Source organism: Oncorhynchus tshawytscha, linkage group LG30 (assembly GCF_018296145.1).
Source record: "Oncorhynchus tshawytscha isolate Ot180627B linkage group LG30, Otsh_v2.0, whole genome shotgun sequence".
Classification (NCBI taxonomy): domain Eukaryota; kingdom Metazoa; phylum Chordata; class Actinopteri; order Salmoniformes; family Salmonidae; genus Oncorhynchus; species Oncorhynchus tshawytscha.
The window spans coordinates 43,969,359-44,041,447 of NC_056458.1; positions in this window are offsets into that span (position 1 = coordinate 43,969,359).

Sequence of the window (72,089 nt, forward strand, 5' to 3'; positions counted from 1 at the left end):
GCCCAACAGGGGTGGGGAGAGTTACGGGGCTAGCCCAACAGGGGTGGGGAGAGTTAGGAGCTAGCCCAACAGCGGTGGGGAGAGTTAGGAGCTAGCCCAACAGGTGTGAAGAGAGTTAGGAGCTAGCCCAACAGGTGTGAAGAGAGTTAGGAGCTAGCCCAACAGGTGTGAAGAGAGTTAGGAGCTAGCCCAACAGGGGTGGGGAGAGTTAGGAGCTAGCCCAACAGGGGTGGGGAGAGTTAGGAGCTAGCCCAACAGCGGTGGGGAGAGTTAGGAGCTAGCCCAACAGCGGTGGGGAGAGTTAGGAGCTAGCCCAACAGGGGTGGGGAGAGTTAGGAGCTAGCCCAACAGGGGTGGGGAGAGTTAGGAGCTAGCCAAACAGCGGTGGGGAGAGTTAGGAGCTAGCCCAACAGGGGTGGGGAGAGTTAGGAGCTAGCCCAACAGCGTTGGGGAGAGTTAGGAGCTAGCCCAACAGGGGTGGGGAGAGTTAGGAGCTAGCCCAACAGCGGTGGGGAGAGTTAGGAGCTAGCCCAACAGGGGTGGGGAGAGTTAGGAGCTAGCCCAACAGGGGTGGGGAGAGTTAGGAGTTAGCCAAACAGCGGTGGGGAGAGTTAGGAGCTAGCCCAACAGGGGTGGGGAGAGTTAGGAGCTAGCCCAACAGGTGTGGGGAGAGTTAGGAGCTAGCCCAACAGGGGTGGGGAGAGTTAGGAGCTAGCCCAACAGGGGTGGGGAGAGTTAGGAGCTAGCCCAACAGGGGTGGGGAGAGTTAGGAGCTAGCCCAACAGGGGTGGGGAGAGTTAGGAGCTAGCCCAACAGGGGTGGGGAGAGTTAGGAGCTAGCCCAACAGGGGTGGGGAGAGTTAGGAGCTAGCCCAACAGGGGTGGGGAGAGTTAGGAGATAGTCCAACAGGGGTGGGGAGAGTTAGGAGCTAGCCCAACAGGGGTGGGGAGAGTTAGGAGCTAGCCCAACAGGGGTGGGGAGAGTTAGGAGCCAGCCCAACAGCGGTGGGGAGAGTTAGGAGCTAGCCCAACAGGGGTGGGGAGAGTTAGGAGCTAGCCCAACAGCGGTGGGGAGAGTTAGGAGCTAGCCCAACAGCGGTGGGGAAAGTTAGGAGCTAGCCCAACAGGGGTGGGGAGAGTTAGGAGCTAGCCCAACAGCGGTGGGGAGAGTTAGGAGCTAGCCCAACAGCGGTGGGGAGAGTTAGGAGCTAGCCCAACAGGTGTGAAGAGAGTTAGAGCTAGCCCAACAGGTGTGAAGAGAGTTAGGAGCTAGCCCAACAGGTGTGAAGAGAGTTAGGAGCTAGCCCAACAGGGGTGGGGAGAGTTAGGAGCTAGCCCAACAGGGGTGGGGAGAGTTAGGAGCTAGCCCAACAGCGGTGGGGAGAGTTAGGAGCTAGCCCAACAGCGGTGGGGAGAGTTAGGAGATAGCCCAATAGCGGTGGGGAGAGTTAGGAGCTAGCCCAACAGCGGTGGGGAGAGTTAGGAGCTAGCCCAACAGGGGTGGGGAGAGTTAGGAGCTAGCCCAACAGGGGTGGGGAGAGTTAGGAGCTAGCCCAACAGGGGTGGGGAGAGTTAGGAGCTAGCCCAACAGGGGTGGGGAGAGTTAGGAGCTAGCCCAACAGGGGTGGGGAGAGTTAGGAGCTAGCCCAACAGGGGTGGGGAGAGTTAGGAGCTAGCCCAACAGGGGTGAAGAGAGTTAGGAGCTAGCCCAACAGGGGTGGGGAGAGTTAGGAGCTAGCCCAACAGGGGTGGGGAGAGTTAGGAACTAGCCCAACAGGGGTGGGGAGAGTTAGGAGCTAGCCCAACAGGGGTGGGGAGAGTTAGGAGCTAGCCCAACAGGGGTGGGGAGAATTAGGAGCTAGCCCAACAGGGGTGGGGAGAGTTAGGAGCTAGCCCAACAGGGGTGGGGAGAGTTAGGAGCTAGCCCAACAGGGGTGGGGAGAGTTAGGAGCTAGCCCAACAGGGGTGGGGAGAGTTAGGAGCTAGCCCAACAGGGAAATGACTGGAGAAAAGGGGGAGATGGAAAAAAGGGAAAACATGCACCAGGGAGGAAGAGGATGAGGAAGAGGATGAGGAAGAGGATGTGGAAGAAGTAGATGGTGTGGAATAGGAAAATTATGTGGAAGTGGAAGAGGATGTAGAAGAGGAAGAATATGTGGAAGATGATATGGAAGAGGGTGTGGAAGAGGACAATTATGTAGAAGAGGGTGTGGAAGAGGACAATTATGTAGAAGAGGGTGTGGAAGAGGACAATTATGTAGAAGAGGAAGAGGGTGTGGAAGAGGACAATTATGTAGAAGAGGAAGAGGGTGTGGAAGAGGACAATTATGTAGAAGAGGGTGTGGAAGAGGAAGAATATGAGGAAGAGGATATGGAAGAGGGTGTGGAAGAGGAAGAATATGTGGAAGATGATATGGAAGAGGACAATTATGTAGAAGAGGAAGAGGGTGTGGAAGAGGACAATTATGTAGAAGAGGAAGAGGGTGTGGAAGAGGACAATTATGTAGAAGAGGGTGTGGAAGAGGACAATTATGTAGAAGAGGAAGAGGGTGTGGAAGAGGACAATTATGTAGAAGAGGAAGAGGGTGTGGAAGAGGACAATTATGTAGAAGAGGATGTGGAAGAGGAAGAATATGAGGAAGAGGATATGGAAGAGGGTGTGGAAGAGGAAAATTATGTGGAAGAGGAAGAGGATGTGGAAGTAGAAGAGCATGTGGAAGATGAAAAATGTGAAAGAGGATATGGATGAGAATGTGGAAGTGGGCAGCCTGCCAGGAAACAAGGGATAGTGCAGGAAAGTGGATGTGAGGAAGGAGAAAGAAAGAGGGGGAGGAGAGGAAGACAGGTTATGGTGCAGAGAGCTCAAAATAGAAAGAGACCAGTGGGTAGAGGTAGAGGGTACCTGAGGATTTGCTGTGGATCAACTGAGCTGTGATGTGCCCTCAGGCACTCAAACTGGCGGTAGTCTCTGGAAGAACAGAGGTAGCCTGGCTAGACAGACAGAGAGACACATAGCAGGCTGGCTAGGGAACCAGAATAACAGAGAGTGTCTTTGTTGGAGCCTAGTGAGTCATGTAACTGACAGACCGGTAAAAGTGCATTTAATTGAGCTAAAGCTGCTACTTCAAGGTGAGAACTCAATAAACATGTATGGCATTTCACTGATTGATTACCGAGTGGCAGTAAAAGTTTCTCCCCCTTCTCACTACATGTTATATTCAATTCAGTGTTTCAATAATTCCTTTTGATGATTCAAGACAGTTTTTCTCTGTACTAAACTTCAGGCTAAGATATCTCTAATCCCCCCACAGATGCTCAGGTGTGCCTTAAGCAATTCTATCTATTTGACCTTTTGCAAAGGTTCTTGGAGATAGGATAGAGTATTTTTACCTTTCAGAGAGCCGTGAGTTTGGAAGGATGAAAGCAGCCCAGCTGTGGCAGACCTGAGCACAGCCTCAGGGGTAACTTGGGTGGACCAGCGTGATTACTAAGCCCTCTCTTTTAGTTTTCCCTGTCTACTTCATCAAATGCAAAACAAAACTGACCTGATTTGAGTGAAAGAAATCGTATGTTTCCAGTAGTTTTCGCTAGCTCCTACTACTGTAGGACAATTACAGTTATATATATATATATATATATATATATATATTATTTTTTTATTTTGTGTTATTGACTGTACGTTTGTTTATGTGTGTTGTTGTTTTTCTCGCACTGTTTTGCTTTATCTTGGCCAGGTCGCAGTTGTAAATGAGAACTTGTTCTCAACTGGCCAACCTGGTTAAATAAAGGTGAAAAAAAACAGGACTAAGATCAAACCCCACTACGCCATCTCTGACGCTAGTCGGATGTGGCAGTGCATGCAATCTATCAAGGATTAAAAAGGGTAACCCTGCCGCAAACCTCCCAGTCACGTAAGCCTACCAGACCAGCTAAATGTCCTCTATGCTCACTTCGAGGCAAACAACACTGACCCATGCATGAGAGCAGCTGTTCCGGACGAATGTGTGATCTAACCGATGGTAGTAAAACCTTTAAACAGGTTACCATTCATAAGGCCGCAGGGCCAGCCAGATTACCAGGACGCGCACACAGAGCATTCGCAGACCAGCTGGCCAGTGCCTACACTGACATTTTCAACCTCTCCCTGAACCAGCCTGTAATATCTACATGTTTCAAGCAGACCACCATAGTCCCTGTGCCAAAGAACACCAAGGTAACCTGTCTAAATGACTATCACCCCGTAGCACTCACATCTATAGCCATTAAATGCTTTTAAAAGGCTCACATCAACACCATCATCCCAGACCCACTCCAATTCACATACCGCCTCAACAGATCCTCAAATGACACAAGCTCTATTGCATTGCACACTGCTCTCTCAACACCATAGTGCCCTCCAAGCTCATCACTAAGCTCAGGACCCTGGTACTGAACACCTCTGTCTGCAACTTGATCCTGGACCTCCTGGCGGGCCACTCCTAGGTGGTGAGGGTAGGTAACAACACATCCACCACTCTGACCCTCAACATGGGGGGCCCATCAGGGGTGTGTGCTTAGTCCCCTCCTGTACTCCCCGTTCACCCACGACTGTGTGACCGCACACGACCAACACCATCATTAAGTTTGCTGATGATACGACGGTGATAGGCCTGATGAAACAGCGTATAGGGACAACAACCTCTCCCTCAATGTCAGCAAGACAAAGGAGCTGATCGTAGACTACAGGAAAGGGAGGGCCGAGCATTCCCCCATCCTCATCGACGGGCTGTAGTGGAGCAGGTCGAAAGCTTCAAGGTCCTCAGTGTCACTAAGGAATGGTCCGCACACACCAACACAGTTGTGAAGAAGGCACGACAACTCCTCTTCCCCCTCAGGAGGCTGAAAATATTTGCCATGGGCCTTCATATCCCAAAAAGTTTGACAGCTGCACCATTGAGAGCATCTTGACTGTCTGCATCACCGATAGGTATGGCAACTGCTTTGCATCTGACCGCAAGGCACTACAGAAGGTAGTGTGTACGGCCCAGTACGTCACTGGGGCCGAGCTCCTTGCCAACCAGGACCTCTATACCAGGCGGTGCCCCAAAATAATTATCAAAGACTCCAGCCACCCAACTCATGGACTGTTCTCTTTGCTACCACACCGCAAGCGGTACCGATGCACCATGCCTGGAATCAACAGGACCCAGAACAGCTTCTACCTCCCCCCAATACATAAGACTGATAAATAGTTAGTTAAATAGTTAACCAATCGGCATTGACCCTTAAAAAAAAAAAATATCGGCAAATGTTTATTATCTATCTGTTGCCTAGACACTATATGTACATACTGCATCTACCTCAATTACCTCATACACCTTTACATCGACTCAGTACTGGTACCCAGTGTATATAGCCAAGTTATCATTACTCATTGTGTATTTTTCCTTGTGTTATAATTGTTCCTATATTTTTCTCTCTGTATTGTTGGGAAGGGCCCCTAAGTCAGCATTTCACTGTTAGTCTACACCTGTTGTTTACTAAGCATGTGACACATAAAATTGTATTTGATCTGAATGATGAGGAACTATTTCGGCCCAAATTGCTTTGATGTGTTAAAACAGCCATCTTCATTTAGTGTGCAGGTTGGCTCCCACTCAGGGCTGGATGAGAGGCTTTTGTGAGGAGCACCTGTAATAATGATGTATGAGGTAGTGCTGAGTGGAGGGGGAACTGAGAGGATGGTAGCCTTATCCAGAGGACTGCTCCACAGGCCACCTCAGCCTCCCACCCCCTGGAGATAATGGAGATCCTCTCCAAACACATTAGATTCCCCATGAGACAGCCCTCACAAGTGGCTGGAGTGGCCTGCACGCTCCTCTCCCAAGTGCCATAGAATTATAAAGCACTGGCTATACAATTTACACCGCGCCTGTGTCCTTCACAATCTCATTATTTGCCCTATTTTTGTTGAGGATTTTCCACAATGTGAAAAATTGGGTATTTTTCGTTCATGAGCATGGAAATAGAATCACTTCTCTTTTGTCTCTGCAACTGAACATTTTCACCATAAAACCATTTGGTGCTATTAACAAACCTATGGGCACATTGTGACTGGGACTGTTGGTTGGTTGCGTAGTAATTAATCAGATCAGCCTTGGCAAGGGTTTGGATATAGTATATAAATATTGTGTATATTGTATTTGTAAATATTGTAAATTTGTATGATTTGTGTACAGGCAGGGCTCCCTTGAAAAAGAAGACTTGGTCTCAATGGGATTTCCCTGCTAAAATAAATGTTAAATAAATAAAAATATCCCCACCAGACTCAAAGACGAGGAAATTATACAAGGTATGAGTCAACATTATGAAAGACAGGTTCACATCATTATTGTGTAGCTATCCACAAACAATACTGTCCTTATTCAGCATCTGTCATCTATTTACAGCACCGGATAAATTGACAAAATGGAGGATGAAAATGTAGGCCAATACAGGTCATACCAATGTGTATTACAGAATCCTGCATATTCCATCACCTCAATGACAACAGATGTACAGTTGAAGTCAGAAGTTTACATACACCTCAGCCAAATACATTTAAACTCAGTTTTTCACAATTCCTGACATTTAATAATAATAAAATTTGATTTGATTTTAAAAATTCCCTTTCTTAGGATCACCACTTTATTTTAAGAATGTGAAATGTCAGAATAATAGAGAGAATGATTAATTTGATTTCTTTCATCACATTCCCAGTGGGTCAGAAGTTTGCATACACTCAATTAGTATTAGGTAGCATTGCCTTTAAAATGTTTAACTTGGGTTAAACGTTTCGGGTAGCCTTCCACGAGCTTGCCACAATAAATTGGGTGAATTTTGGCCCATTCCTTCTGACAAAGCTGGTGTAATTGAGTCAGGTTTGTAGGCCTCCTTGCTCGAACACGCTTTATCAGTTCTGTCCACAAATTTTCTGTAGGATTGAGGTCAGGGCTTGTGATGGCCACTCCAATACCTTGACTTTGTTCTCCACAACTTTGGAAGTATGCTTGGGGTCATTGTCCATTTGGAAGACCCATTTGCGACCAAGCTTTAACTTCCTGACTGATGTCTTGAGATGTTGCTTCAATTTATGCACATAATTTTCTGTCCTTATGATGCCATCTATTTTATGAAGTGCACCAGTCCCTCCTGCAGCAAAACACCCCCACAACATGATGATGCCACCCCGTGCTTCACGGTTGGGATAGTGTTCTTCGGCTTGCAAACCTCCCCCTTTTCCCCCCTAACATAATGATGGTCATTATGGCTAAACAGTTCTATTTTTGTTTCATCAGGCCAGAGGACATTTCTCCAAAAAGTACGATCTTTGTCCCCATGTGCAGTTGCAAACCATAGTCTGGCTTTTTTTGTGGTGGTTTTGGAGCAGTGGCTTCTTCCTTGCTGAGCGGCCTTCCAGGTTATGTCGATATAGGACTTGTTTTACTGTGGATATAGACACTTTGTACCTGTTTTCTCCAGCATCTTCACAAGGTCCTTTGCTGTTGTTCTGGGATTGATTTGCACTTTTCGCACCAAAGTACGTTCATCTCCTTCCTAAGCGGTGTGACGGCTGCGTGGTCCCATGGTGTTTATACTTGCGTACTATTGTTTGTACAGATGAACGTGGTACCTTCAGGTGTGGTCTACAACTTTTTTTCTGAGGTCTTGGCTGATTTCTTTTGATTTCCACATGATGTCAAGCAAAGAGGCACTGAGTTTGAAGGTAGGCCTTGAAATACATCCACAGATACATCTCCAATTGATTAAATTGATGTCAATTAGCCTATCAGAAGCTTCTAAAGCCATGACATCCTTTTCTGTAATGTTCCAAGCTGTTTAAAGGCACAGTCAACTTAGCGCATGTAAAATTCTGACCCACTGGACTTGATACAGTGAATTATAAGTGAAATAATCTGTCTGTAAACAATTGTTGGAAAAATGACTTGTGTCATACACAAAGTAGATGTCCTAACCGACTTGCCAAAACTATAGTTTTGGCAAGAGATTTGTGGAGTGGTTGAAAAACGAGTTTTAATGACTCCAACCTGAGTTATATGTAAACTTCCGACGTCAACTGTATATACTATGTACCTAAAAAATACTTTAAACTTCTGTTATCTGACAACACTGACTTTGTTTCTTCTTCTCTCCGTCATCTCTCTCTCACCGATCAGTCCTCTGGCAGTGGCCCCACGGCCTGTATGCAACCTGCCATCACTGCAGCTGCTGTGACCTTTCCACAGGGCTGAGTTGAGTTCAGACCTCAATTCTCCAGGAGGCCTCATTATCAGGAAACCATTAGTGGGAATTTGTCAAAGCATGCCTCGGAGACACACACAAAAACCGGGTGTGGAGTTACGTTGGTGTGTTCTGGTTTCTGTCTCAGCATTGTTCAGAGAACATGTAGAGGTCAGAGGAAAAGACAAAAGGGCTAATTAAAACATCCCTCTGTTACAGTCTTTCCATTCTATTCATTTTACCCGACACTATTCAGTCTGCAAGCAGCACTCCGGAGCTACTGTGAAATCAGATACGTTTGGTTTTTCTGTCAGAGGGAAAATTGTTCTTGGCCCAGACTTGGCAAACAGTACAGAATGTATTCAGCAACAGCACAGCAATGATAACAATCTAGAAGAATCACGTACATGAGCATATTCTAAGTTTATTGCTCAATGTTCTTTGACGATGAGATGAGGTGGGAGAGAGGAGCACTAAAACAGGGGGACTGTCAGGGGAGACTGTGGAACACTGCTGACATGACAAACTCCCCTCCCTGAGTGGAGGGGTTTGATATCCCTGTGGGTTGTAGTGATGCTGCCACCTGCAGCCACCCTCACAGGAGAGCCAAGTGACAACATCACACACAAGCCCAAAACTGGGTCAAGTTGGTCCAGTCTGTCCTGGACTCACTAACGGAGTTCGAGTACTGAGTAAAAAACAAAGCCTACTTCACTCCCAGAAAAGCACCCGTGAAAATTGGAACGCATGACTTCCTCCCCGCCTGTCTGACTTCACAACCTGCCGTTAATGATCAAACGCGTCTCAGCCTAGTGGAGCTTCAAACAGCTGAGGGGAGGAAACACTGATGAGAGAGAAAAGCAGGCAGTCACTGTGTGCCATGTACTCTCAAAGCCCAATGCAGCCTCAGTCTGTCCTAGGGACGACAGTGTGGTGTTTAATAGTGATGGGGGGGAGGTGTATAGTTACATTGCATTATTATTTTGGGACGATATAGTGCACATATAGATATTTGACTCGTAGTGTCTATATCGTTTTTTTTTCACAGTGAATGATAGTATTCGAATAAGCACGTCTATCAGAGCCACCCAGCAGTCCATTACAGCTGTTCTGCTTGATGTTCCAGTAAGCATCGCCTTGATATGCAGTCAGTGGAACAGCACGTTACCATGAAATAGATAAACCAAACCTTTAGAATTATGTTTCCTTCTATCCCTCCGATTGAATTGAATGCTCTAAAACAGGAGTAAGTTGTCTTGGTCCATCACACAGTCTCAGTTCAGCCGCAATGAAATTAGATCTACTGTAGTGTACACACTCAACCAACTCAATTAGTGTATACTATGCCGAGGTTAAGGTGACTTGGATCTTACCATTCATAATCTTCAAATGCTTACAGACCAGGTGAATAACCGTTGTCATTGGGTTAGAAACAGATTAACAACAAAGTGACGAAAATGTTTTGGATGTCTGGTTCTCCTGCCTCATAATCATGCATGCGACAGCTTGGTTCAGATTAATATGAGACAAACAACCAGCAAAATCCAATTTCTTATTTCTAGGAAACAAACAGGCACGAACATCAGTCACGAAACCAAAACAGTTCATAATATTCCATCTTTCATTGAGTGCCAAAGAAAGACTCGGAAAATGAGATGTACATTTCTTTTGAGGAAAGTTATTAAATCATAACCAAACTGTTACATTTCTTTTACGGATCTTCAAGCATTTCAAACAAGCAGATCTTCAAGCCTTTTCCTTTGCCTTGTTCTCTCCAGGCATCTCTTTCTTTGTTGTGTTCTCCAGAGTTCTAATTGAGTCTCTCTTCCAGAACTCTTCCAGAACTCTTGAAAAACACTTAGGGATGAACGACACCAGCCAGGCTTACTGATATTACATCGTCAGGTGTATCCATTGTGTGCATCCTGTGAAATGCAGACAAAAGCCAATTCTCAGAACACACTAACATGAAATGGTTACGTGCCATGAGGAAAATACGATTAAATCAAATAGCACACAGGGCAAAAGTATGTTGAAATCAACATTCTTGCAATGTAATGTTTCATATGCATTCCAAAAAACTAGCCAGAAAAGCATTCAGAGTCAAGCACGTGTGGCGCAATTATATTTGAGTTGAGAATATATATATTTTAAAGTTTTGTCACACCCTGACCATAGTTTGCTTTGTATGTTTCTATGTTTTGTTTGGTCAGGGTGTGATCTGAGTGGGCATTCTATGTTGGATGTCTAGTTTGTCTATTTCTATGTCTGGCCTGATATGGTTCTCAATCAGAGACAGGTGTTAGTCATTGTCTCTGATTGGGAACCATATTTAGGTAGCCTGGGTTTCACTGTGTGTTGGTCCGTGATTGTTCCTGTCTCTGTGTTTTGCATCAGATAGGGCTGTTTTGAGTTTTCACATTTCATTGTTTTGTAGTTTATTCATGTATAGTTTTCCTTTATTAAACAAACATGAATCATCATCACGCCGCATTTTGGTCCGCCTCTCCTTCAACTAAAGAGAACCGTTACAAGTTTAAATTCACTGGAATGAGTAGCAGTGGTGTAAGGTACTTAAGTCATTTCTGGGGGTATCTGTACTTTACCATTTATATTTTTGACAACTTTTAGTTTCACTTCACGACATTCCTAAAGAAAATAATGTACTTTTTATTCCTTACATGTTGTCTGACACCCAAAAGTAGTCATTACATTTCGAATGCTTAGCAAGACAGGAAATGGTCAAATTCACACACTCAAGAGAACAATCCCTGGTCATCCCTACTGCCTCTGATCTGGAGGACTCACGAAACAGAATTATTTTGTAAATTATGTCTGAGTGTTGAAGAGTGCCCCTGGCTATCCGTAAATAAATAAAAAACACGAAAATTGTGCAGTCTGGTTTACTTAATAAACTCTGCAAAAAAATAAACGTCCTCTCAATGTCAACTGCGTTTATTTTCAGCAAACTTAACATGTGTAAATATTTGTATGAACATAACAAGATTCAACAACTGAGACATAAACTGTACAAGTTCCACAGACATGTGACTAACAGAAATTGAACAATGTGTCCCTGAACAAAGGGGGGGGTCAAAATCAAAAGTAACAGTCAGTATCTGGTGTGGCCACCAGCTGCATTAGCGTACTGCAGTGCATCTCCTCCTCATGGACTGCACCAGATTTGCCCGTTCTTGCTGTGAGAAGTTACCCCACTCTTCCACCAAGGCACTTGCAAGTTCCCTGACATTTCTGGGGGAAATGGCCCTAGTCCTTACCCTCCGATCCAACAGGTCCCAGACGTGCTCAATGGGATTGAGATCTGGGCTCTTCTGTGGCCACGACAGAACACTGACATTCCTGTCTTGCAGGAAATTACACACAGAACTAGCAGTATGGCTGGTGGCATTGTCATGTTGGAGGGTCATGTCAGGATGAGACTACAGGAAGAGGGAGGAGGCTGTCTTCCCTGTAACGCACAGAGTTGAGATTTCCTGCAATGACAACAAGTTCAGTCCGATGATGCTGTGACACACCGCCCCAGACCATGACGGACCCTCCACCTCCAAATCGATCCCGCTCCAGAGTACAGGCCTCGGTGTAACGCTCATTCCGACCATCACCCCTGGAGAGACAAACCGTGACTCGTCAGTGAGGAGTACTTTTTGCCTGTCCTGTCTGGTCCAGTGATGGTGGGTTTGTGCCCATAGGCGACGTTGTTGCCGGTGATGTCTGGTGAGGACCTGCCTTACAACAGGCCTACAAGCCCTCAGTACAGCCTCTCAGCCTATTGCCGACAGTCTGAGCACTGATGGAGGGATTGTGCGTTCCTGGTGTAACTTGGGCATTTGCTGTTGCCATCCTGTACCTATCCCGCAGGTGTGATGTTCGGATGTACCGATCCTGTGCAGGTGTTGTTACACTTGGTCTGCCACTGCGAGGACGATCAGCTGTCTGTCCTGTCTCCCTGTTGCGCTGTCTTAGGCGTCTCACAGTACGGACATTGCATTTCATTGCCCTGGCCAAATCTGCAGATCTTGCAGTATGCTTAAGGCACAATCACGCAGATGAGCAGGGACCCTGGGCATCTTTCTTTTGTTGTTTTTCAGAGTCAGTAGAAAGGCCTCTTTAGTGACCTAAGTTTTCATAACTGTGACCTTAATTGCCTACCGTCTGTAAGCTGTTAGTGTCTTATCGACTGTTCCACAGGTGCATGTTCATTAATTCTTTATGGTTCATTGAACAAACATGGGAAACAGTGTTTAAACCCTTTACAATGAAGATCTGTGAAGTTATTTGGATTTTTAATAATTATCTTTGAAAGACGGGGTCCTGAAAAAGGGACATTTCTTTTTTTTTGTTGAGTTTATAAGGACTTCAAAATGATTTATACTTTTACATTTGATGTATACTTTAGCAATTACATTTACCTTTGATACTGAAGGATGTTTAAAACCAAATACTTTTACACAAGTAGTATTTTACTGGGTGACTAACTTTTACTTCAGCCATTATCTATTACTTTTACTCAAGTAGTATTTTACTGGGTGACTAACTTTTACTTCAGTCATAATTCTGAGTATGTGTGATAATAACCAGAGAGAAAAGTTCAACAGCTCTGGAAACGGTTGACATTATGAAAGCCTCTACTGTCAGCAACTAAAAACGTTTCTGTGAAAAGATGGTCAATAAAAAAAGAAATTACCTCATTTTAGCCCTGGGTTTCAAGTACCTTTATTTCGCCACACTAAAAATGGCAATTATAGCTCCTATAGTCTGGATTTAGCTGTGGGTAATGTGTTGCCATCCGTCCAAAGGGAGCCAAAAAGCAACACATATACCCACAGCAATAACAGGGAAAAAATGTCAAACATAATTGGGCCCAAAAAGTCAATAGACACAATGATTTTCATTCTAATATCTGAAACAAGGAAATGATTGCATTGACTTAACTTTAGGCTAAAGTACTGAAGGCAAAAGCATCGGGACACAATTAGCAGTGTTAGACTAGCTGCAGTATGAGTGTGTTACATGATGTATGAAGGAAATACAGACAATATATTATACTGTTGAGTCATGGGCCAGTCAGGGGCCAGTCAGGGGCCAGTCATGGGCCAGTCATGGGCCAGTCAGGGGCCAGTCAGGGGCCAGTCATGGGCCAGTCAGGGGCCAGTCATGGGCCAGTCGGGGCCAGTCATGGACCAGTCATGGGCCAGTCGGGGGCCAGTCATGGACCAGTCAGGGGCCAGTCAGGGGACAGTCATGGACCAGTCAGGGGCCAGTCATGGGCCAGTCGGGGGCCAGTCATGGACCAGTCAGGGGCCAGTCATGGGCCAGTCAGGGGCCAGTCATGGGCCAGTCGGGGGCCAGTCATGGGCCAGTCAGGGGACAGTCATGGACCAGTCAGGGGCCAGTCAGGGGCCAGTCAGGGCCCGGACGACAGAGAGTTGAGTAGGTGATCAATCTGAGGGAGAGAGATCATGTTTCTGGCCTAAACCCTTGAGGGTTACACTGTAGCAAGTCCCTGGCTTATGTTGCTTTCACAGTATTTGCACAAGAGACTTTGCACACTGCTAGGTTGGTACATGAGTACAAATTGCATGTATTTGAACTGTGAGCACAGGGGTGTCTAAGGATACATGGTGCTGGTGCTGTCCTATCAATCCTCAGATGATCTGTCTTCCTCCATAAACAGTGGCTCGTGCAGTGCATACGCAATGTGTGTGTGTGCATGTGAGTGAGTGAGTGAGTTAATGCTGAGCGATCATTGCTTTTTGAGGCCTGTTCGGGTTCTCTTTTTAATTCCTTTTTTTAATGTTTTAAGTATTATTTTTTATATTTTTTTAAAAATGTTTTAAGTATTATTTTTTATATTTTTTTATAAATACATTGTGGGTTCAATACTAATTGATGGTAGTGACGGCCCATTACTATCACTTATTAGGCTCTAACCATCATTACTTCAATAAAATATTTTGGTTGTGTACTGTATACTACATATTTGTTTTTTTAGTATAATGACGTTATTATTAAATTAATAAAACCCCAATGAAGCTAGTGACTGCCCATTACTGCAGATCACATATTAATAACTCCTCCTTTATTCACATTACTTTATTAAAATATTTCAGTTGTGTATATAAATATTTCAGTTGTGTATATAAATATTTCAGTGGTGTATATAAATATTTCAGTTGTGTATATAAATATTTCAGTTGTGTATATAACATATTTCAGTTGTGTATATAAATATTTCAGTTGTGTATATAAATATATATATATATATCAGTTGTGTATATAAAATATTTCAGTTGTGTTTATAAAATATTTCAGTTGTGTATATAAATATTTCAGTTGTGTATATAAATATATATATTTTAGTTGTGTATATAAAATATTTCAGTTGTGTATATATATATATTTCAGTGGTGTATATAAATATTTCAGTTGTGTATATAAATATTTCAGTTGTGTATATAAATATTTCAGTTGTGTATATAAATATATATATTTCAGTTGTGTATATAAAATATTTCAGTTGTGTATATATATATATATATATATATATTTCAGTTGTGTATATAAAATATTTCAGTTGTGTATATAAATATATATATTTCAGTTGTGTATATAAAATATTTCAGTTGTGTATATATATATATATATATATATATTTCAGTTGTGTATATATATATTTCAGTTGTGTATATAAAATATTTCAGTTGTCTATATAAAATATTTCAGTTGTGTATATAAAATATTTCAGTTGTCGATTACTTTTATTCCAAGTCATCATCTCATCTGGATAGGCATTTAGCAGCCAGCCATCTATCTCTGTACTCCCCAAAGAGACATCCTTCAGGCTAGTAGGCTAGCCTAGCTGGCTAGTTGCCTGCTGTCTGATGAAATCACTATGACAATTATCAATCAATTAGATGTATTGTTGGGGAGAGTAACCCAAGCAACCGCTCTCTGTCTCTCTCTCTCTCTCCTCCCCTCAGTGTCTGTCTGTCTGCCTGTCTGTCTGTCTGCCTGCCTGTCTGTCTGCCCCACAGGTTTTCCCGGCAAGAACCAATGAGAACAGGCAGCTGTGGGCTCAATGGATTCTGGTCATTGTAGTTAATTACCACATTTCCTGCGCTTGTTTCCTGCGCTTAACTATAAGGAGTTGGAAAACATGTCCCAGGTAGAAATCTCAAACAGAGCATAAAGAGCACAGAAAAAAACCTACAGCACTTGTGTGTGTGTGTGTAAGAGAGAGAGAGAGAGCTTTTATCTTAGAAAAGCCAAAAATGATCTGAGTCAACTAAGGCATACAAATTAATCAAGCAAATTGACTTTGAATTGCTCATTACTACACTGATTTTCAAAAATTCAAGTGCTATCTCCAAGATAATCAAAGCCATTGCATGTCCTCAGATATCTCCACTTATGAGCTACTGCCAATTAAAGTGTGTGATGAGCTGGATTCTTTTGGAGACGTTGTCATTCATCTGAAGCTGGATGGAAAACATACCTGCTGCTATCAGCATTCTAAGGTGTGAGAGAAGATTCTCATCCCCAAGAATCAACAAGCTCTTATCTGATTTGAAATCTCAATGCTGGTAATCAAGGTACATGTTTCCGGGGGAAAGACTCAGCATTCAGTAGTGCCTCATTTTACCCAATACATCAGGCCATCTGATTGATCTCTATTCCATTTCAAGGACATCAGTACAAAGTCAGACAGCAACCAATTGCACAACACATTGGCCATATCTGGCAATGGTGACTGAAGAGGAAAAAACACCTATCTTTCTCTCTCTCTCTCGAAGCAACTTCAAAGATTTTACTGAGTTACAGTTCATATAAGGACATCAGTCATTCATTAGGCTCTAATCTGTGGATTTCACATGACTGGGAATGCAGAAGTGCACATGTTGGTCACAGATACCTTAAAAAAAAGTTAGGGGCATGGATCAGAAAACCAGTCGTTATCTGGTGTGACCACCATTTGCCTCATGCAGCACGACACATCTCCTTCACATTGAGTTGATCAGGCTGTTGATTGTGGAATGTTGTCCCACTCCTCTTCAAGGGCTGTGTAAAGTTGCTGGATATTGTCAGGAACAGGAACACGCTGTCGTACACGTAGATCCAGAGCATCCCAAACATGCTCAATGGGTGTAATGTCTGGTGAGTATGCAGGCCATGGAAGAACTGGGACAGTTTTAGCTTCCAGGAATTGTGTACAGATCCTTGCAACATGGGGCTGTGCATTATCATGCTGAAACATGATGTGACGGTGGCAGATGAATGGCACGACAATGGGCCTCAGGATCTCGTGACGGTATCTCTTTGCTTTCAACTTGCCATCGATAAAATGCACCTGTGTAAGGATCATGCTTTAATCTGGTTCTTGATATGCCACACCTGTCTGGTGGATGGATCGTCTTGGCAAAGGAGAAATGCTCACTAACAGGGATGTAAACAAAATTGTGCACAAAATGACCAAAATGTAAGTTTTTTTTGTGTGCATATGGAACATTTCTGGGATCTTTTATTTCAGCTCATGAAACATGTGACCATCACACATGGGACCATCACACATTGGACCATCACTTTACATGTTGCGTTTATATTTTTGTTCGGTCTATATCGATAAATAATGAAGGGGAGTGCGGACGCCCATATCGTACCGGAGGAACACTGCTCTCTGGAATCCATCAAATAGGTCATGCTAAATAATTCATGACATGGTTTCCTCAGACAAATGAATAGGGGGCTCCTTCCTCTACTCTTAAAAGGGCAACTCCACCACTTTTCAACCTAATTTTCATTATCTCCAGCACAATGTGTCAACGTATGTGAAAATGACACATTTCTACATTTTGTAGAAACAAATATACAAAGTAAAAAAAGTTCTACCCAATGACATCAAAAGTAAAAACATTTTTAACATATATTTTATTTTCAACCACTATGAGATTAGCGGTGATGTGGGGAGTAAGAAAATGGCCTCCTTTGGGCTAGAAACTCATTGCAGGTTTTGAAAATCACAGTTTTTAAAAAACATTTAAATCATACCCTGCGATGTCTCAGAGAAGCACTATTTTATGACCTTCTTCACATATTTTTAACCACAGATCATAAAAATGTGCTGCTTTCACATATGTAAACATTGGCTTGGTGCTGGAGACTATGAATATGAGGTTGAAAAGTGGCGGAATATCCCTTTAAGTGATAATCTGAACACAATTACATACTGTATGCCATTAGTATGTGGGTCTTTTTTTGTGCTCTAAACGATGCTCTGAGGGTTAAAATAACAGTTTGTTTCAACCACAAGAGATAAAAACATGAGGTTCGCTCAACCCTGGTAAGAAACGGAATGATAGAATCCCACCCTGTGCTCCTTCGACCTCTGCTGTATAACATTAGTATTAGTAACCATGGTGAAAACAGTGGAAGTTTGTTTTTGTCTGGGCGACTGGTTTTGTGTTGTATTACACAGAGAGAGCACATTTGATTGGCTGGTAAAAAAGTAGGCATGCAAATGCTAAGCACTAGTGCGGAGACAACAGTTTGCATGTCATGTCAATCACAAAAAAAAAGAGTAAGTTACAGAACTAAATCGAACAGTAGCTTTGTTTCCGAGGGTCATTATTACATGTCAGTCTCAGACGGCAGCCATTTTCCTCTGCTATCCTCTGTGTGCAGGACTGGGGAACAGGATTTAGAGACATTGACATTAACATTCTCTGTATGCCCACCATCTTGTTCCAACATTTAATTAATGGAAAATATGCATGGCCATTATATTACTATTCAAAATTCAGTTTAAAATGGTCTTAATATTTAATAAAAAACTATCATAATATTCAAACCTTTCTCAAAATTATTCAAACAAAACGAAAATGTAAATGTAGTATAAAATATGCACTAGAATTTCATCAATATGAAACCACGTCTCGGAGTGTGTGTGTGTGTGTGGATTCAGTAGAGATATATAGGTGCTAACCCTATGTGAATAAAACAGTGAGGCTTTGACGCTATTCTCTTTGTAGCTTACACCTAGCAACAAAGGGTCCAATTATGTGCTATAGCTCCACAATGACAATGCCAGCAGGATAAATGTTTTGTGAGCCAAGTCCAATAGCAATTTTGTGGTGTCACAGAAACACAACATATAACAACGCTGCAGGTGTTTGGAGCCTGACCTGAATTTCAACACAAGTTACTGTGAGGCACATGTTTACTGGAGTCACACAGTTAGAACTGCAACATATAAAAAACGTAAATAAAATCTACACTAACGTTACTACGTCTCAAAAACGTAGTTGTACAAACAAAGCAAGACAACTGAGGTAGGTAGGTACCGCAGGTAGGTAGGTAGGTAGGTAGGTACCGCAGGTAGGTAGGTAGGTAGGTAGGTAGGTAGGTAGGTAGGTAGGTACCGTAGGTAGGTACTGTAGGTAGGTGGGTACCGCAGGTGGTGGGTACCGCAGGTAGGTAGGTGGGTACTGTGGGTAGGTGGGTACCGCAGGTGGGTACTGTAGGTAGGTGGGTACCGCAGGTGGGTAGGTAGGAACCGCAGGTGGGTAGGTGGGTACTGTGGGTAGGTAGGTGGGTACCGCAGGTACGTGCGTAGGTAGGTAGGTAGGTAGGTACCGCAGGTAGGTAGGTACCGTAGGTAGGTAGGTACTGTAGGTAGGTAGGTACTGTAGGTAGGTAGGTAGAAACTGTAGGTACTGTAGGTAGGTACCGCAGGTAGGTAGGTACTGTAGGTAGGTAGATTGGTAGGGTAGGTAGGTACTGTACATAGGTAGGTAGGTAGGTAGAAACTGTAGGTAGGTAGGTAAGGTAGGTAGGTAGGTAGAAACTGTAGGTAGGTAGGTAGGTAGATAGGTAGGTAGGTACTGTAGGTAGGTCGGTACTGCAGGTAGGCAGGTAGGTATGTACTGTAGGTAGGTAGGTAGGTAGGTACTGTAGGTAGGCAGGTAGGTAGGTATTGTAGGTAGGTAGGTACCGCAGGTAGGTAGGTACTGTGGGTGGGTAGGTAGGTAGAAACTGTGGGTAGGTAGGTAGGTGGGTACTGTGGGTAGGCAGGTAGGTGGGTACTGTGGGTGGGTAGGCAGGTGGGTACTGTGGGTAGGTGGGTACTGTGGGTAGGCAGGTAGGTGGGTACTGTGGGTAGGTAGGTAGGTAGGTAGGTTGGTAGGGTAGGTGGGTACTGTACGTAGGTAGGTACTGTACGTAGGTAGGTGGGTACTGAAGGTAGGTAGGTGGGTACTGTGGGTAGGTGGGTACTGTGGGTAGGTAGGTAGGTAGGTAGAAACTGTAGGTAGGTAGGAAGGTAGGTAGGTAGGTAGGTACTGTAGGTAGGCAGGTAGAAAGGTAGGTGGGTACTGTGGGTAGGCAGGTACAGTAGGTGGGTACTGTGGGTAGGTGGGTACTGTAGGTACTATGGGTGGGTACTGTGGGTGGGTAGGTAGGTGGGTAGAAACTGTAGGTAGGTGGGTGGGTACTGTGGGTGGGTAGGCAGGTGGGTACTGTGGGTAGGTAGGTGGGCAGGTGGGTAGGTGGGTACCGCAGGTGGTGGGTGCCGTGGGTGGTGGGTACCGTGGGTGGTGGGTACTGTGCGTAGGTGGGTACTGAAGGTGGGTATGTGGGTGGGTAGGTGGGTACCGTGGGTGGTGGGTACTGTAGGTGGGTATGTACTGTGGGTGGGTAGGTAGGTGGGTGGGTGGGTGGGTGAGAAACTGTGGGTGGGTGGGTGGGTACTGTGGGTGGGCAGGTAGGTGGGTACTGTGGGTGGGTGGGTGGGCGGGTAGAAGGTAGGTGGGTACTGTGGGTGGGTGGGTATTGTAGGTAGGTAGGTAGGTAGGTAGGCAGGTAGGTAGGTAGGTATTGTAGGTAGGTAGGTACTGTAGGTAGATAGGTAGGTACCGCAGGTAGGTAGGTAGGTAGGTACCGAAGGTAGGTAGGTACTGTAGGTAGGTAGGTAGGTAGGTACTGTAGGTAGGTACCGCAGGTAGGTAGGTACTGTAGGTAGGTAGATTGGTAGGGTAGGTAGGTACTGTACATAGGTAGGTAGGTGGGTAGAAAATGTAGGTAGGTGGGTAAGGTGGGTGGGCAGGTAGAAACTGTGGGTGGGTGGGTGGGTAGATGGGTAGGTGGGTACTGTGGGTAGGTGGGTACTGTGGGTGGGTGGGTGGGTGGGTAGACAGGCAGGTGGGTAGAAACTGTGGGTAGGTGGGTACTGTGGGTGGGTGGGTGGGTGGGTGGGTGGGTGGGTGGGTGGGTACTGTGGGTGCTGTGGGTGGGTGGGTACTGTGGGTGGGTGGGTGGGTGGGTGGGTGGGTGGGCAGGTGGGTGGGTAGAAACTGTGGGTAGGTAGGTGGGTACTGTGGGTGGGCAGGTAGGTGGGTACTGTAGGTAGGTAGGCAGGTAGAAGGTAGGTGGGTACTGTGGGTAGGCAGGTAGGTGTTTACTGTGGGTAGGTGGGTACTGTAGGTAGGTAGGTACTGTAAGTACTGTAGGTGGGTACTGTGGGTGGGTGGGTAGGTGGGTAGGTAGGTGGGTACTGTGGGTGGGTGGGCAGGTGGGTGCTGTGGGTGGGCAGGTGGGTAGGCAGGTGGGTAGGGAAGGTAGGTGGGTGGGCAGGTGGGTACCGCAGGTGGTGGGTACTGTGGGTAGGTAGGTGGGCACTGTGGGTGGGTAGGTGGGTACTGTAGATAGGTGGGTACTGTGGGTAGGTGGGTACTGTGCGTGGGTAGGTGGGTGGGTGGGTGGGTAGGTGGGTACTGTGGGTGGTGGGTACTGTGGGTGGGTGGGTGGGTGGGCAGGTGGGTGGGTGGAAACTGTGGGTAGGTGGGTACTGTGGGTGGGTAGGTGGGTGGGTGGGTGGGTAGACAGGTAGGTGGGTAGAAACTGTGGGTAGGTAGGTGGGTACTGTGGGTGGGCAGGTAGGTGGGTACTGTGGGTGGGTGGGCAGGTAGAAAGGTAGGTAGGTACTGTAGGTAGGTAGGTACTGTAGGTAGGTAGGTAGGTAGGTATTGTAGGTAGGTACTGTAGGTAGGTACATAGGTACCGCAGGTAGGTAGGTACTGTAGGTAGGTAGGTACTGCAGGTAGGTAGGTACCGCAGGTAGGTAGGTACTGTAGGTAGGTACCGCAGGTAGGTTGGTAGGTACTGTAGGTAGGTAGAAACTGTAGGTACTCTAGGTACTGTAGGTAGGTAGGTAGGTAGGTAGGTAGGTAGGTAGGTAGGTAGGTACTGTACATAGGTAGGTAGGTAGGTAGGTAGGCAGGTAGAAACTGTAGGTAGTTAGGTACTGCAGGTAGGCAGGTAGGTAGGTACTGTAGGTAGTTAGGTACTGCAGGCAGGCAGGTAGGTGGGTACTGTGGGTGGGTGGGTAGGTGGGTGGGCAGGTGGGTAGAAGGTAGGTAGGTACTGTAGGTAGGCAGGTAGGTAGGTACTGTAGGTAGGTAGGTAGGTAGGTACTGTAGGTATTGTAGGTAGTTAGGTATTGTAGGTAGGTAGGTATTGTAGGTAGGTAGGTAGGTATTGTAGGTAGGTAGGTATTGTAGGTAGGTATTGTAGGTAGGTACTGTAGGTAGGTAGGTACGTAGGTACCGCAGGTAGGTAGGTACTGTAGGTAGGTAGGTACCGCAGGTAGGTAGGTACCGCAGGTAGGTAGGTACCGCAGGTAGGTAGGTACCGCAGGTAGGTAGGTACTGTAGGTAGGTACCGCAGGTAGGTAGGTAGGTACCGCAGGTAGGTAGGTAGGTACTGTAGGTAGGTAGGTACCGCAGGTACCGCAGGTAGGTTGGTAGGTACTGTAGGTAGGTAGAAACTGTAGGTACTCTAGGTACTGTAGGTAGGTAGGTAGGTAGGTAGGTAGGCAGGTAGAAACTGTAGGTAGGTAGGTACTGCAGGTAGGCAGGTAGGTAGGTACTGTAGGTAGTTAGGTACTGCAGGTAGGCAGGTAGGTAGGTACTGTAGGTAGGTAGGTAGGTAGGTAGGTAGGTAGGTATTGTAGGTAGGTATTGTAGGTAGGTAGGTACCGCAGGTAGGTAGGTACTGTAGGTAGGTAGGTAGGTAGGTAGCTGGGTAGGTAGGTACCGTTGGTAGGTAGGTAGGTAGGTACGTACTGTACGTAGGTAGGTAGGTAGGTAGCGCAGGTAGGTAGGTACCACAGGTAGGTAGGTAGGTAGACACTGTAGGTAGGTAGGTGCCGCAGGTAGGTAGGTACCATAGGTAGAAGGTAGGTAGGTAGGTAGGTAGGTAGGTACGTAGGTAGGTAGGCAGGCAGGTAGGTAGGTAGAAACTGTAGGTAGGTACTGTAGGTAGGCAGGTACTGTGGGTAGGTACTGTAGTTAGGTAGATACTGTAGGTAGGTAGGTACTGTAGGTAGGTAGGTAGGTACCGTAGGTAGCAGGTAGGCAGGTGGGTACTGTGGGTGGGTGGGTGGGTGGGTGGGCAGGTGGGAACTGTGGGTAGGTGGGTACTGTGGGTAGGTAGGTAGGTGGGTAGGTGGGTACTGTGGGTAGGTGGGTACTGTGGGTACTGTGGGTAGGTAGGTACTGTGGGTACCTCATGTGGAGTCGGTAGGTAGGTACTGTGGGTAGGTGGGTACCGCAGGTAGGTGGGTACCGTAGGTGGGTACTGTAGGTAGGTAGGTAGGTGGGTGGGTGGGTAGGTGGGCAGGTGGGTGCTGTACTGTACGTGGGTGGGTGGGTGGGTGGGTGGGTGGGTGGGTGGGAAACTGTGGGCAGATGGGTAGGTGGGTACTGTGGGTACTGTAGGTGGGTACTGTGGGTAGGTGGGTACAGTAGGTAGGTGGGTACAGTAGGTAGGTGGGTACAGTGGGTGGGTAGGTGGGTACCACGGGTAGGTGGGTACTGTGGGTGGGTGGGTAGGTAGGTAGGTAGGTGGGTACCACAGGTAGGTAGGTGGGTACTGTAAGTCGGTAGGTAGGTAGGTAGGTACGTACTGTAGGTAGGTAGATACTGTACGTGGGTAGGTAGGTAGGTGGGTACTGTACGTAGGTGGGTACTGTGGGTAGGTGGGGTAGGCAGGTAGGTAGGTAGAAACTGTGGGTGGGTGGGTAGGTGGGTACTGTGGGTAGGTGGGTACAGTGGGTAGGTAGGTGCGTACCACGGGCAGGTGGGTACTGTGGGTAGGTAGGTGGGTACTGTGGGTGGGTGGGTGGGTGGGTACTGTAAGTCGGTGGGTAGGTGGGTGGGTGGGTACTGTGGGTAGGTGGGTGCTGTGGGGCAGGTGGGTACTGTGGGTAGGTGGGTAGGCAGGTAGGTAGGTGGGTGGGTGGGTAGGTGGGTGGGTACCACAGGTAGGTGGGTACTGTAAGTCGGTAGGTAGGTAGGTAGGTAGGTACGTACTGTAGGTAGGTAGGTACTGTACGTAGGTAGGTAGGTAGGTAAGTAGGTACTGTACGTAGGTAGGTAGGTACTGTAGGTAGGTAGGTAGGCAGGCAGGTAGGTAGGTAGGTAGAAACTGTAGGTAGGTATGTAGGTAGGTAGGTAGGTAGGTAGGTAGGTACTGTAGGTAGGTACTGTGGGTGGGTAGGTGGGTACAGTGGGTAGGTGGGTACAGTGGGTGGGCAGGTGGGTACCACGGGCAGGTGGGTACTGTGGGTGGGCAGGTAGGTGGGTACTGTAGGTGGGTAGGTAGGTAGGTGGGTGGGTAGGTAGGTAGGTACCACAGGTAGGTAGGTAGGTACTGTAAGTCGGTAGGTCGGTAGGTAGGTAGGTAGGTAGGTAGGTAGGTAGGTAGGTAGGTAGGTAGGTACTGTACAGTGGCGGTTGGTGACGTTTAAGATGAGGGAGGACAATTAAAGAAATTATGAGCATGGCCTTATTTCTATTACAGCATATTGGATGACTGTCATTCATATTCCATTAACCCAGTTCAATGTAACATCAATAGGTTTAGGCTACTACATGATACTCAAATGTTCCCTGTACCCATCACGAGGTTGCTACAACCCAGCCTATGAATGAAAGTTTACAACATAGGTGAAAAGGCCGAGAGAAACGTTTGACTAATCAAGGTGACAGACAGTGACAAATTCAATACCGCCTTGAATACTCTTGCCTGCATCTAGATGATCTAGTGTGTAATCATTAGTCATTAACAGTTCGAAACAAGATTTTCTATTGGACAAATTCAGGTATGTTTATCCCTGATTCCGTTTAAGAAGCTTTTTTCATACAAACCGCATGATTATTTTGCTTGTTGTATAATTCCTTCTCGCATCTACGCGCTCTCATGTCTGAGACCAGGCGAAAAAAAACTTTCCAAGCCAAGCCTTCATCGCATAACCGCTCCACACAACCTACATAGTTGTCCCCGTATTAGCTAACGTAAAGAGTCAACACTGTAGCTACTAAGGCCGGTCATTACATTCCTTTTGCATGACCTAAAACAGAAAACCCTCTGAAAATACATTGTTATTGTTATGCCCAGTAGAGGGCACACACTTAGTATTCGCGGGATTTTTAAATTGGAACGTTCCGCCAAGCACCTAAAGATAAAAAAATAAAAAAAATAAAAAAGATCTTGTCAATGCGTCCTACTGTCAGCAGCACTGATATCATCTGACATCATGGGACAGCTCAAGCCCGAGATCTCTGGCAGATTTCCTAATAGTTGTTCCAGTGTTTTTTGTAGAATGAACCGTGTATTTTGCAATAAACAATACATTTTTTTTTTATCGCATTATAATTTAACAGTCCCCCCCCCCAAACCAAAAAAAAAAAATGCATGGAGGACAAATTAATACAGATTATGATAGTAAAGAAAGATCTATAAATAATAGCCTATGTCCAAGTATTGTAAGGAAATTCCATTTTAAACTATCGAAATGTCTGATGAACCAAAGAAAAGCGCTGTATCTCACCTAAATGCTATCTTGATAAATCTAATGCATCAAAAGGAACTTTGTCCATAAATCAAAACCAACATTTAGGCAGCTTTATGAAACTAAATATACATATTAAAGCCACTACATACAAGTTATTCAGTCACAACAAGCCCAATTACAAATATCGGCATGAAAATGTAAATAACTTGCGCATTAAACTGCTGACCACGAATGCAAATAAATAAATCCTAAACATAATGTATTGATCTAAAATGGCATGCAATCTACACCATGGTGATACCCTACAGAATGCTGTTGAGGCTACTGTAGACCTTCATTGCAAAACAGTGTGTTTTAATCAATTATTTGGTGATATGTGAATAAATTTAGTAGTTTTATGTAAATTAAAAAAGGACAACGTAAATGTTTCACTACTTCCTCTTCTGAAGAGCATCCACTGGTACTGTAGGTGAGTAATGAGAAATGTTTTTATGGAGGTCCATCTCCTTTGGTTCTACCCGGTCGTCTCTTATGTCCTGAGCATAGCTCCAGTACTTCTCTATACACTTCCCTCTTCCTCCCTCCCTCCTGCACATCTTTCCACTGGTGGCTGACAGGTTTCCACAGGGAATTGCATCAACTCCAACTCCTTTGACTGAATACGCCCCTTAGGAGCCTGTCGATTCCACACAAGTGCCACCTGAGCAGAAAAGCAGCTGACAAACACTCTCACGGCTTCAACCAAAACCAGTCCCACATACAGGTACAGACAGACTGCTGAGGCATGCCTGGGATATCCACACACACACACACACACACACACACACACACACACGATGGAAAAATCCTAGCCTAAAATATTGACAGGCCAATCCTCTCTGCCTATACCTCCAGCGTGAGTCCCCATGAACAGATGCAGCATCATTTTCAGACCTGGCCCGATGTACTGTGTCTGTGAATGAACAGACAGGAGAGGAACAGAAAGTGAATTAAGGCTACAGAAAACCACCATCTCGGCCAATGTGATATTGATGGAGCCCCACAGTAATGAGAGGAAAAGCAGTTGGATGGTCTCCAGCTCTCCTTGCTAGCCCCAGGCTTGGCTTCTGATGATTGACTGGAAGGCTTCCAGCCACCGATCGTATCGCGACGCCCAGATACACCAAACCATGTGTCTTTTCACTTCTACCTTGGGTGTAAATGTTCATGTTAATGATTTTGTAAGTGGGCTATGAGAGGTGCCTTATTCCACAACAGTCAGGTATGTATGCATGTACACTATAATTAAAAATATATATTTAACCTTTATTTAACTAGGCAAGTTCAATTCTTGTTTATAATGATGGCCTAGGAACAGTGGGTTAACTGCTTTGTTCAGGGGCAGAATGACAGATTTGTACCTTTTCAGCTCAGGAATTCGATCAAGCAACCTTTCGGTTACTGGCCCAATCCTCTAACCACTAGGCTACCTGCCGCCCCCACATGATCAAAAGTATGTGGACACCTGATCGTCAAACATCTCATTACAAAATCATAGGCATTAATATGGAGTTGATCTTCCCTTTGCTGCTATGACAGCCTCCACTCTTCTGGGAATGCTTTCCACTAGATGTTGGGACATTGCTGCTATAACAGCCTCCACTCTTCTGGGAATGCTTTCCACTAGATGTTGGGACATTGCTGCTATAACAGCCTCCACTCTTCTGGGAAGGCTTTCCACTAGATGTTGGAACATTGCTGTGGGGACTTGCTTCCATTCAGCCACAAGGGCATTAGTGAGGTCGTGCACTGATGTTGGGCGATTAGGCCTGACTCGCAGTCGGCGTTCCAATTCATCCCAAAGGTGTTCGATGGAGTTGAGGTCAGGGCTCTGTGCAGGCCAGTCAAGTTCTTCCACACCGATCTCGACAAACCATTTCTGTATGAACCTCGTTTTGTGCACGGGGGGCATTGTCCTGCTGAAACAGGAAAGGGCCTTTCCCAAACTGTTGCCCCAAAGTTGGAAGCACAGAATTGTCTAAAATGTCATTGTTTGCTGTAGCGTTAACATTTTCCTTCACTGGAACTAAGGAGCCCCAACCATGAAAAACAGCCCAGGACCATTATTTCTCATCCACCAAACTTTACCGTTGGCACTATGCATTGGGGCAGGTAGCGTTCTCATGGCATCTGCCAAAACCAGATTTGTCCGTCAGACTGCCAGATGGTGAAGCGTGATTCATCACTCCAGAAAACAAGTCCAATGGCGGCAAGCTTTACACCACTCTAGCTGGCGCTTGGCATTGCGCATGGTGATCTTAGGCTTGTGTGCGGCTGCTCGGCCATGGAAGCGCATTTCACGAAGCTGCCGACGAACAGTTCTTGTGTTGACGTTGCTTCCAGACGTAGTTTGGAGCTCAGTAGCGTGTATTGCAACCGAGGACAGAGGACAGGCAATTTTTACACGCTACAAACTTCAGCACTCAGCAGTCCCATTCTGTTAGCTTGTGTGGACTACCACTTCGCGGCTGAGCCATTTTTGCTTCTAGAAGTTTCCACTCCACAATTACAGCACTTACAGTTGACCGGGGCAGAAATTTGACGAACTGACATGTTGGAATGGTGGCATCCTATCACACTGCTACATTCAACGTTAACTGAGCTCTTCAGAAAGTCCATTCTACTGCCAATGTTTGTCTATGGAGATTGCATGGTGGCGTGCTCGATTTTACACACCTGTCAGCAACAGGTGGGGGCTGAAATAACCAAATCCACTGATTTGAAGGGGTGTCCACATAATATTGTGTATATTGCTGCAGTGTTCTAATAGTTAAGAAATGTCAAACAATAGTCCCCTAATTGTAAAACATCGAAGATGTTAGAAAAGCACACGTTGTTTTTTTTTTTTAAAGAGCAGAGTGTTTTATACATGGAAATACATTGAAATAATTGAAGTATAAGAGGACAGATGCAACACTAAACCTATTCTCGTCGTCTGTGATAAAGACAACAGCTGTTTATCTGCGCCCGTGTTTACAACAGGTGTTTCTTTCGTTAGCCTAATGAATTTATTGATTCATTTGCTCAATGTACAGCGTACAACATGATTGCCTTCCTCTCACCATGCAATTGTGCTTCTCTCCCTTGCTCATTAAAACGTGCCCCTGAGTAATCCACTTATTTTAAGCTGTCGGCAAATGCTTCAAACTCTACGTCAGTGATGAAAGGAAGGGATGAGAGAGACAGAAACAGACTGCAGAGCCACCGAGCACTTCAAAATCATCTAGGTTGGACTTGAAAACAGGAACAAAACCTAGATGACTGAACTGAAATATTCTGCCAGAGAGAGAGAGAGGTGAGAGGTCAACTTCAGAAGATTAAAAAGGGTGACACCAACTTCTCTGCTTGCCAATAAAGCACTGACACACAGAGTTATAGTCTGGCTCCAAAATTGACATTTTTTTCTTCAACTTCCTTTGCCAAAGTTGTCACCTCATTTCCCAACAGACATATCGTTTCCTAGTACACTCCTTAATATTTTAACACAGGCAAATGTGAGGAGAACACGTGCGAGTAGAGAGAGAAACATTAAACAGGGATTTAGTGAAGGACTGTTTAATAACTAGTCAATGTACGGCCAGGAAATAAGTTATTTATAAAACTCAATTTACCGAGCAATCAGGGATTAACGTCAGAGCCGTCCTGTAAATCGCAATTTTTATCAGGCCTGAAACCCTCCCAGCATGCAAATGGGTTGCAATGAGGAGCTCTGTGTCCAACCTGGGAGAATGTGACTCCATCTAAAGCACTTTAGGAAATCTGCCAGTCTGGTAATTGGATATTTAACCCTGCAGGGTCAAGCCAAGAGTCTGTGACAGTGGGGAAAAATGTCATAGATGTGGAAATCTCTAGCTCTGGTGCCCAATGTGAAACATATAGGCTAGACTTGTACAGACATCAAACGTCATACATGAAGAAATTACTATGTGTAAGATGATGTGCCAGAGGACAAGTAAAAACGATTTGAGTTGAACATGAACTAGTACTGTATATAAGCAACCGGTAGGAGAAAGATCAGATTTTCTACAACCTTTCAAACTACAGTTAAAATTGGGATGAAAATACAATTAAAACAACATAATCACATTTATCTTTGTCCTACAGGTTGCTTGTATACAGTACTAGTTCATGTAGCCTAATGGTTAGAGTGGCAGGGCAGCCTAGTGTTTAGAGCATTGGACTAGTAACCAGAAGGTTGCAAGTTCAAACCCCCAAGCTGACAAGGTACAAATTTGTCATTCTGCACCTGAACAGGCAGTTAGCCTAGGAACAGTGGGTTGTCATTGAAAATAAGAATTTGTTCTTAAACTGACTTGCCTGGTTAAATAAAGGTAAAATAGATAAAAATGTTCATCGTAATCACATTTATCACATACTACACGTGAACCTAAACATTGCTAATAGAGAATGTGACATCATCTCATTCTGTCAACTGTGCAGGAATTACTACAATCATTTTAAATCAATTTATTACTCCTATAGGACATATATGAAATGAAGGAGGAGGCATAATGTAAGCCGTAGTCAAGTAGACTGATAAGAGTTTTCATAATTGCTGGGCCTGCGTTCCATTGTGCAGAAGATTGCCCTGCAGACCTAACAATATGTCCTTCTGGTGTGATCAGATTCCACTTAAGTTATGGAGCGGTCAAGATATTTTAGGGCTTTTGACATTACTGAGGGAAAATAGCCAATTAAATGCAGCACTTGACTGTTGTATAAATGAGTCCCAATACTCCCCTCGCCACAACCCATCTGCCATGACGCTATCACTAACAAATACCTTAGACATTATATCCTGTTCATGGCGCTATCACTAACAAATACCTTAGACATTATATCCTGTTCATGACGCTATCACTAACAAATACCTTAGACATTATATCCTGTTCATGGCGCTATCACTAACAAATACCTTAGACATTATATCCTGTTCATGGCGCTATCACTAACAAATACCTTAGACATTATATCCTGTTCATGATGCTATCACTAACAAATACCTTAGACATTATATCCTGTTCATGATGCTATCACTAACAAATACCTTAGACTTTATATCCTGTTCATGGCGCTATCACTAACAAATACCTTAGACATTATATCCTGTTCATGATGCTATCACTAACAAATACCTTAGACATTATATCCTGTTCATGATGCTATCACTAACAAATACCTTAGACTTTATATCCTGTTCATGGCGCTATCACTAACAAATACCTTAGACATTATATCCTGTTCATGACGCTATCACTAACAAATACCTTAGACTTTATATCCTGTTCATGATGCTATCACTAACAAATACCTTAGACATTATATCCTGTTCATGATGCTTCTCGGGAACTGTGTTTCAGAAGTAAAAAATTTTATAAATGGGAATCAGATATTAGATTCGTACACAGAAGCACAGAGTATTACAATACTATAGTAGTTTTTGGAAACTGAACAAATTGAGAGAGACAAATTGCTTTTCCTGTCAGCAGTTTAATCACTGCAGCAAGGTTATTATAGTTTTGTGATTTTATTTGATTTTAATTTATATTATAATGATTTTTTTTTAACTTCAGTTTAGTTTCCGTTAGTTTTCAGACATGATTTACAATTTTTTATTTAGTTCATTTGATAAAAAAACATTTATTTTCCTTAGTTTCAGTTTTACTGCCCCCTAGTCACAAAAGGTTAAAGGACAGAAAGTAGCCTATGGGTGGGCGGCTAGGAGCCATGTACGTGTTGTTAGCCTATAGTTTTGTTTTTTGAGATGTCACTTCTTGCCACTGGGGGGCAGTAATACATAAGGTGATGGGCCAGGACTATAGACTTGGTTAGACATAACATCTCTTTAACTGTGTTATGATGGTGTCTGTAAGAGCATGGGCAGCGTCACTGAGGTCATCTCCATCTTGAAATAGTACATTTTCATCATCACAAGTCAAATTCATTGGCTGATCCCTCCCGATGTCACGACTCCAACTGGGTCATCAGGTCATGCCGACTGGTCATCAAGAGGGATCAGCCAATGAAGTTGGAAGTCCCGCCCAGTTGACTAAATTAAAATGGTGAAAGTCCTCAATGGCCCTGCCCATGCTAACACAGTCTTTATGCAGGAAATATGGTGTAAGGAAACTCTTGGCCATGTTTATACCAATCGAATGCTTTAACTTTACTAGTAGATGTACGAAGAATCAAGTTCCTTCACCGTTATCTGACAGAAGAAAAAAAACGAAAAAAAAAACGAAGTGATGGCATATTTAAAGTGTTTATGTAATATTAAACATGTATCTCACCCCTTCAAATAGGGTTCATAAAAACAGCTGCAACAGCAAAAACAGAAGCAATACAAGACTTCTTCACAAATCTACCGGTTCACAGCCAGCGTGCGCGTGTTCGACCAAACAAGAGATTCTGGTTCATCGTCAAGGAGACTGTGCGTTCCAGAGAGGTCGTCGTTCGGTTTCTGAAGCCTGATGACAGAGTGAATATTCTCTCCACGGGCGCTTTGGACGCAGGGGCAGAAACCAGACCCAGTGCCACAGCGTTGGATAATCTGCCATCCTTGTCTGCCAGAGCTTGAAAGGGGACTCTAAACATTTACCTCTTCCAGGTATTTCCGCAGCTCACATGGGCCACTTAATGCCCTGTCAGGTTGACCCTCCGGCTAGACAGTGACCTCAGACACAACCTTTGATGTGAGGAAGCTATATTTCTGGAGATGCTTGCTGGATTCAACATGCTAGCATCTTGCGGGGCTGTACTCTCGGATTTCCTGAAGTACAAAAGACTCTGCTTCCCTCATCAGTGGCTCCATCTCTGTTGAGCGAAGTGCCAGAGACACACTTGGGTCATCAGGCAAGCTGCTGCAGAGGTTGAATCAAAGTTGGCTGCCAGAGGACTCGGTATGCATGCGAAGTGCTCACGTACTGACTTCAGGAGGACCAGTGCCAACTTCTTTTGTAACAGTAGTTGACTGCAAGTGTGCCTCAGGGTTGAGAAGGCACGACACCACATCAGACAGCGACTGGAAGTCAGTCGGTGTGGATTGCGATCGGCTCCAGCAACTTCACAAGCTGCTTTAGCTTGGCCCAGTCACGCTCTGTGCAGGCCCTCAGAATTCTTCCCTGTTAGCTAATGATAGCTAGTGATAGTGATGCACAAGCTGGGCCTATTTTGAAACGTCGGCATCTCCTGGCAGCACTTACCAGCAAAATTCAGAAGCTCGAAAACCCCATTAGATTTTTGCCAAAAGTATAGAAGAAAAAAACAAAAACTAAACATATTTTATGATGATTTTAATTTTATGTTAGTTAATTTTGCAGTCAAAGATAGTTTCTGTATAGTTTTTTTTTTTTTATGTTTTCATTTACATTTTTATTTCAGTTTACTAATTCAGTTTTCGTTTACCTTGTCAACCTTGTTCTGTAGTCCAATACAGCGGATTGAAATGAAATGTCGGATGTGGCGACCAAGTATTGAAGTGTCCTTAATCTAGAGGTCATTTAGGATGTGTTCTATAGATAGTAGAGCCAGATTAGCACAATTCCTACATTGACTGACACAGGGAGGCTCACACACACACACACACACACACACACACAGTCTGACAGTAACGATACACCCCATTGAAATTCAAACAATTTTCATAAATTCTCTGTTACAGATTAACTAGTTTCATGTTGACAGTCAGTTTACAAACCAAATGGAGCCAATCACAGTAAAATCCTCCCGTTCCAAACATTAAGCTTTTGGCTGAGCTGTTATGCTGAAGAATAGAGTAATATTCAAAGGCCCATATGCAAAGTAAACAAGAGCCATATAACCACTAAATATTTCCACCTGTGATCAGTCTCTCCTCTCTGCCTGTAGGCTGTTAGCTACTATCGCATCCATCTCTACTCATACATTTCAGTGGTGTTGATAAAAAATAGCTTTCACAAAATAACTCTCACTTTCCTGATTTAGGTCTTATGCTCTAGAGCAGCCACGGTGAGTTGCCATACCAAATCTAAACCCAAGAGCTTAGTGTCTGATCCTTTACTTTCTAATCACACGAGTACAACTGAATTACTGCCCTAAGTACAACAGCCAGCAAAAGCACACCGCACCCATAATGACTCATCACAACAATCTCTCCTTTAACGCAGAGCATCTGTAAGCACTGCGTCCAATCTTATTTGGTTATTGCTGTTTGGGAAACAAATCAAGGCCCAGGCTTTATCATTCAGAGAGGAGGAACAGAAACGATGTAATAATGTTAACCAGCTCCACAGAGTTCCTGCTGTGTCCTTCTAGTGTCTGTCTGTCTGTCTGTCTGTCTGTCTGTCTGTGTCTGTCTGTCTGTGTCTGCGTGTCTGTGTGTCTGTCTGCGTGTCTGTCTGTGTCTGTCTGTCTGCGTGTCTGTCTGCGTGTCTGTCTGTCTGCGTGTCTGTCTGTCTGCGTGTCTGTCTGTCTGTCTGCGTGTCTGTCTGTGTGTAAAGGATTACATGTAACGTAAAAAAACGAATATGTTGCGTTACCAGCATAAATACTGTAATCAGATTACAGACACTTTTGAAAAACTAGATGATTACTTCGAGGATTACTTTTAAATTCAGAAAGGATGTTTGCGCAAAATGTATTTGACACATTTCGGTTTTCTCACTGACTTTCAAATCAGCATAGAAAAAAAGGTGAAAGTTTAAGTTTGTTCTGTCTGAGCAAATCAGAGACCACTATGATGACACACCAAATGATGACCACCAATCAGAGACCACTATGATGACACACCAAATGATGACCACCAATCAGAGACCACTATGATGACACACCAAATGATGACCACCAATCAGAGACCACTATGATGACACACCAAATGATGGACACCAATCAGAGACCACTCTGATGACACACCAAATGATGACCACCAATCAGAGACCACTCTGATGACACACCAAATGATGATCACCAATCAGAGACCACTATGATGACACACCAAATGATGACCACCAATCAGAGACCACTCTGATGACACACCAAATGATGATCACCAATCAGAGACCACTATGATGACACACCAAATGATGACCACCAATCAGAGACCACTATGATGACACACCAAATGATGACCACCAATCAGAGACCACTATGATGACACACCAAATGATGACCACCAATCAGAGACCACTATGATGACACACCAAATGATGACCACCAATCAGAGACGACTATGATGACACACCAAATGATGACCACCAATCAGAGACCACTATGATGACACACCAAATGATGACCACCAATCAGAGACCACTATGATGACACACCAAATGATGACCACCAATCAGAGACCACTATGATGACACACCAAATGATGACCACCAATCAGAGACCACTATGATGACACACCAAATGATGACCACCAATCAGAGACGACTATGATGACACACCAAATGATGACCACCAATCAGAGACCACTCTGATGACACACCAAATGATGATCACCAATCAGAGACCACTATGATGACACACCAAATGATGACCACCAATCAGAGACCACTATGATGACACACCAATCAAAGACCACTATGATGACACACCAAATGATGACCACCAATCAGAGACCACTATGATGACACACCAAATGATGACCACCAATCAGAGACCCCTATGATGATACGGATTTCACTTATTATTGACATCTACATAACGCGTTGATGTGAATCACACTGCTGCTCTCTCATGTAGCTATTTGCGCTTTATGGATTGTTGTGGATGGCTGTTCACAAATGTATATGTATATTTTAACCCAATAATGGTTGAATTGAATAAGTTTAAGCTGCCTTTCAGTCATTGTTTTTGTGACCAGGGGATAAGACAGTGGACAAGACAGTGGACAAGACAGTGGACAAGACAGTGGACAAGACAGTGGACAAGACAGTGGACAAGACAGTGGACAAGACAGTGGACAAGACAGGGGACAAGACAGTGGACAAGACAGGGGACAAGACAGTGGACAAGACAGGGGACAAGACAGTGGACAAGACAGTGGACAAGACAGGGGACAAGACAGGGGACAAGACAGTGGACAAGACAGTGGACAAGACAGTGGACAAGACAGTGGACAAGACAGTGGACAAGACAGTGGACAAGACAGGGGACAAGACAGTGGACAAGACAGTGGACAAGACAGTGGACAAGACAGTGGACAAGACAGTGGACAAGACAGTGGACAAGACAGTGGACAAGACAGTGGACAAGACAGGGGACAAGACAGTGGACAAGACAGGGGACAAGACAGTGGACAAGACAGTGGACAAGACAGGGGACAAGACAGGGGACAAGACAGGGGACAAGACAGGGGACAAGACGGTGTAAAATGCGCTCTTGCAATAGCTGCATTGTATGGATCCCAGCCTATAGAATAAAAGGTTGAGGAGTTTCTCCCTTCTAAACTCCTGCGTGGTATTGTGCTCCACATACTGTAAAAAACAAGATTTTAAGAAGATTTTATTTTAAGAAGACAACGAGTGGGGCTTTTATTGCTCAATCTAATTTTTGGCCGATTATTATTATTATTTTCATAGTCCTAAAGGACACATGCCTCAAAACTTCATAGACTTAAAAAGCTGCAAATTATCAAGATATCAAAGTGTCACCAACAAAAACGTTAACAATAGGCCTGTAGCAAATGTAGCATATTACATACATTTATCTCACGCAAATAGCACTTTTCAGTGGTGCTATTCGCACTACCATGAGAGTAGAATTTATTTTTCAACTTTAAGCAGTGAACCCAATCAGTTCTCCATGACAACAAAATTCTAAATAACAGAGTTGTCACGGTTCCCACCGGAACATTCATTACGCACACCTGTCCCCTATTCCCACTGATTAGTACTTGTATAAGTGTGCCATTTGTTCACCATTGTCCTGTTTGATTATTGTTACAATGTCCGTTGGTGCGGGTGAGTACCTGTGCTGTGTGGTTTGGGCTTTCATGCCATTGTGGATTGCACAGATGATTACGGGTCTCGTCCCGTGTGTTAATCATTGTGCGCTTGTGTTATTTATTCGAGGTACTCCTCACTCTTTTGTTTGGGTTTCTACCCTGTGTTTTGTTCTGTCCCCATGCCTTTACACTGAACGCCGTAGTTTGGGCTTAATAAAAAAAACTATTACGGATTCCTGCGCCTGTCTCCCGACTCATTTATGCCAACGTGACAACGGTAAGGTCAATAAATCCCTCGTTTTTGAGTTATGCTCAGGTAAATCAATTTGGCAAATGTTTATTTTCATATTTCCAAGTCCTATTCTTGAAGATCAAGGGCTATTAAATTGTATATATTTTTTTAACGTAAAGTTATAGCCTAATCATATTATCTGTAGCCTACTTAACCAACCCATGAAGTAAAATGCAACGTCCATTTATTACCAGTTATGTCAACTTTAACATTGATTTATTGTGCAATAGATGTCGTTCAATTGGTAATATTTTTGTTTGTCTTCTTCTAATGGGAAAGTAATCTAAAACGGGTACTGAAACTAATCAGATTACATTACTGATTACAATTTTAGACAGGTGACTAGTAGTTGTAATGGATTTCATTTAGAAAGTATCCTACCCACCCCTGTGTGTGTACATGAGTGTGTGTATCGGAAGGTTTTTCAATGTCATCCACCTTCGATAGTTTCTCGGCTGACAGAGCACTTGCCTCTAACACGCCGGAGCTCCCGCACGAACGAACTTGCCAAAGAACACAGTGAATAAATACATAAACAAGTAAACATTTAAATACACATACACATACATGAGTGGCCTTTCCTCGGACCACCTAAACCAGGGTAGTGAGTTGGGAAATTGCCTTGGAGATGGAGTCGCCTGAGTGGGCGCTGTTATCACCGCGGGAGATAAGACTGTATACCAATGGCTCAACGGCCCGGTGAATGTGTGACACTGAGGAACAGCACAGCAGGAGCGTGCCAGCCAGCACAGCAATGGCAAATGGCAGAAAGGCAGGCAGACACCTTACTGGGGATGGTGCCGATGATGGGGTGGCCCTGGTTAATCTGACAAATCCTCTCCCCTAAAAGCCTGTCACACAGAAAACGAGTCAGACTGCTAAGATGAGAGAGGGGTAGAGAGAGAGAGAGGGGTAGAGAGGGGTAGAGGGAGGTAGAGAGAGAGAGAGAGAGGTAGAGAGAGGGGTAGAGGGAGGGGAGAGAGAGAGAGAGAGAGGGGTAGAGAGAGAGAGAGAGAGGGGTAGAGGGAGGTAGAGAGAGAGGGGTAGATAGAGGGGGAGGTAGAGAGAGAGGGGTAGAGAGGGGGGGAGAGAGAGAGAGGGGGAGGGAGAGAGAGGGGAGAGAGGGGGGAGAGAGAGGAGAGAGGGGAGAGAGAGGGAGAGAGAGAGAGGGAGAGAGAGGGGGGAGAGAGAGAGAGGGGAGAGAGAGAGGGAGAGAGAGAGGGGGAGAGAGAGAGAGAGAGAGAGAGAGAGGGGAGAGAGAGGGAGGAGAGAGGAGAGAGAGGGGGAGAGAGAGAGGGGGGGAGAGAGAGAGAGAGAGAGAGAGAGAGGGGGGGGGAGAGAGAGAGAGGGAGAGAGAGAGGGGGAGAGAGAGAGAGAGAGGGGTAGAGAGAGAGAGGGGAGAGGGGTAGAGAGAGAGGAGAGAGGGGGAGAGAGAGAGAGGAGAGAGGGGTAGAGAGAGAGGGAGAGGGGTAGAGAGAGGGAGAGGGGTAGAGAGGGGTAGAGAGAGAGAGAGGGAGAGAGAGAGGGGGGGTAGAGAGAGGGGGGAGAGAGAGGGGAGAGAGAGAGAGAGAGAGAGAGGGGGAGAGGGAGGGGTAGAGAGAGAGAGAGAGGGGTAGAGAGAGAGAGAGAGTTAGAGGGAGGGGTAGAGAGAGAGAGGGGTAGAGAGAGAGAGGGGTAGAGAGAGAGGGAGAGAGGGAGAGGGAGAGGGAGAGGGGGTAGAGAGAGAGAGGGAGAGGGGTAGAGAGAGGGAGAGGGGTAGAGGGAGAGAGGGAGGGGGGGAGAGAGGGTAGAGAGAGAGGGGAGAGGGAGAGAGGGGTAGAGAGAGAGGGGTAGAGAGAGAGGGGGGAGAGAGAGAGAGAGAGGGGTAGAGGGAGGGGTAGAGAGAGAGAGAGAGGGGTAGAGAGAGAGAGAGAGTTAGAGGGAGGGGTAGAGAGAGAGAGAGAGAGAGAGAGAGAGGGGTAGAGAGAGAGAGGGGTAGAGAGAGAGAGGGGTAGAGGGAGAGAGGGGTAGAGGGAGAGAGGGGTAGAGGGAGAGAGGGGTAGAGGGAGAGAGAGAGAGGGGTGGAGAGAGGGGTAGAGGAGAGAGAGAGAGAGGGGTAGGGAGAGAGAGAGGGGTAGAGGGAGAGAGAGAGAGGGGTAGAGGGAGAGAGAGAGAGGGGTAGAGAGGGGAGAGAGAGAGGGGTAGAGGGAGGTAGGGAGAGAGAGGGGTAGAGGGAGGTAGGGGAGAGAGAGAGGGGTAGAGGGAGGTAGGGAGAGAGAGGGGTAGAGGGAGGGAGGTAGAGGGGAGAGAGAGAGGGGTAGAGGGAGGGAGGTAGAGGGAGAGAGAGAGGGGTAGAGGGAGGTAGGAGAGAGAGAGAGGGGTAGAGGGAGGTAGGGAGAGAGAGAGGGGTAGAGGGAGGTAGGGAGAGAGAGAGGGGTAGAGGGAGGTAGGGGAGAGAGAGAGGGGTAGAGGGAGGTAGGGGGGGGAGAGAGAGGGGTAGAGGGAGGTAGGGGGAGAGAGAGGGGTAGAGGGAGGTAGGGGGAGAGAGAGGGGTAGAGGGAGGGGAGAGAGAGGGGTAGAGGGAGGTAGGGGGAGAGAGGGGTAGAGAGAGGGGTAGAGGGAGGTAGAGAGAGAGGGGTAGAGGGAGGGAGGTAGAGAGAGAGGGGTAGAGGGAGGTAGGGAGAGAGAGAGGGGTAGAGAGGGAGGTAGGGAGAGAGAGAGGGGTAGAGGGAGGTAGGAGAGAGAGGGGTAGAGGGAGGTAGGGAGAGAGAGAGGGGTAGAGGGAGGTAGGGGGAGAGAGAGGGGTAGAGGGAGGTAGGGGAGAGAGAGGGGTAGAGGGAGGTAGGGGGAGAGAGAGGGGTAGAGGGAGGTAGGGGGAGAGAGAGGGGTAGAGGGAGGTAGGGGGGAGAGGGGAGAGGGGGTAGGGAGAGAGAGAGGGGTAGAGGGAGGTAGGGAGGAGAGAGGGGTAGAGGGAGGTAGAGAGAGAGGGGTAGAGGGAGGTAGGGAGAGAGAGAGGGGTAGAGGGAGGTAGGGAGAGAGAGAGGGGTAGAGGGAGGTAGGGAGAGAGAGGGTAGAGGGAGGTAGGGAGAGAGAGAGGGGTAGAGGGAGGTAGGGAGAGAGAGAGGGGTAGAGGGAGGTAGGGAGAGAGTGAGGGGTAGAGGGAGGTAGGGAGAGAGAGAGGGGTAGAGGGAGGTAGGGAGAGAGAGGGGTAGAGGACAGGACGTGTGTGTACTGAAAGAGAGAAGAGACAGGGAAAATAGGTGATGTTATGAGTGGATAACAGGAATGAATCTTTCAAAGAACTTAACCTGCATTTACCTCATTTGGCATGGATCATAAAATTCATTAAACATATGACTGATTATTGATTGACTTAAAGTGTTATGTAATGATATACACTGAGTGTACAAAACATTAGGAACACCTTCCTAATATTGAGTTGCACCCTTCCCTTTTTGCCCTCAGAACAGCCTCAATTCGTAGGCGCATGAACTCTACAAGGTGTCAGAAGCGTACCACAGGTATGCTGGCCCATGTTGACTCCAAATGCTTCCCACAGTTGTGTGAAGTTGGCTGGATGTCCTTTTGGTGATGGACCATTCTTGATTCAGAAGGGAGACTTGAGTGTGAAAAACCCAGCAGCGTTGCAGTTCTTGACACAAACCGGTACAGCTCGATCCTACTACCATACCCTGTTCAACGGCACTTCAATATGTTGTCTTGCCCATTCACCCTCTTGAATGGCACACATACACGATCCATGTCTCAAGGCTTTAAAAATCGTTCTTTAACCCCGTCTCCCCCCATTCATCAAGTGACATCAATAAAGTATTATAGCTTTCACCCGGATTCACCTGGTCAGTCTGTGTCATGGAAAGAGCAGGTGTTCTTAATGTTTTGTACACTCAGTGTATGACACTCTCTTTTGGACGACAACTACTTGACCCTAGATTTGTCATTGTTTTTGTAACGAGAGGCCAGCGCAACAGGGCTTTCTGCAAAGCAGTCTATGGAACATCAACCAACCCCCCCAAAAAATATCTAGGATTCGTGGCTCTTTCAAAGAGACTGTGAAATTCATGATGATACATCATGACGGCAGGAGGCAATACAACTGGAGTAGAACTACATTGTGCGTTGGACCAATGGGGATGAATGTATAGGATGACGCAACCAAGTAGACAGTGAAAGTCAAAAGAGCAGTGTCATATGAGCACTGAGATCACATGACTGAGTTGAACCAACACAGAGGTCTATGTATCAAGCATCTAATTCCTGTGCTGTGCTGTGCATTTTTTTTTCAATACATGGAGGACACAATCAGTTGGAACAGTCACATTGTGTGGCCCTGAAACGGTTCTCAGGTCAGGGAGTGTCTCCTAATGACTTATATGTAACGCCAGCAGCCAGCAGAAGTGTCTCCAGACCCAGTGTCTTCCCCCAGCAGGCAGGGAATGTCAGGTCCTCTAGGGTGAGAAGGGTTAATAATGCCAGGACCTGTCACAGCTCCAATGACTTATTGGCAATTCTCCAATGAGTTTTTTTCTAATTCAAACCACTGACAAACACTTCGGTTAACTACAAGTACTTTTTACATCTTGTATTAGCACTTTATCATATTAAGCTTTTGTGAAGAACATGTATATTTGACTGAAGCCATTTCAGTGGCAGAGGGGGTAAAACAGCACAGCATCAGTGTATCAAGTGTAGGCTATAATATATATATATATATTTTTTTATTTTTTTATTTTTTTTATTTACCTTTATTTAACGAGGCAAGTCAGTTAAGAACAAAATCTTATTTACAATGACGGCCTACACCGGAAGACGCTGGGCCAATTGTGCGCCGCCCTACAGGACTCCCAATCACGGCCGGTTGTGATACAGCCTGGAATCGAACCAGGGTCGGTAAGTTTAAAAAAAATTAAAATCTATGCCAAAGAAAAAGCATGGTTTTTAACATTTTTTAACAGACCATACAAACTCTTGACAATTTTTAACTTATTCTGAACATTTTGCAAAAACACATTTAGTGGGAGAACTGTGCAGATGCAATGTTTGCTAATAGAATTTTAGCTAAATCTTGCCTCAGTTTTATGATGTGTCAAATGAAAACGTTAAAAAAAAATCTGCTTTGAATTATGATTCAACGATGTCTGCAGAAGGAACAGGATGTCAACGATGACATGAGACATTGACTTAGGAGAAAATGTATTCTGGTTCTTGAACTACAGTGAGTGAAGTGGATTGACACCTGGTAATGGAATTGTGGTAATGGATTTTATCATGGGTCCCTGATCTGTACCACACAGAAATGCATCATAATGAATATGAATGTCATTCTCTTCATGGTGATGTTATCTTAAATATGTACACACAAAAAAGGTAGATATATGCAATATTATAATTTGCATATCGGGGTATATTCTACACACTATGGCTATTATATTAATGAGCTCTGCCCCAAAACAAGACCAAATTTGGTTGGTCGGACCAAATCTGAACCAAATCTGAACCAATCATAGACGTCTATGTTTCACAAGTTTGAACGTCAAAGTACAGCTTAGTAGAGCTCAGTAGAATACAGTAAAGTACAGAACAGTTCAGTACAGTTAGTGCTCAACTCTAGTGTGCTCTACTGTGTACTGCACTGAATTCTACTGTACAGTGTACAGCTGTACTCTACAGTGCTGTACTGTACTCTACATTGCTGTACTATACTCTACATTACTGTACTCTACAGTGCTGTACTATACTCTACATTGCTGTACTCTACAGTGCTGTACTCTACATTGCTGTACTCTACATTGCTGTACTCTACTCTACATTACTGTACTCTACAGTGCTGTACTGTACTCTACATTGCTGTACTCTACAGTGCTGTACTGTACTCTACATTACTGTACTCTACTCTACATTACTGTACTCTACATTGCTGTACTCTACAGTGCTGTACTCTACTCTACATTGCTGTACTCTACAGTGCTGTACTCTACTCTACATTACTGTACTCTACTCTACATTACTGTACTCTACAGTGCTGTACTGTACTCTACATTGCTGTACTCTACAGTGCTGTACTCTACATTGCTGTACTCTACATTGCTGTACTCTACATTGCTGTACTCTACTCTACATTACTGTACTCTACAGTGCTGTACTGTACTCTACAGTGCTGTACTCTACTCTACAGTGCTGTACTCTACTCTACAGTGCTGTACTCTACAGTGCTGTACTCTACTCTACATTACTCTACTCTACAGTGCTGTACTCTACTCTACAGTGCTGTACTCTACAGTGCTGTACTCTACTCTACATTACTATACTCTACAGTGCTGTACTATACTCTACATTACTGTACTCTACAGTGCTGTACTGTACTGTACTCTACATTACTGTACTCTACAGTGCTGTACTGTACTCTACATTACTATACTCTACAGTGCTGTACTGTACTCTACATTACTATACTCTACAGTGCTGTACTATACTCTACATTACTATACTCTACAGTGCTGTACTATACTCTACATTGCTGTACTATACTCTACATTACTGTACTCTACAGTGCTGTACTATACTCTACATTACTATACTCTACAGTGCTGTACTGTACTCTACAGTGCTGTACTGTCCAAACTTGTGAACCCAACTGTGGTTCGTGACTACTAGCCAATTCAAATGCAGAAATTCCATTACAGATTTTTAGGAAATTTCCCATTTCCCGATTTGGTAATGGATTTTTAAAAGTTTGAATCAATTAATAATTCAAACAAAATTGATGGTCAGTAAATCACTAACAAATTGATATGTCTATCTTTACTTGTTACTTCTGTGCTCTTTCATTATCCTCCCCCATGAGGGAGAGACATTTGAATATACACTATATATACAGAAGTATGTGGGCATCCCTTAAATAAATGGATTCAGCTATTTCAGCCACACCCGTTGCTGACAGGTGTAGAAAATTGAGTACACCGCCATGCAATCTCCATAGACAAACATTGGCAGTAGAATGGCCTTGCAGAAGAGCTCAGTGACTTTCAACGTCGTACCTTTCCAACAGGTTGGTTCGTCACATTTCTGACCTGCTGGAGCTGCCACCGGCCGGTCAACTGTAAGTGCTTTTATTGTGAAGTGGAAACGTATAGGAGCAACAACGGCTCAGCCTCGAAGTGGTAGGCCACACAAGCTCACAGAATGGGACCGCTGAGTGCTGAAGCGCGTAAAAATAATTTGTCTTTGGTTGCAACCCCTCACTAGCGAGTTCCAAACTGCCTTTGGAAGAAGCATCAGCAGAATAACTGTTCGTCGGGAGCTTCATGAAATGGGTTTCCATGGTTGAACAGCCGCACACAAACCTAAGATCACCATGCACAATGCCAAGTGTCGTGGGAGTGGTGTAAAGCTCGCCGCAATTGGACTCTGGAGCAGTAGAAACATGTTCTCTAGAGTGATGAATCACGCTTCACCATCTGGCAGTCCGACATACGAATATGGGTTTGGCTGATGCCAGGAGAACACTACCTGCCCCAATGCATAGTGCCAACTGTAAGGTTTGGTGTAGGAGGAATAATGGTCTGGGGCTGTTTTTCATGGTTTGGGCCCCTTAGTTCCAGTGAAGGGAAATCTTAACACTACAGCATATAATGACATTCTAGACGATTCTGTGCTTCCAACTTTGTGGCAGTTTGGGGAAGGCCCTTTCCTGTTTTCAGAAGGACAATGCGAGGTCTGTACAGAAAGGGTTTATTGAGATCGGTGTGGAAGAACTTGACTGGCCTTTATAGAACCCTGACCTCAACCCCATCAAACACCTTTGGGATGAAGTGGAACTGCAAGCCAGACCCTAACCCTAACCCAACATCAGTGCACGACCTCACTAATGCTCTTATGGCTGAACGGCTTTAACATGGGAAAAAATACCAACTTTTGACCCTCTTATCCAGAGCGAATCGGGTTAAGTGTCTTGCTCAAGGGCACGTCAACAGATGTTTCAACTAGTCGGCTCACAGATTTGAACAAGTGACCTTTTTGGTTAACTGGCACAACTCTCTTAACTGCTAGGCTATTAATTATTAAGGCTTTAGCTATGGCATTGAGTAGCTTAAGATATGAAACGACAGCATCAGAACTATTTATTTACTCCTGTTCTAGCTAATCTAACTTTGTTTTCGGTCTCGCTACATGTTTACATATCATGCTACCTCTCAGCCTCCTCAGCACCTGCCTGCTTCACAGACACTGTATTTTCAACAAGAACAAAGTCCACTGTCCCCACTAACCCCCTCCCACACACACACACACACACACACACACACACTACAATCTGTACACAGTGCCGCCTACCTAATAACCCCCTCCCCGCCGCCTTCAGACAAGAAAAATACGTACCTTCGGAGAAATGGACAAACATCAGACAACGTGTGTGATTCTCTGATGTGACCCCCCTCTTGCCCCTTCATTTATCTGACCGCTGCCCCCAACAAACCACGCCTACTGAAATCACTAAATGAGAAAAGATAAGTCAATGCATTAACCCCTGTGACATTGCATATTTTCCATAGAAGAACATGATCATCCTATTGAAACACCTTCTTAACAACCACTAGTGTTAATGTGGAAATGTAAATTATACACTGTCCTGCGTGATTTTACTTCTGGTTCTCTTCTACCCAGAGGCCAAGTGAGCACTCAGCACTGATCTGAATTCATTTAGATAGTGTACTTACTAAAGTATACAGACAGGGGCCTTTCCTCCAACTACCCTCTTCCCACTACACACTGTGTGACTGCACAGCGCTGCCACAGAATTAGATATGGTAGAAATAATTACCTTCTTATTAACCAGAGGAAAATGTCAAGCTTAAAGGGATAGTTCATGCAAAATCTATATTTGGGTCAAATTACCCTTACCTTCAGTTGTCTGAAGGCCCACGGATTAGTATATTAGCTAATTAGATTTCATGAATGGAAACTGTGAAACCGATGTTAGTAAAGCTGCAAGCCCGAAACTTCGTCCAAAACACTTCAAACTAGGTTTGGTAGTGTTGATACTCAATCTGTTCATGGTTTCTTCACAGCTGTGGTGTAAAGTACTTCATAAGTAAAACATACTTTAAAGTACTACTTATTTTGGCTATCTGTACTTTACAATTTATATTTTTGACAACTTTTCCTTTTACTCAACATTCATTAAAAAAAAGAATGTAGTTTTTACTCCTTACATTTTCCCTGACACCTAAAAGTACTCATTATATTTTGAATGCTTAGCAGGACAGGAAAATGGTCCAATTCACACACTTATCAAGAGAACATCTCTGGTCATCCCTACTGCCTGTGATCTGGTAGACTTACAAAACACACATGCATCTTTTGTAAATTATGTCTGAGTATTGGAGTGTGCCCCTGGCTATCCCTACATTTGTTTAAGGCTAAATTTTGTAAGGCTTAAATGATTTATACTTTTACTTTTGATATTTAAGTATATTTAGAACCAAATACTTTTGGACTTTTACTCAAGTAGTATTTTACGGAGTCACTTTTACTTGAGTAATTTTCTATTAAATGGTATCTTTACTTTCACTCAAGTATGACAACTGGATATTTTTTTGACCACTGCTTCCCAGTGAGAATGTTCTTTTTTTTTTTTTTAATAGATTAGAATTTTCAAACACTCTGATACCCTGTTTTACTGGTCAGTTTAGTTCACATCTGGAAATCAAGCCTCATCTGCCCAAGAGGGACAATATCATTGTCACGGTCTTCATCTGGAGAGGCGAGAAGGATCAGAGGACCAAAATGCGGCGTGGTATGTGTTCATGATGAATATTTAATTAAAGAAAGTACTGAACACAAAAACAATACAAGACCGTGACACTATCATAAGGACTGTGCTGACACAAGCAACTAACATAGACAATCACCCACAAACAAACAGTGAAACCCAGGCTACCTAAGTATGATTCTCAATCAGAGACAACTAATGACACCTGCCTCTGATTGAGAACCATACTAGGCCGAAACATAGAAATCCCAAAATCATAGAAAAACAGACTGCCCACCCCAACTCACGCCCTGACCATACTAAATAACGACAAAAACAACAGAAATAAAGGTCAGAACGTGACAATCACCACTGGAAGACACATACAGATGCTGTGGTTACGCAGGGAAATAGTTCCATTTCCAAATTGCAGCGTTTATTTCAGCATTATGCATGTAAAAAATCATCATAATAATTGGAGAAAGTGTCCTTTTTTTTAACCTTTATTTAATTAGGAAGGTCAGTTAAGAACAAATTCTTCTTTTCAATGGTGGCCTAGTATAGTGGGTTAACTGCCTGTTCAGGGGCAGAACGACAGATTTGTACCTTGTCAGCTCGGGGATTCAAACTTGCAACTTTTCGGTTACTAGTCCAACGCTCTAACCACTAGGCTACCCTGCCACCCCAGGGTAGCCTAGTGGTTAGTGCAGCTTTGCTAACCTAGTGGTTAGTGCAGCTTTGCTAACATCGGTTCGGTTGTTTCCATTCTTGAAATCTGATGATGCTAATACGCTAACTCCAGGCTGTAGCCAGTAGTAAATAATGGATTACTGTGGATACCGGTCACCACGGGCCTTCAGACAACTGAAGGTAAGGGTAATTTTACTCAAATATAGATTTTTCATGAACTATCCCTTTAAGCTTGACATTTTCTCTTTTTGATTAATATGGAAGGAATTATTTCTACCATATCTAATTCTGTACAGCGCTGTGCATTCACACAGGGTGTCATGGGAAGTGGATAGTGGGAGGCTAGATCCTGTCTGTATACTGTAGCATTGGGCCAGTAAATGAATGGTCGCTGGTTTGAATACCCGAAATCTGTTCGATGTACCCTTGAACAAGGCACTTAATCTTCATTTGCTCCAGGGGCGCCGTACTTCTATAGCTGACCGTTGTAAAAACAACACATCACTGCACCTTTCCGGTATATGTGATAGTAAAACAGTTTTTAAAAACTAAAAAAATGAATTCTCATCAGTGCTGAGTGCTCCCTCTGGGTAGAGAAGAAGAAGGAGAAAAAACACCCAGCATGACAGTGTATAATTTCCAACGCCACACATTAACACACACGTCTTTGATTGTCTCGTTAGAGTAAAAACATAATGTTCAAATTCATTAATACACCGTTTCTTCAGACTCTAATTACAATTTGTGGGTAATTTCCTTGACTGATAAGGCATGCACAGTACATTGTAGGGGTTAAAGATGGAGAGTGGACTAAAATAAATCTACTTGATTCTCTCATTCTGAATACATGTGGATTTCCATTGGCTTCAGGGGCACAAAGGCTGTCCAGTGAATTGAACATGTTCAATTCTGACAAGACTAAATAAGCTCAGTACAGCATGTTCATTAACACCAACTGTACCAGTGGAGGCTGGTGGGAGGAGCTATAGGAGGACCGGCTCATTGTAATGGCTGGAATGGAATGAATGGAACGGAGTAAAACATGTGGTTTCCATACATTTGACGTGTTTGATACCGTTAAATTAATTCCATTCCAGCCATTACAATAAGCCTGTCCTCCTGTAGCTCCTCCCACCAGCCTCCAGTGAGCTGTACAGTGTAATACAATCTGGACAAGGCCATTCTGAATAGAGAGTATGTTCATTTACAACACGTCAAGTTGATTCACCATCCCATCCAAAAAAGTGACCAACTTTATCCATCTTGAGGAATTTTAAGTCCCTAAAATATCTTAAATGCAATCCGTCAGCCTAAAAGCATATAGTTAAAATATTTATCTAGTTTAAAAAGCATATCCTCTGTCACTTGACTTGTCTATGAAAAGGAAATATCATAAAAAAAGGTTCAGCCCGAAATGTTCAATAATCCCAGCGGAGGGGCAGCAGCTAAGGAGCCAGACCGGGAGAACCAGAAATCAATGTTCCTTGAGGAGTTATTTAGAACTCAGAGTATTCTAGAACTGGATAATTGATTGCACTCGTATTAATTTAGACTACAGTATGTTTCAATTCCCTTCAAGGAAACACTTGACTGTGCAGAAATACAACAGTTTATATCAGGCGTCTAGCATGAGAGCTACTTAAAAAATGAAACGCTTTTTTAATTTTATTTTTATGCTTACATTCTTCTCTTTTCTACCCTGCAACTCTTCACTGGGTCATTGGTGTACAAGAAACATATTTTCTGTTGTTTTTTTTACCTGGTAAAATGTTGGTTAATAAACAACTCTAGGTATTTACCTGACGTCTGTGTTCATTCTCTGTTGTTTTTTTGTTCTACTCTCAATGTGACAATTATACATAGAAGAGTAAACAACCAACATGGATGTGCTGAGTCCATGTCCATGCTGAAATCACATCAGAAGATGACTCATTTCGATTTTTGAGTGTAATTCCCCTTTAATTGCGCAACGTGGAACGTGCCGGTCTGGCGGTGTTTCCGCTGTTAGGCCTACAGCTGCAGCACACGTCATGGCAGAGCTTGCAAAACAATCGCCACCCAATTTATAAAAAAATATGGTATAAGTTTGTCAGAGAAAGCCTACTTTGCAGTTAATATTTAATTGATAAGGTTGTGGAAGAAAGTCATTTATATTAATCCGACTTTACTGTGCAATTTAATTGCATTATTGTTTGCATGTAACCGTACTCACTAACTGGCTACGTACAGGGTGATTGTCACGCCCTGGCCATAGAGAGGCTTTTATTCTCTATTTTGGTTAGGCCAGGGTGTGACTAGGGTGGGCATTCTATGTTCATTTTCTATGTTTTGTATTTCTTTGTTGTTTGCCCGATGTGGTTCTCAATCAGAGGCAGCTGTCTATCGTGGTCTCTGATTGAGAACCATACTTAGGTAGCTTTTTCCCACATGGGTTTTGTGGGTAGTTGATTTCTGTTTGGTGTTTTTCACCTTTCAGGGCTGTTTCGGTTAGTCCCTTTATGTTTGTATTTAGTGGTCAGTGTCAATAAACAAACAAACATGAACACGTACCAGGCTGAACCTTGGTCTTCACCTTCTTCTACCAACAGCCGTTACAGTGATAGACAAACGCGCGCACCAAACAGACGGGCAATATTGCTGGAAATGAACTGCCACATATTGTGTTCCGTTTGGCTTTTTAATCCAATAGTGGCTAACCAGCGGTGGGATAATGTCAATGTGGCTTTGATTGGATAGTAGCCGGGAGCTTTGTTTGACAGTTGCAATGGAACACGTGAAAAAAAGGCATGTAGCCTTTCAGCATTGATTGGCAAGACACTCATAAGTGGGCTGCGAGCTACTGGTAACTTGCGATCTCTATGTTGGAGACCCCTGGTTTATATAATAACTTAGCTAAAAAGCCTCTTTAGGTAATGTCTGAGTTCAAAATGTCTAAGACAATATTCCATTGCCAAAACAGGCTAAATTGACAGGCCTAAAATGTACAGTCTAAGAAGGTGTGTGCTAAAAACACAATTTTTAATAGCATGAATACTGCAATTATTTAATGAGATACTATCTGGAGAGGGGAAAAAAATAGTTTGAGCATTGAAGATTGTATTTATTTGCAAGGACTGTTATCAGCAGTCAAATCGAATCAGGCTGTATTTAATATCTGCTCTGTTGCGTCAAGACCTCTCCTTCATGCTTTACCAAACCAACACAGATAGGACGTTGAAGGGAACACGGGCGTTGAACATTACTCAAAATATATATAAGTATTCATAAGAGCAGGAGAAGCTAATCCACCTCCTCCCAAGTACTAATAAGCCAATATATTCTGTTACAGCCAAGGGCAGAGCCGGTTGACTCGATCCAAACAAATTAACACATGAATTCAACAGCAGCATAAGGGAGAAAGATTCAGTAAAGCACTGTATGTACAGTAGATAAATGGGTCAGCTGTGTAGACATGTAAATGGTGAGAGGTCAGACGGAGACAAAGTGCGCCTTTAGATCTCACACACAGGAAAACACCAGGTCACCATGTCTATCAACAAATGGGAGCTCATTCTGGCACTACCTTCTGTACTAATACATTAAGGATATTGAACAAACCCTATATCTCTTAATCCTCTAATCTGCACAAACCAGGGAATTTGATGCCTGCATTTGTCAGGCTGGGGATTCAAAGGCCACATGGATAACACATGTACATCACATGTACAACATACACCCCCCCCTCCCCCACAGATCTCCACATGCACACAATGCCAATATCTTCAGCTGTGATTTATGGAAAGCTGTCATGCTGATGTGACTGCAATGGAATATGCTGGTTGAGTGATGAGGCACAGGTGTAGCATGGACGATAGTATCTGACATACTGTTGCCATCTTCATCAGTGTGAGCAGAAGACAGAGCAGGATAACTAATCAACCAATGAACTGCTGTGTGCATGAGTGACTAATCAACCAATGCACTGCTGTGTGTATCATATGAGTGGCTAATCAACCAATGAACTGCTGTGTGCATGAGTGACTAATCAACCAATACACTGCTGTGTGCATCATACGAGTGTGGACTAGAGTCACTACACTACTTAATTCCAGAGGTCTATGTAGTTTATAAAATTAAAATATGCAGAACTAATTTGAACATGAATTTGTGGATGTAAAGACTTGTCGCTTGGTCAAGAGAAACATAACACCATTTGTGGTAATCATATTGTTTACATTAAAAGGAGTTGTCACTCCAATGCAAGCTTAGTTTGTGACCAGGACCAGCATATTATGATTGTGTGTTCTAACAACTTAAAGGGGTGACATTAATCTGAGTTATCAACAGTCTCTTTGGGAACCCATGAAGTGCATAAACGTATCTGCTTTGCAGTGGCTAGAGTGGAGTGTGTGGAGTGCTGCTGCTCTTTTCCAAGGTGGGATATGCCCAGTGAGCCATGGCAGAGGGCTGACACCGTATGATGGAGCTCAGCCCAGGAGCACAGACCACCAGCTCTCAATCACTATAGGGGGGGACGTGAAATCTCATCTGAGCAAGTGCCAAGAAGAGGTGGGGGGGTGTAGGATTAATGTGGAAGCTCCCTTTATGTAATCCTCTTGTTTTCTTGGCGATAAAGCACTACAGAGATGTTGTTGGGCTTGGATTACCCCTTTAAGAGCTCTGACTGGACTTCAGCACTGCACTGCATTGCACTGCAAGTTGGACAGCTGTTATGGTTAATGTTCCCCATGCTGGTGATAACTGGCTGGTATTGTTCAACCTCAAAACACCTATTACTTGATGACACTGGCACAAAGCTGACACTGGGCTGATGAACAGTAATAGAGTCATTTCAGATTGCCATAGACGGTGTGTAGTAAACACAAACTGGAAAGGTTAACAACTACTCTTCATTGATCTCTGAAATGTAGGAGACTGGATCTAAACCGAATTCATTAAATGTCCAATGTATTGGTAAATACTGAACTCCTTTACAGTGGAAAGGTTCTGCTGACTTGTGTGTCCTTGATTCACTGGGGACATTTTGTTTAAATACAATCTCATGTACCTGGGAAAAAAAGAATGAGTGGACTGGACACAAATGATCTTGACAGAGCACATTCGCACAGAACTAAACTTATTCAGACATCACGTGATGGGGCTATTGACGTTCAATGGAACGGAACCATCTGCTCTGGGCAGTAAACACATGAATGTCTGTGGAGAGAGGATTGTGTTTCTGGGATATAGATGGCGATTGAACTCGTAAAATGACTGTAGGTTGTTTGCAATCAATATCGGAGAAGAAAATAAAATAAAGTGAGAATAGATTCCATTGAAAGTTGAGGGAGTAAAAAACAGTGACCTTGGTAAATAGACCTGGGTCTTCATGATTGTGGTGCAAGAACGCAGCATGAATCACAAACGCTCAGAGACATGACAGGGAGTCGTTCGCTTGGTCAATGGCCCTGTGGGGCTACTCACGATTTAGTCCCGTTAAACCAATACAGAATGGTGAAACATATACGAATGAAAGGCTTCATCCACTTATTCGGGTTTTCTTGGGCACGTGCACACAAAGTTGACAGGGAGTGCGACATTGAACTGCTATTGAGTTTCTCCGCATCATAATAACCTGCCCCATCAGCACCACACTGTCCAAGTCTGCTAGGCTGATAAACGCATTCCTATACATTTGAGACACTAAGAACGCTGTCAGTCACGATAAAAAAAGCATAACATTACAAATCATCTTGGTCCCAGCAAGCTATATTTAAAAAGTATAAGCAAGAGTCTTTCTTACCTTTTTTTTTATTTATTTTTTTAGCAATTACGTGCTTTGTTTCACTGCGTCGTTCTGTCACAGCATCAGCATGAAGAACTTTAGTCCCTTCGGAAACACGCGGTCCTGTCGTGAGTGTTTATTTCGCTTCGTTGCTTTCAGTAAAATGCAGCTTTTATATGAGAGTAAAGGATAGAGAAGCAGAAAATAATCTTTAAAGTATTAATGACTACCAACGACTCACTCTGATGAATGGGCTTGTAGGCATGGGCGGATAAGGTATAAGAACAGTCAGTATTCGGGCTTCCCTAGTAAACAAACGCACGCGAGGTTAAGCGTCAACCTATTCTTCACCGCGAGCCCGCATGAGCCGCATAGAGCTAAAAGCAGGTTGGAATCTACCATCCTCAGCGGAGAGGGTCGATCTACTGTATAGGCTATATAGCCCAGAGATGCATTGACAAATATCTAATAATTGGAATGTCTCGCTTACTTACTGAAGAAGCATAGGCCTATACTTGTTTTTCGATCAAAGTAAAATATATATTTGCAGTCCTGAGTCCTGACTATTGGCAACATAAGCATTTTTTCTATTTACTTCCTATAATTCAGGACATTATCATCTAGATCAGAATTTCCCAAACATCTCCCGTTACCCCCATCCGTTCCCCTTATTTGATTTATTCCAATAATTGCACGCCTGATTCAACTAGTCAACTAATCACTAAACCCACGCTCAGTAGACGCAGATGTGCTAGCACTACTGCACTGGACTTGATCAAACAAGTCAAACGAAAGGACTTCGGTTAATAGACCAGATACCACAGGGTCAATTGGTAGCGCATGGCGCTTGCAACGCCAGGATTGTGGGTTCGATTCCCATGGGGGACCATTACAAACATGTATGCGCTATCTACTGTAAATCCCTTTACTGGCAAATGTCTTTTTTTGTATACATAATCAACACAATCAGGTTTGGAGCAGGAGTGTGATGTGTTCAGGGCAATGTTTAGAACAGAGCAGAAACATCACCTTAATCTGTCAAATCAGCGCCAATGTAAAAAAAACAACAACAGAAAAACAACATCCTCAATTTTTTTCTGGAAGACTTTATTGCTAAAACTCCCTGTCTCGACCTTGATAGTGACCGATTGTATTCATTTTGCACACAGTAGATATGCATGCGAAAACGAATATATCACAGGTTTAATAAATGTATTAAATTGAACAAAAGCATTACAGAGATATTGATTGAAATGATTCATAAAGAGAGGGGAGGTCCTTTGGCTTTACTGCAGGATCATAAATAATGGACGCTCTTAACTCCCACTGATCAATATTCTCTTCAATTTTGTAACAAAATGCACAATTAATATGTCCACCATAAGGATTCCTGTCAGTGTGTCCATGAAGTATTGCAATTTAACTACCCCCTTGTTTTCTATTTTCTATCTGGGATTGCATTAGTGTTTACAGAGGGATGTTTAGATGACATAGATAAACTTGTATCACTTATAATTACTGAAAGATGAAAACAAATACTAACTTATTTAAAGTAATATGCCAGGGATAGATGTCCTTGAAGAGTGGATAAACTGTGGGATTAATGGATAGGCATATTTAAATTCTCATTGGAGTAACAAAACAAAAATCAAATCATTAATGAGATTTTAATAGGCCCCAAAATTTAAACCAAAAATAATTGCTTTTTTACTGGTCAGGTCAGTAATCAGGGTTGCATTGGAAGCTCTTAGTTTTCCTTTTATGGTGTATTCTTTGACTGATTGTTTGTGTTGCAGACAACAAATTACTGCTATCTTATTAGCAATCCATGCCTTACGGCCAATTGGCCACACAGAAGAATGCACAGTCATTCCACCCTCTAATTAAAATGGTGACAACGAAAAATATCAAGTCTGTATTTTGCTTTTTTTTTTCAATTAAGCTCAGATCACACAGGGCCAAGAGGGGTGATGGCCGTCATGTGGCGTTTTTAACACGCGTGTTAGAAGCAAATCAGTGTCTGTCCAGGATGTTATTAAAATTGTTGTCGCACTGTCAGAGATTAGCAGTTGTGGTTTAAGCACATCGGGGCGGCAAATGTCTCCATGGACAATCGTCATCATGAGGATAGATCATAATGCTGTCCGATGACCTGAGGCGCTGTAATGCAGATAAGAGGCAGGACAGATGAACAGGAGGGACAGAGAGGTATAAGGGTTACAGGCTCCGGGTAGGGGGAGATCATTTCCCCCCGAGGTGGAAGTCACTTCAAAGTTTTGATGTTCTGCCCACCTTTATTTCACACTCACAGGTCAAACTGGTTTATTGTAGGTCAGCTGGACCTACGATGCATTCAGAAAGTATTCAGACCCCTTGACTTTTTCCACATATTGTTATGTTACAGCCTTATTCTAAAAACGATTCAATTGTTGTTTTTCCTCATCAATCTACATACAATACCTCATAATGACAAAGTGAAAACGGGTTTGAGCTCGGGTGCATCCTGTTGTCCATTGATCATGCTTGATGTTTCTTGCACGATTGGAGTCCCCCTCTGGTAAATTCAATTGACTGGACATGATTTGGAAAGGCACACATCTTTCTATATAAGGTCCCACAGTTGACAGTGCATGTCAGAGGAAAAACTAAGCCATGACGTCAAAGGAAGTGACCATAGAGCTCTAAGACAAGATTGTGTCGAGGCACAGATCTGGGGAAGGGTACTAAAACATTTATGCATCATAGAAGGTCCCCAATAACACAGTGGCCTCCATTATTATTAAATGGAATAAGTTTGGAACCACCAAGACTCTTCCTAGAGCTGGCCACCCGACCAAACTGAGCAATCAGGGAGAAGGGCCTTGGTCAGGGAGGTGACCAATAACCCGATGGTCACTCTGACAGAGCTCCAGAGTTCCTCTGTGGAGATGGTTGTCCTTCTGGAAGTTTCTCCCATCTCTGCAGGACTCCACCAGTCAGGCCTTTATGGTAGGCCAGATGGAATCCAGTCCTCAGTAAAAGGCACTTGACAACCCGCTTGGAGTTTGGCACCTAAAGACACTCAGACCATAAGAAACAAGATTCTCTGGTCTGATGAAACCAAGATGGAACTCTTTGGCCTGAATGCCAAACATCACGTCTGGAGAAAACCTCGCACCATCCCTGTGGGGCTGTTTTTCAGCGGCAGGGACTAGTCAGGATCAAGGGAAAGAACGGAGCAAAGTACAGAAAGATCCTTGTGAAAACCTGCTCCAGATGCTCAGGACCGTAGACTGGGTTGAATGTTCACCTTCCAACAGGAATACAACCCTAAACGAGCCTAAGCACACAGCCAAGACAACACAGGGGTGGCTTTGCAACAAGTCTCTGAGTTGCCCAGCCAGAGACCGGACTTGAACCTGATCAAACATCTCTGGAGAGACCTGAAAATAGCTGTGTGGCAACACTCCCCATCCAAGGTGTGCCAAGCTTCTGGCATCACACCCAAGAAGACTCGAGACTGTAATCGCTGCCAAAGGTGCTTCAACAAAGTACTGAGTAAAGTGTCTGAATGCTTATGTAAATGTGATATTTAATACAATTGCAAACAATTCTATAAACCTGCTTTTGCTTTTTCATCATGGGGTATTGTGTGTAGATTGATGCTAAAAAAAAACATTTAAAAAATAAAGAATTTTAGAATAAGACTGTAACGTAACAAAATGTGGAAAAAGTCAAGGGGTCTGAATGCTTTCCAAATGCACTGTATCTTTTAAGACACAGTGATAATTAAATCCAGGCATATTTAAATCCAGGCCCCCCAAAAAATAATAGGAACTCAGTGGGGCTCAACTTCCTGTTGAATTAGAATAGTAAAATACACAAGGTGCAAGTTTGACATTTGTGTTGTGCATCAGTGACTGACATCTTGTTATGTAACTCTCTGACAGTCACTCAATTAGCCATGTCAGCCCAGGGGCACTGACCTCCAGGGAGGCCCCATTGATTTTGTTAGCCACTCTCACTCAGATATCATTAGCATGGCATCAGCAGTGGTATAAAGTACTTAAGTAGTTTTTTGGGGGGTTTCTGTACTTTACTTTACTATTTATATTTTTGAATTTTTTTACTTTTACTCCACTACATTCCTAAACAAAATAATGTACTTTTTACTACTTACATTGTCCCTGACACACACAATTACTAGTTACATTTGAATGCTTAGCAGGACAGGAAAATTGTTTAATTAACACACTTATCAAGAGAACATCCCTGGTCATCCCTATTACATCTGATCTGGAGGACTCACTAAACAGAGAACATCCCTGGTCATCCCTACTACATCTGATCTGGAGGACACACTAAACAGAGAACATCCCTGGTCATCCCTACTGCCTCTGATCTGGCAGACTCCATAAACACAAATGCTTCGTTTATAAATTATGTCTGAGTGTTGAAGTGTGCCCCTGGCTATACATACATTTAGAAATCAAGAAAATTGTGGCGTCTGGTTTGCTTAATATAAGGAATTTGAAAGTATTTATACTTTTACTTGTGATACTTATGTACATTTAAAACCAAATACTTTTAGACTTTTACTCAAGTAGTATTTAACTGGGTGACTTTTACTGGAGTCATTTTCTTTTAAGGTATCTTTACTTTTACTCAAGAATGACAATTGGGTACTTTTTCCAACACTGGGCAGGAGACATCTCCACACTAGTGATTAGAGCGTTGGACTAGTAACCGGAAGGTTGCAAGTTCAAACCCCCGAGCTGACAAGGTACAAATCTGTCGTTCTGCCCCTGAACAGGCAGTTAACCCACTGTTCCTAGGCTGTCATTGAAAATAAGAATTTGTTCTTAACTGACTTGCCTAGTTAAATAAAGGTACAATTAAAAGGCATGCTAAAGTGTGTAGAATTGCAGGAAATTAGCTGTAAAACAAAAATGTTGTCCCTCTGCCCCATGGCAAAATGAGTATTGCTTTGAATTTGTTATAAAATTGAAAAAAAAAATGTGGCAAATTGTGGAAAACTGCAGAAAAATTGATTTAAAACAGTAAAATGTTCTCTTTGCCCTAATGGTAAAATGTGTAAAACTGTAAACTTTCTTTAAAACAGTAACATTTTCTCTCTGCCCAATAGCAAAATGTGTACAACTGCAGAAAATTTGCTTTAAAACTGTAAAGTTAGTTGTTTTTGGCACAATATGTAGAATTGCAGGAAATGTACTTTGAATCATATTTGAAATCTAAATAGCAGATGAGTCAATTACTATATTCGATTGACAACATGTTATATGTGAGGTATTGATCTCATGTGTTTACCTGTTCTCTCCAAACCGGTTTTGTGTTCCAGGAGACACAATCAAAGTCATTGACAGATCACACCGATTTATGTATGACGAGCAATGCATTCAGAGAGTTATCGAAACTCAGGCATGGTATTCATTTGTTCACTTCAGTTTGATGTAGATGTTTTTGCAAGTCTCGTCCCTAAAAGGAAAAGCTTTGAACCAAAATTCTAATTTAAGATCAAACCAACCAAATTAACCATTATTATTTTAGTAGCTGATAAGCAGTCATTGTTCTAATTTTAAAAAACATAGTTGAACAAATTGAGCAAATACGTAATTTCTTGTTCCTCAAAAGGACTATATCCAAAGATGTCAATACATGCCACTGAGTTACATTTGGACATCCAGGGCATATCCTATGCTATGTTGTCTTAGGTCTCTCTTTATGTTGTGTTGTTTCTCTTGTGTGTTTTGTCCTATATTTTTATTTACTTTATTTTAATTTTTAATCCCAGCCCCCGTCCACACAGGAGGCCCTTTGCCTTTTGGTAGGCCGTCATTGTAAATAAGAATTTGTTCTTTAACTGACTTGCCTACTTAAATAAAGGTTAAATAAAGGTTAAATTAAGGTTAAACAAACAAAACCCCAAAATATAGAATCAATAAAGCATTATTTAAAATAATATTTTTGTAGAAAAATGTGTTTTCATGAGAGAAGATACTGCATTGTAAAATTTGAACAAAGTATTTTTGACTTTGCAAGGCATTCAATCTGACTGAGCGTTTTTGACCTCTGGGAGAATACCTCCTTAGTTGTACAGTAGTTCAACACCTCCACATCTCATTGTCCCATAACATGGAATGGAAATTCAAATTGCTTTCATTCCTGCCACTTATATATGTTCAAGGTTGTCCAGACGTACTGTAGGTCTATAGAAATCTCGACCAAAGGTCATCTGAGATGCAGACATTCCATTTCCATTAGAAATATGATAGAATGGTTGTTTGTAAATGTGATTGTCAAGACCTTGGTACTCTTAATTTCCTATTGCATAAATGTAATGTGTTTCTTTCTAATCTCTCAGATATTTTGACTTTCAACACTTTACGTGTAGTTTAGGGATGATCCCATTGTGTGGATCAGTGAAAACCCAGCCGAAAACCCTGTCTCCTGGCCTGGTCTTGAAGCCGTGTTTGCTCATCTCACACTCTGTTTGGTTATGAGCCCGGTGAAGAATCACACACCAGTGGAAAGGTCGGTCTCCTGCAGATCCATTCGTGCTTCACTGACAGCCTGGGCTCTAAGTAACTAGACAGCCTCCTCCATAATAACCCATGCAGCACACCTCCAGTCCTCAGGGGTCGATGCGTCTGCTGCTTCTCATTGTTAGCTTTCAATCATCACCCGATTAAGGCCTGGGAAAACTGGAGAATTGATCCTGTTGAACTTCTTGGTGACAGGGGGGCAGTATTGAGTAGCTTGGATGAATAAGGTACCCAGAGTAAACTGCCTGCTACTCTGTCCCAGATGCTAATATATGCATATTATTAGTAGTATTGGATAGAAAACACTCTAAAGTTTCTAAAACAGGTTGAATGATGTCTGTGAGTATAACAGAACTCATATGGCAGGCGAAAACCTGAGAAAAAATCCAACCAGGAAGTGTGAGATCTGCAGTTTGTTGTTTTTCAACTCATTGCCATTCCAATATACAGTGTAAGTAAATGAGGTCATATTGCACTTCTGAAGGCTTCCACTAGATGTCAACCGTCTTTAGAACTTTCTTAAAGGCTTCTACTATGAAGGGGGAGGGAATGAGAGGGGATTGAGTCAGGTATCTGGCAGAGTGCCACAGGCTCATGATGCGCGGTCACGAGAGAGTTAGCTCTCGTTCCATTGCTTTTCTACAGACAATGGAATTCTCCGGTTGGAACATTATTGAAGATTTATGGTAAAAACATCCTAAAGATTGATTCTATATTTAGTTTGACATGTTTCTACGACCTGTAATATAACTTTTTGGACTTTTCGTCCGACGTTCGGCTGGGCCTGAACGCGCATTTGGATTTGTTTACCAAACGCCCTAACAAAAGAAGCTATTTGGACATAAATTATGAACTTTATCAAACAAATCAAACATTTATTGTGGAACTGGGATTCCTGGGAGTGCATTCTGATGAAGATCATCAAAGGTAAGTGAATATTTATAATACTATTTCTGACTAATGTTGAGTACACACTGTGGCGGATATCTTTTTGGCTGCTTTTGTTGTCTGAGCGCTGTACTCAGATTATTGCATGGTTTGCTTTTTCTGTAATTTAAAAAAAAAATCTGACAAAGCGGTTGCATTAAGGAGAAGTATATCTCTAATTCCATGTATAACACTTGTATTTTCATCAACATTTATGATTAGTATTTCTGTAAATTGATGTGGCTCTCTGCAAAATCACTGCATGTTTTAGAACTACTGAACGTAACGCGCCAATGTAAAATGAGATTTTTTTTATATAAATATGCACTTTAGCGGACAAAACATGAATGTATTGTGTAACATGAATTCCTATGAGTGTCATCTGATGAAGATCATCAAAGGTTAGTGATTAATTTTATCTCTGTTTGTGCTTTTTGTGACTCCTCTCTTTGGCTGGAAAAATGGCTGTGTTTTTCTGTGACTTGGTGGTGACCTAACATAATCGTTTGAAATCAAGACACTGTGGCTGATATAACGAGAATTTTATCTTTAAAATGGTGTAAAATGCTTGTATGCTTGAGGAAGTTTAATTATGAGATTTTTGTTTTGAATTTGGCGCCCTGCACTTTCACTGGCTGTTGGCGAGGTGGGACGCTATCGTCCCACATATCCCAGAGAGGTTAACTTAAATCATTTAAGTGTAGAAGCAAGACCAAAACATATGGCCTCCAGGGATGGAGCGATGCACTGCTGGCTAAATCCCTCCCCACTGATAGGATGCCTGTGATGGGTAGCGCAATGAGCTTGACCAGAGAGACAGCATTTAAATCCCAGGAGTCTGCCTGCTTTCCTATACTGGCACGCAAAGCGAATAAATGTATAGCATTATAACTTACTTGTTAGAATAATGTACACTCCCATTAGTTGGCTAGCAGTAGCCCCCTTCAGTTGGCTAGCAGTAGCCCCCTTCGGTTGGCTAGCAGTAGCCCCCTTCGGTTGGCTAGCAGTAGCCCCCTTCAGTTGGCTAGCAGTAGCCCCCATCGGTTGGCTAGCAGTAGCCCCCATCGGTTGGCTAGCAGTAGCCCCCATCGGTTGGTTAGCAGTAGCCCCCTTCGGTTGGTTAGCAGTAGCCCCCTTCAGTTGGTTAGCAGTAGCCCCCTTCGGTTGGTTAGCAGTAGCCCCCTTCGTTTGGCTAGCAGTAGCCCCCTTCGGTTGGCTAGCAGTAGCCGCCTTTAGTGGTCTTAGATTGGGGGTAATGGGTAAACAATTGAGAGATGTTCAGAAGATCATATTTGAGATCAGATACTTAAGGCATCAATAGAGGGTTGTACTTTAAAAGTCAGGGCGAAAACGCTCAATGCAACATATTGATTTGGTTTCCTCATCATCAAACTTTAGAGCTAAATCAAGACAGAAGGTTCAAATATATCTATCTCCCCATGGATTTATCATGTCTTTGACGGTTTGAATTACTGCTGGTGGCTAGATACTGTATTAAAGTATTGGCATCTCTAACATTACCCCCCCTCAATCGACCTCTTCTGGGTCAGGGAGCTGGCGTTTTACAGCAGGACAGAGTTGGTCTGTGGCTGATTTTCACTGGATCAGAGCTTAGTTTTAGCCCAGGTGTCAAGACATGAGAGGAGAAGGTCCCCCGACTCACCTATTTGGCCAATCATCAGCCTAATATGCTTCTCACTGAGCCTATGGAAACTGCAGAATAGATGGGTAGAGTATCAACTGTACTGATCATGAGTCAGCCGCTAAAGCTCCTTTTTTTGAGGGCTTTGGTTTGAGGTAGGGTATGGGCCTGCCACCCTGAAGTGAAATGAAAGAGTTTTACTGAACAGTACTGGCGCCTGTTTCTCCCTATGTTCTCAAATAGCAGTTATACAGTACACCTGCAGACAGCGTTAATTAGGTACCTTATAAAAATGCCTGTGGGATCAATTACATATCAAACCTCGGGCAGCTGCATGATTCGAGACTGCATTATACCATAGAGCTATAGCCTAGGCACTTTACACTGCCTTCATGTACATCTCTACCTCAAATACCTCGTATCTCTACACATTGATCTGCTACACTCCCTGTATATGCAGTGCATTCGGAAAGTATTCAGACCCCTTGACTTTTTCCACATTTTGTTACAATGCAGCCTTATTCTTAAATTGATTAAATTATTGTTATAATTAAATTAAATTAAATTAAATTATTAAATTGTTTTTCCTCATCAATCTACTCACAATACCCCATAATCACAAAGCGAAAACAGAAATATCTTATTAACGGAAGTACTCAGACCCTTTTCTAGGAGACTCTGAATTGAGCTCAGGTGCATCCTGTTTCTATTGATCATCCTTGTTTCTACAACATGATTGGAGTCCACCTTTGGTAAATTCAATTTATTGGACATGATTTGGAAAGGCACACAACTGTCTATATAAGGTCCCATAGTTGACAGTGCATGTCAGAGCAAAAACCAAGCCATGAGGTCGACGGAATTGTCCATAGAGCTCCGTGACAGGATTGTGTCGAGGCACATATCTGGGGAAGGGTACCAAAACATTTCTGCAGCATTGAAGTTCCCCAAGAACACATCATTCTTAAATGGAAGAAGTTTGGAACCATAACTTATGTTTCACCATAGCAGCACCCACCTGTAGCACGCGCTCCAGCAGGTATATCTCTCTGGTCACCCCAAAGAACAATTCTTTCTTTGGCCGCCTTTCCTTCCAGTTCTCTGCTGCCAATGACTGGAACGAACTACAAAAATCTCAAACTGGAAACGCTTATCTCCCTCGCTAGCTTTAAGCACCAACTGTCAGAGCAGCTCACAGATTACTGCACCTGTACATAGCCCACCTATAATTTAGCCCAAACAACTACCTCTTTCTCTACTGTATTTATTTTATTTATTTATTTATTTTGCTCCTTTGCACCCCATTATTTTTATTTCTACTTTGCACATTCTTCCACTGCAAATCTACCATTCCAGTGTTGTACTTGCTATATTGTATTTACTTTGCCACCATGGCCTTTTTTTTGCCTTTACCTCCCTTATCTCACCTCATTTGCTCACATCGTATATAGACTTGTTTATACTGTATTATTGACTGTATGTTTGTTTTACTCCATGTGTAACTCTGTTGTTGTATGTGTCGAACTGCTTTGCATTATCCTGGCCAGGTCGCCATTGTAAATGAGAACTTGTTCTCAGCTTGCCTACCTGGTTAAATAAAGGTTAAATAAATGAATAAAGAGACTTGGCTGAACGGCGACAGGGATAATATAGAGCTAGCTGGCTTCTCTGTGTATCGGCATGACCGAGCAGCTACGTCTGGTAAGATGAGGGGCGGGGGTGTGTGTCTATTTATTAATAACTGCTGGTGCTCGATGTCTAATATTAAAGAAGTCTCAAGGTATTGCTCGCCTGAGGTAGAATACCTCATGATAAGCTGTAGAACTTACTCTCTACCAAGAGTTCTCATCTATATTATTCGTAGCCATCTATTTAACATCACAAACCAATGCTGGCACTAAGACTGCACTCAACGAGCTGTATAAGGCCATAAGCAAACAAGAAAATGCTCATCTGGAGGCGGCGCTCCTAGTGGCCGGGGACTTTAATGCAGGAAAACTTAACTTCTGTTTGACCTAATTTCTACCAACTTGTTACATGTGCAACCAGATTAAAACAAACTCTAGACCACCTTTACTCCACACACAGAGACTCATACAAAGCTCTCCCTCGCCCTCCATTTGGCAAATCTGACCATAATTCTATCCTCCTGATTCCTGCTTACAAGCGAAAACTAAAGCAGGAAGCAGCAGTGACTCCCTCAATACGGAAGTGGTCAGATGACACGGATGCTGCACTACAGGACTGGCACAGACTGGATTATGTTCGGGATTCATCCAATGGCATTGAGAAGTATACCATCTCAGTCACCAGCTTCATCAATAAGTTTATTGACGACATCTTCCCCACAGTGACCATGCGCACATATCCCAACCAGAAGCCATGGATTACAGGCAACAGCCCCACCGAGCTAAAGGCTAGAGCTGCCGCTTTCAAGGCGCGGGACACTAATCCGGATGCTTATAAGAAATCCCGCTATGCCCTCAGACGAACCATCAAACAGGCAAAGTGTCAACACAGGACTAAGATTGAATCCTACTACACCGGTTCTGATGCTAGTCAGATGTGGGAAAGCTTGCAAACTATTACGGACTACAATGGGAAACCCAGCCGCGAGCTGTCTAGTGACGCGATGGAGACAAGCAACACTGAAACATGCAAGAGCGCACCAGATGTTCTGGACGACTGTGTGATCACGCTCTCCGTAGCCGATGTGAGCAAGTCCTTTAAACAGGTCAACATTCACAAAGCCGATTTAATCAATTGGCCACCTGGACTATTTACGTTGACCCCCCTCTCCGCCTCCTTCTAATCTCTGTTTATTATCTATGCATAGTCACTTTACAAATCACCTGGACTAACCTGTACCCCCGCACCTTGACTCGGTACCGGTACCCACTGTATTTTGGCTTGTTATTGTTATGTACAGTTCTTGTGTTACCTTTTAGATTTTTTCTTTCTTTTTTACTTTAGTTTATTTAGTAAATATTTTCTGAACTCTTTATCTTGAACTGCATTGTTGGTTAAGGGCTCCCGAGAGGCACTGCCTCTCAGTGCTAGAGGCATCACTACAGACCTTGGTTCAATTCCAGGCTGTATCATAACCGGCCGTGATTGAGTCCCATAGGGCGGTGCACATTTGGCCCAGCGTCGTTAGAGTTTGGTCGGGGTAGGCCGTCATTGTAAATAAGAATTTGTTCTTAAATGACTTGCCTGGTTAAATAAAATGAAGGGCTTGTAAGTAAGCATTTCACTGTAAGGCGAATACCTGTTGTATTTGGCGCATGTGACAAATAACATTTGATTTGATAGATAATAATAAGAATAAAATAAAAACAGATTAGCAGCAACATATAATGTGGATGTGTGTTTTTGTTGTCAGTATGTTTTCGTGTGTGTGTATGCATATGTAATGGATCTGTGTGGGTTTTGTGTGGGTGTGTCAGTGTAGTGTGTGTGTGTGTATATAGTGTGTATTTACAAGACTATTGTGATTGTGCTTAGTGTCAGTGCAAGAGAGTCAGTGCAGATAGTCTTGGTAACCATTTAATGAACTATTTAGCAGCCTTATGTCTTTGGGTTAGATTCTGTCTCGGAAGTGTTTGTCCGAGAGCCGATGCTCCAGTACCATTTGCCAGACGGTAGCAGAGTGAACAGTCTATGGCTTGGGTGGCTCGAGACTTTGGCCATTTTTCGGGCCTTCCTCTGGCACCGCTTGATATTGAGGTCCTGGATGACAGGGAACACCCTCTGTAGTGCTTTGCAGTCGAGGGTGGTGCATTTGCCATACCAAACAGTGATGCAGCCAGTCAAGAAGCTCTCGATGGTGCAGCTGTAGAACTTTTTGAGGATCTGAGTGCCCATGACAAATCTTTTCAGCTTTCTGAGAGGGAAGAGGCGCTGTTGTGCCCTCATCAAAATGGCGCCGGAAGAAATGGCAGCAGCATATTTGTAAACAACAGCTAGTGCACGAAATCTAAGGAAGTCTATAAATTTGGTTCGCCTGAAGTAGAGTATCTTGTGATAAAATGCAGACCACACTATTTGCCTAGAGTTTTCAGCTAAACTTTTCGTGGCTGTTTATTTACCACCACAGACAGATGCTGGCACTAAGACCGCACTCAGTCAGCTGTATAAGGAAATAAGCAAACAGGAAACCACTCACCCAGAGAAGGTGCTCCTAGTGAACAGAGACTTTAATGCAGGGAAACGTAAGTCAGATCTACATAATTTCTATCAACATGTTAAATGTGCCACCAGAGGGAAATTAAATTCTAGATCACCTGCACTCCACACACAGAGACAGTTAAGCTCTCCCTTGCCCTCCATTTGGTAAATCTGACCAAAACTCTATCCTCCTGATTCCTGCTTACAAGCAAAAATGAAAGCAGGAAACACCAGTGACTCGGTCTAATAAAAAGTGGTCAGATGAAGCAGATGCTAAACTACAGGACGGTTTTGTTATCACAGACTGGAACGTGTTCCGGGATTATTCAGATGGCATTGAGGAGTATACCACATCAGTCACTGGTGCATCGATGACGTTGTCCCCACAGTGACTGCTATCTCTATTGCACTCCACACTGCCCTTTCCGACCTGGACAAAAGGAACACCTACATGAGAATGCTATTCATTGACTACAGCTCAGCGTTCAACACCATAGTACCCTCAAAGCTTATCACTAAGCTAAGGATCCTGGGACTAAACACCTCCCTCTGCAACTGGATCCTGGACTTCCTGACGGGCCGCCCCCAGGTGGTGAGGGTAGGTAGCAACACATATGCCATGCTGATCCTCAACACTGGAGCCCCTCAGGGGTGCGTGCTTAGTCCCCTCCTGTACTCCCTGTTCACCCATGACTGCGTGGCCAGACACGACTCCAACACCATCATTAAGTTTGCAGACGACACAACAGTTGTAGGCCTAATCACCGACTGATGAGACAGCACATAGAGAGTAGGTCGGAGACCTGGCAGTGTGTTGCCAGGTCAATAATCACAGACAATGACGAGACCGCCTAAATGAAGTAAGCATTGCACTGTAAGGTCTACACCTGTTGTATTCAGCATTTCACTAAGGTCTACACCCGTTGTATGCGGGGAGCATGTGACAAATAAACTTTGATTTGATCTCAACTGTGCAAGTTTTTCTGGATAATGTTAAGTCCTTAGTGATGTGGACGCCAAGGAACATGGCAGTCAGAGTGCATGTTAGTTCCGGGGGAAAGGCTAGTTGCTCCCAAAGATGGTGCTGCAGGAGATATATTAGTCTCCAGATACAGATTTAATCCATGCACTGCAGACATGTAAATGGCTGGCCTACATCGGAGCCGCTAGGCTTCTCTGAGTTCGGTAAATCACACAGACAGATGGTATGGCCAGTGGAGAGAGGGGCCGTCAACTGAACCCCTACAAAAATTCAGTTCTACACACATATACCGCATCATAACAATCAACACCAATGATCCAACATAGATGCACACACTGTATACACCCCCGCAAACACACAGACAGACTGGCATACACACTGACTACAGAACTAGACACAGTACACAGACAGACACAGACAGACAGACACAGACAGACAGGCACAGACAGACAGGTACACATACAGACACAGCCAGACAGACAGGTACACATACAGACACAGCCAGACAGACACACACACAGACAGACAGGTACAGACACAGATAGGCACAGACACAGACAGGCACACATACAGACACACACAGACAGACAGACAGGCACACATACAGACACATACAGACACAGCCAGGCACAGACAGACAGCCACACATGCAGACACATACAGACACAGCCAAACAGACACAGACAGACAGGCACACATACAGACACAGACAGACAGACAGACATGCAGAGAGACAGACATGCAGACATGCAGACATACAGACCTGGAACTTGCAAACAATCCGTATCTCTTTGACCTGGACACCCTCTCATAATGCCGGTATTGAGAAGCACAAAAAATAGAGCGTCAATGTAAAAGATGTGGAGGCCTGCAGTTCCCACCCTTTTATGACTAAAGGAAGATTGATGATCACAGAGCAGACATTTGGCCCACAAACACCTACCATTTCTCTATGGTCTCTAGTCTGACCCATTTCTAAGACTAGAAATAGAGTCTGAGATGTGTGGATGTACTTCAAAGGCAACATTTGGTCTTGAAATGTACAGAGCACATACACGGAATTGCAAAGACTGAACTCCCTCCTAAATCCCTCGTTAAACATATATATATATATACGCTGTGTACTCAGGTACGCAGTAGGTACACATTCACACGCATGTGACATTCCAAACTTCATTAAACATGTACAGGTATGTTGTACATCACACATGTAACGCAGACATGTACACACTTACCTGGACACATGCAAGTACACACACATGCATGTACGCACACTTTCACACGTATATGCACGAATTCATGCACACCACACACACAAATTCATCTCTGATTCCACAGTTGGGCTGTTGTTGTCTGATGCAGCTGCAGCTGAGATGCAACCTTATGTATCTCTCTGAATACAGGGACTTGTAGCACGAGCCTCGTGATGAGAAAGGCAGATCATTCCAGAGGAGAGGGAGGAGGGTAGAAGAAGAGGGTCCTCACACAAGCAGTGTTCAGTTAAAATTGTTTTATTGTGTTGTTATTTCCTGTTGTTGATTTAAAGATGGAATTTCTTTCATTTGTTTTTATTTGAAGGATGAAATATTCCTGCGGAGCATAGAAATGCATAGAAATGACGGATGAACACCAGCAATCTTCTACATCTGCATGTGCCAGACCAAAAAAATAAAAAAATACATGTTTCCCCAGACACAAACAAAAACCAGATAGAAAAACAAAATGTTTATTTCAAACTGTTGAAGGATTTTTTTTTTTGTAGTAACCTAATATGCTAGTGTCAGTGTGATTCATATAACCAGCATTAGCCTTTTGAGGATGACAGCATGGATACGAGAGAGAGTGTCAAATCAAAATCTGAGCTAATTAAAATGTCATTTGCATAATTTTTTACAAATCTGATTTATGTGTAGCTGGTTTATGGCTTTAAATAGTATCTCAAAGCCAGGTTTCAGCACCACGGACAGCTCCACAAATGTGTAGTAAACTCAGCACCACGGACAGCTCCACACATGTGTAGTAAACTCAGCACCACGGACAGCTCCACCCATGAGTGTATTTACATTTTACAAACACCATGTGAGAAGTGTCCAGTCACCATGTGAGAAGTGTCCAGTCACCATGTGAAAAGTGTCCAGTCACCATGTGAAAAGTGTCCAGTCACCATGTGAGGTGTGTCCAGTCACCATGTGAGAAGTGTCCAGTCACCATGTGAGAAGTGTCCAGTCACCATGTGAGAAGTTTCCAGTCACCATGTGAGAAGTGTCCAGTCACCATGTGAGGTGTGTCCAGTCACCATGTGAGGTGTGTCCAGTCACCATGTGAAAAGGTGTGTCCAGTCACCATGTGAGAAGTGTCCAGTCACCATGTGAGAAGTGTCCAGTCACCATGTGAGAAGTGTCCAGTCACCATGTGAAAAGTGTCCAGTCACCATGTGAAAAGTGTCCAGTCACCATGTGAAAAGTGTCCAGTCACCATGTGAAAAGTGTCCAGTCACCATGTGAGAAGTGTCCAGTCACCATGTGAGGTGTGTCCAGTCACCATGTGAGGTGTGTCCAGTCACCATGTGAGGTGTGTCCAGTCACCATGAGAGAAGTGTGAAGTCATCCATGTGAGATGACATGTGAAATATAAGAGACCTCTATGATATTCTCTGTCAGTTATCACGTGTCTAATGAATACAGTTAATGCTGGCGTCTGTAGTAAAGATAAGCGTCTTCCTCTCCCACTGACTGACACCCATCAACATGACCAGGAAATCAAAGGGATTCCATAGCAATTTGTGTGAAGAAAAATGTGATATATTAAAAACGATATAAAGCAGAGCATGTCTCGATTAGAAAGAGCAGCGACAGAGAAGCTGAAGAAGATCATGAAAGATTGTGTTGAAAGTCAGTTGATCTGCCCAAAAAAAGACACGTTGGTTTATGGGTCTGTGAGGTTGTTAATCTTGGGACAACCGTAGGCGCGTGTCCTGAGTGGTTTACTATAGTACATTCTGAAGAGGTCAGATTTCGGCCACATTTCTACAAGGTAGAGAGACAGACAATTTGAGCATGATTTGGAGTGGTTATCCTTTTCACATTGGAGTTTTAAAAACAAGGCTGGTATGTTGGATGAACAACCCTTCTATAGCTCAGGTGTGACATCATTGATGGTATTTCAAAAGGAGAACAGCTGCCTATCCATCTACGTCCAATCACAATTACCCTGCCTGTGGCTTCTTGTTCCTCACAGCTGCAATGGGCTGATTTGAGCTATTCCAAAATGATCGAACAAAGATTTGAAGATGTGATTAGAATTTTTGAGACCTCATAGCAACTTTTTTCTTCATCCCTTAAAGTTTTCAAATCCTTGCTAATTCTTCCTCTCTCCATCCAGACGGTGTCTCAGAATTATTGGACGGTATTGAATTCCTATGGAAAGGAAAAGTTTTGTACTGTACAAAGGAACGCGTCAATAGATCATGTTCCAGCATAGAACATTCTGCCCAGAGCATTCAATCACAACAGCAACATCAGCAGCAGCAGCAGTATTACTATACTGTGCCTCTGGAAAGTATTCAGACCCCTTGATTTTGTCCACATTTTGTTAAGTTACAGCCTTATTCCAAAATGGATTAAATAGTATTTCCCCCTCATCAATCTACACACAATAACACATAATGACAAATAAAAAACATTTTGACATCATTTTCCCCCAATATGTATTCCAAATAAAAAACGGAAATATGACATTTACATAAGTATTCAGACCATTTACTCAGTACTTTGTTGAAGCAGATTTGGCAGAGATTACGGCATCGAGTCTTCTTGGGTTCAAGTCTTCTTGGGTTCAACGCTTCAAGCTTGGCACACCTGTATTTGGGGAGTTTCTACTCTTCTTCTCCACATATTATAGGTATATCTCACTGGTCACCATGGCATCACCCACCTGTAGCACCCGCTCCAGCAGGTATATCTCTCTGGTCACCCCCAAAACCAAATCTTTCTTTGGCCGCCTCTCCTTCCAGTTCTCTGCTGCCAATGACTGGAACGAACTACAAAAATCTCTGAAACAGGAAACACTTATCTCCCTCACTAGCTTTAAGCACCAGCTGTCAGAGCAGCTCACAGATTACTGCACCTGTACATAGCCCATCTATAATTTAGCCCAAACAACTACCTCTTTCCCTACTGTATTTTTATTTATTTATTTATTTTGCTCCTTTGCACCCCATTATTTTTATTTCTACTTTGCACATTCTTCCACTGCAAATCAACCATTCCAGTGTTTTACTTGCTATATTGTATTTACTTCGCCACCATGGCCTTTTTTTTGCCTTTACCTCCCTTATCTCACCTCATTTGCTCACATCGTATATAGACTTGTTTATACTGTATTATTGACTGTATGTTTGTTTTACTCCATGTGTTGTTGTATGTGTCAAACTGCTTTGCTTTATCTTGGCCAGGTCGCAATTGTAAATGAGAACTTGTTCTCAACTGGTCTACCTGGTTAAACAAAGGTTAAAAAAATATATTTAAAAATTCTCTCAAGTTCTGTCAGGTTGGATGGGGAGCGTTGCTGCAGGTCTCTCCAGAGATGTTCGATCGGGTTCAAGTCTGGGCTCTTGCTGGGCCGCTCAAGGACATTCAAATACTTGTCCCGAAGCCACTCCTGTGTTGTCTTGGCTGTGTGTTGAGGGTCGTTGTCCTGTTGGAAGGTGAACCTTCGCCCCCAGTCTGAGGTCCTGAGCGATCTGGAGAAGTGTTTCATCAAGGGTCTCTCTGTACTTTGCTCCGTTCATCTTTCCCTCAATCCTGACTAGTCTCCCAGTCCCTGCCGCTGAAAAACGACCCCACAACATGATGCTGCCACCACCATGCTTCACCGTAGGGATGGTGCCAGGTTTCCTCCAGACGTGACGCTTGGCATTCAGGCCAAAGAGTTCAATCTTGGTTTCATCAGAACAGAGAATCTTGTTTCTTATGGTCAGAGTCCTTTCGGTGCCTTTCGGCAAACTCCAAGCAGGCTGGCATGCGCCTTTTACTGAGGAGTGGCTTCCGTCTGGCCAATCTACCATAAAGGCCTGATGGGTGGAGTGCTGCAGAGACGGTTGTCCTTCCTGAAGTTTCTCCCATCTCCACAGAAGGAACTCTCTGTCAGAGTGACCAAAAAATAAAAAGTCAAGGGGTCTGAATACTTTCCGAAGACACTGTACCATGGTTAACAGTTGAGTGACATAAGACAATCTTACCCGTTCAAACT